This window comes from Colletotrichum spaethianum, assembly GCF_022836535.1.
Source record: "Colletotrichum spaethianum MAFF 239500 DNA, contig40, whole genome shotgun sequence".
Lineage (NCBI taxonomy): Eukaryota > Fungi > Ascomycota > Sordariomycetes > Glomerellales > Glomerellaceae > Colletotrichum > Colletotrichum spaethianum.
Genome location: NW_026054810.1, coordinates 120,513 through 187,587, shown reverse-complemented (window position 1 = coordinate 187,587; position 67,075 = coordinate 120,513). Strand labels below are relative to the sequence as shown.

General features: G+C 55.2%; 18 protein-coding genes and 1 non-coding gene across 19 annotated transcripts; 10 read left to right on the top strand and 9 right to left on the bottom strand.

The window, feature by feature from the left end:
• Positions 1-7,180: 7,180 nt before the first annotated feature.
• Positions 7,181-8,079, bottom strand: ColSpa_10922 (putative transporter; the record flags this gene model as incomplete). The annotated part of the gene is made up of 3 exons (XM_049277134.1): positions 7,181-7,650; positions 7,741-7,881; positions 8,043-8,079. The coding sequence occupies 3 exons, from the start codon at positions 8,077-8,079 to the stop codon at positions 7,181-7,183; spliced, it is 648 nt and encodes a 215-aa protein (XP_049133091.1).
• Positions 8,080-8,823: 744 nt separating this feature from the next.
• ColSpa_10921 (uncharacterized protein) lies at positions 8,824-9,015 on the bottom strand (the record flags this gene model as incomplete). The annotated part of the gene is made up of 1 exon (XM_049277133.1): positions 8,824-9,015. One exon carries the CDS (start codon positions 9,013-9,015, stop codon positions 8,824-8,826), a length of 192 nt encoding a protein of 63 aa, XP_049133090.1.
• A 3,322-nt stretch (positions 9,016-12,337) lies between these two features.
• ColSpa_10920 (uncharacterized protein) lies at positions 12,338-12,713 on the top strand (the record flags this gene model as incomplete). The annotated part of the gene is made up of 2 exons (XM_049277132.1): positions 12,338-12,542; positions 12,610-12,713. The coding sequence occupies 2 exons, from the start codon at positions 12,338-12,340 to the stop codon at positions 12,711-12,713; spliced, it is 309 nt and encodes a 102-aa protein (XP_049133089.1).
• Positions 12,714-13,468: 755 nt separating this feature from the next.
• Positions 13,469-13,560, top strand: ColSpa_tRNA_288. The gene is made up of 2 exons: positions 13,469-13,504; positions 13,525-13,560. It is a non-coding gene; the product is annotated as a tRNA-Pro (tRNA).
• Positions 13,561-16,623: 3,063 nt separating this feature from the next.
• ColSpa_10919 (uncharacterized protein) lies at positions 16,624-17,442 on the top strand (the record flags this gene model as incomplete). Its single annotated transcript, XM_049277131.1, has 3 exons — positions 16,624-16,792; positions 16,878-17,110; positions 17,170-17,442. 3 exons carry the CDS (start codon positions 16,624-16,626, stop codon positions 17,440-17,442), a joined length of 675 nt encoding a protein of 224 aa, XP_049133088.1.
• Positions 17,443-20,256: 2,814 nt separating this feature from the next.
• ColSpa_10918 (putative magnesium-dependent phosphatase) lies at positions 20,257-21,978 on the bottom strand (the record flags this gene model as incomplete). The annotated part of the gene is made up of 1 exon (XM_049277130.1): positions 20,257-21,978. One exon carries the CDS (start codon positions 21,976-21,978, stop codon positions 20,257-20,259), a length of 1,722 nt encoding a protein of 573 aa, XP_049133087.1.
• A 1,507-nt stretch (positions 21,979-23,485) lies between these two features.
• Positions 23,486-24,338, top strand: ColSpa_10917 (V-type proton ATPase subunit F; the record flags this gene model as incomplete). The annotated part of the gene is made up of 3 exons (XM_049277129.1): positions 23,486-23,515; positions 23,608-24,116; positions 24,188-24,338. 3 exons carry the CDS (start codon positions 23,486-23,488, stop codon positions 24,336-24,338), a joined length of 690 nt encoding a protein of 229 aa, XP_049133086.1.
• A 224-nt stretch (positions 24,339-24,562) lies between these two features.
• Positions 24,563-26,337, bottom strand: ColSpa_10916 (uncharacterized protein; the record flags this gene model as incomplete). Its single annotated transcript, XM_049277128.1, has 2 exons — positions 24,563-25,231; positions 25,294-26,337. 2 exons carry the CDS (start codon positions 26,335-26,337, stop codon positions 24,563-24,565), a joined length of 1,713 nt encoding a protein of 570 aa, XP_049133085.1.
• Positions 26,338-26,569: 232 nt separating this feature from the next.
• ColSpa_10915 (uncharacterized protein) lies at positions 26,570-27,153 on the bottom strand (the record flags this gene model as incomplete). Its single annotated transcript, XM_049277127.1, is given in 2 exon segments — positions 26,570-26,892; positions 26,907-27,153. 2 exon segments carry the CDS (start codon positions 27,151-27,153, stop codon positions 26,570-26,572), a joined length of 570 nt encoding a protein of 189 aa, XP_049133084.1.
• A 6,849-nt stretch (positions 27,154-34,002) lies between these two features.
• ColSpa_10914 (phospholipid-transporting ATPase DNF1) lies at positions 34,003-38,725 on the top strand (the record flags this gene model as incomplete). The annotated part of the gene is made up of 4 exons (XM_049277126.1): positions 34,003-34,494; positions 34,556-36,730; positions 37,031-37,731; positions 37,783-38,725. 4 exons carry the CDS (start codon positions 34,003-34,005, stop codon positions 38,723-38,725), a joined length of 4,311 nt encoding a protein of 1,436 aa, XP_049133083.1.
• A 1,041-nt stretch (positions 38,726-39,766) lies between these two features.
• ColSpa_10913 (putative aldehyde dehydrogenase-like protein) lies at positions 39,767-41,712 on the top strand (the record flags this gene model as incomplete). Its single annotated transcript, XM_049277125.1, has 3 exons — positions 39,767-39,828; positions 39,903-40,065; positions 40,126-41,712. The coding sequence occupies 3 exons, from the start codon at positions 39,767-39,769 to the stop codon at positions 41,710-41,712; spliced, it is 1,812 nt and encodes a 603-aa protein (XP_049133082.1).
• Positions 41,713-42,610: 898 nt separating this feature from the next.
• Positions 42,611-44,373, bottom strand: ColSpa_10912 (ATP-dependent RNA helicase ded1; the record flags this gene model as incomplete). The annotated part of the gene is made up of 4 exons (XM_049277124.1): positions 42,611-43,041; positions 43,100-43,591; positions 43,653-44,090; positions 44,151-44,373. 4 exons carry the CDS (start codon positions 44,371-44,373, stop codon positions 42,611-42,613), a joined length of 1,584 nt encoding a protein of 527 aa, XP_049133081.1.
• A 2,039-nt stretch (positions 44,374-46,412) lies between these two features.
• Positions 46,413-47,515, bottom strand: ColSpa_10911 (pre-rRNA-processing protein IPI1; the record flags this gene model as incomplete). The annotated part of the gene is made up of 2 exons (XM_049277123.1): positions 46,413-47,384; positions 47,468-47,515. 2 exons carry the CDS (start codon positions 47,513-47,515, stop codon positions 46,413-46,415), a joined length of 1,020 nt encoding a protein of 339 aa, XP_049133080.1.
• A 487-nt stretch (positions 47,516-48,002) lies between these two features.
• ColSpa_10910 (uncharacterized protein) lies at positions 48,003-48,450 on the top strand (the record flags this gene model as incomplete). The annotated part of the gene is made up of 2 exons (XM_049277122.1): positions 48,003-48,020; positions 48,091-48,450. 2 exons carry the CDS (start codon positions 48,003-48,005, stop codon positions 48,448-48,450), a joined length of 378 nt encoding a protein of 125 aa, XP_049133079.1.
• A 6,759-nt stretch (positions 48,451-55,209) lies between these two features.
• On the top strand, positions 55,210-57,968 carry ColSpa_10909 (uncharacterized protein; the record flags this gene model as incomplete). The annotated part of the gene is made up of 2 exons (XM_049277121.1): positions 55,210-57,475; positions 57,529-57,968. The coding sequence occupies 2 exons, from the start codon at positions 55,210-55,212 to the stop codon at positions 57,966-57,968; spliced, it is 2,706 nt and encodes a 901-aa protein (XP_049133078.1).
• A 627-nt stretch (positions 57,969-58,595) lies between these two features.
• On the bottom strand, positions 58,596-59,429 carry ColSpa_10908 (uncharacterized protein; the record flags this gene model as incomplete). The annotated part of the gene is made up of 1 exon (XM_049277120.1): positions 58,596-59,429. One exon carries the CDS (start codon positions 59,427-59,429, stop codon positions 58,596-58,598), a length of 834 nt encoding a protein of 277 aa, XP_049133077.1.
• Positions 59,430-60,877: 1,448 nt separating this feature from the next.
• Positions 60,878-62,534, top strand: ColSpa_10907 (uncharacterized protein; the record flags this gene model as incomplete). Its single annotated transcript, XM_049277119.1, has 2 exons — positions 60,878-61,625; positions 61,699-62,534. The coding sequence occupies 2 exons, from the start codon at positions 60,878-60,880 to the stop codon at positions 62,532-62,534; spliced, it is 1,584 nt and encodes a 527-aa protein (XP_049133076.1).
• Positions 62,535-63,138: 604 nt separating this feature from the next.
• ColSpa_10906 (40S ribosomal protein S30-B) lies at positions 63,139-63,676 on the top strand (the record flags this gene model as incomplete). Its single annotated transcript, XM_049277118.1, is given in 4 exon segments — positions 63,139-63,191; positions 63,211-63,418; positions 63,469-63,573; positions 63,653-63,676. 4 exon segments carry the CDS (start codon positions 63,139-63,141, stop codon positions 63,674-63,676), a joined length of 390 nt encoding a protein of 129 aa, XP_049133075.1.
• A 909-nt stretch (positions 63,677-64,585) lies between these two features.
• ColSpa_10905 (uncharacterized protein) lies at positions 64,586-64,921 on the bottom strand (the record flags this gene model as incomplete). The annotated part of the gene is made up of 1 exon (XM_049277117.1): positions 64,586-64,921. One exon carries the CDS (start codon positions 64,919-64,921, stop codon positions 64,586-64,588), a length of 336 nt encoding a protein of 111 aa, XP_049133074.1.
• Positions 64,922-67,075: the final 2,154 nt, after the last annotated feature.

Here is a 67,075-nt window from a genome sequence, read left to right as displayed (position 1 = left end):
TGCCACCGAGAGACTGTGGTGGGTGTTTGTTCGTTCGTTCGTTCGCTCGGTCGAGGCGGATGCCCCACGCCGTCGCCGACCGAAATCAAACGACACGACACGGCGCGGGCGTGAGAGTTGTTGCAAGGGTCTGGTTGGTGGTTTGCTGCAAGGTGTATGGGGAAACGACGCGGTCGCGTTGCGGCACAGCACAGTGCTTCAGGCGCTGGCGCTCAACATGGGACGTGCTGTCGAGAACGTGGCCCCAGAGCGGAGACAGTCAGGGCGAACTAAGGATAAGTAGTAGCGTGTGATTGCAGCGGCCACGGGCACGGAGCAATGTCGTGAACGTGGAGTCGTGGGTAGACATGCTGCATTCCCAGTCTCTCTTTCAAGGATTGTCTGATGGATGCAACTCGAGACCGAAGTACACCAGGTCGATGCTAGGAGAGGTTTCGGTGCTTCGGAGCGGATCTTGGAGGAGCACATGTTTGATGGGCAGGACGGGGCTGTCGGGGCAGGCAAATGTCAGGTGGCAAGGGCGTTTCCTCGTTGTGCATCAGCGGGTATACGACGGATGCAAAATGTATGCTTTGTGCTTGGGGTACCAGTGCTTTATGCAAGGCCAAAGTTCAAGTGCGGCGAGCCCGCTGCGCGTGTCTCGGATAACAGACAAAGTAATGTGAGGTTGCATTGCGCTGCGCTTCGTTTGAGGGACTGACGACGAAGGCCGAAACAGGCGTGACCACCAAGATTCGCGGTATTGCCCGGCGGAAGGATGGGTCAGTAGATAGACTGCAGTCACATACGTACGAGACAGTGTGCTTGTCCACGCGTGTCGAGACTTGCACCAAGCTCCCTTTGGATAGTGGGAAAGAGACACTCAGAGGAAATCTTTGCTGGTGCTCAACGATGGAGCGGTGGAAAGAAAAGCAAAGACGCCAGGCGAGCTGATATTCAGGCTGGAGGCAGGGGCGATATCCGCCGGTCAGGCCGCCTGGGAATATTGGACAAATTCTCGGTATTCTGGTCGACTTCCTTCGTGCATGCTCCGCTAGACCGTGTCTTTGTTGCAGAGAGGAACGTGGCGAGGATCGAGGTGTTGCGGTTGAAGTCACAAGAGACTTGAACTGAGGTTGAAGAGGCTGACACAAAAAGGGAATCAACGGATTGGCGACGAAGAATAAGGTGGGATGTCAGGCCTGAGAAGGAAAGGCGTGTCGAATTTGACTTTTGTGCTCCCGAAAGAGAGATCTGGACGTTGCTCGATTCGTCTTTGACAGGTTTCGTGGGCAGCCTTTCGAGGACCGCGGACCTGGGGCATCGCCGGACATGCCAGGCTCAGCGGGTGCGTGCTATGCTGGACATGGACTGGGCCAGGCTGGGCTGAGTTGGGTCGGGACAACCGTTTGCTGGGGAGGGGGGGGGGGGGGTGGTCACGACAGGTGATCGGTGGATGGCGGGTGCACCGTGTGGTCGGCTTTTTGCTTTTTGGAGCGTCAGAAAGTCGATGGACGAGCTGGAAGTATGGTGAGGTGTGGAACGAGTGGAACGAAGCGGGGAGCAAGGGGTTCGAGATTGGTCCAAACCTATCCAGGATGAGGAAAGAAATCGATACGGGCGGGGGGGACATGGAGACATGGACGTGCTTCAGTAGGGGATGTACGTACCTTTGAGCTAGTGTGCCTACACTTACCTACCTGGCTGGGCAGGCAACGCTGCACATTGGCGTGAAGCAAAGGCCAGCATCTACCTGCGAAAGGAGCAGGTACGTATCCGTCACCACGGCGTCGATGTCGTTCATCATTTCGTGTCCGAAAGCTGGGGCACTTTCGACCCATGAGATCGATGGCGTTTGGGCCACGCGAGGGGAGACAGGTCGGGCCAGGCCAAGCCAGGGTTGGTGCCATTTGCAGTTGCTGGAGGCCTTTGCCCGTGGGTGGACGACAATGGTGTTGATGAAGGAGAAGGACGAGAGCGAAGGGTGGACGCCATGCCTCATCAGGAAGCTAGTCGGGAGGGTGGTCCCGCACAGTGCCAGCAAGGCAGGAAGGGTACTTCATCCGCTACCCGTACGGATACCCGAGTCGAGGAAAAATGCAACAGGAAATGAGAGAGAATCAATGTTCGATGTATTATGTGCGTGCCGGACTGCAGGTATTGCTCCCCTTCCTGCAGGAGCATGTGGGTTAGAGTGATGGGTTAATTTACGACCTTGTCTCCTGGAGCTGGAAATTACCGTGCAAGCAACAACACCGGGCTGGCCCCTCTATCGATTGCCTGCCAGCGAGCAGAGGCCACCAGCGCGTTTAGCACTTTGGTATGCGGATGCCTCAAGAGTCGAGACATGGCCAGGCCTGATTACCTCACTCACACCAACATGTCGACGGCTCCGTTTTCTAGGATCAGGGGACAGAGGCAGGCCCGCCCTGCACACTACGCTTCGTACTCTGCTCTTGTCCGGGCACGCTGACTGAGGCCCAATCATAAGCAAACGAACTCGGACTTCGTGGTGCGCAACAGAGGCTGCGTGTTTGGTGTCAAGTCGTGGAGCAGGGTCTGCTGCGTGGCCCGTTCGTCGCGGGCTCCGTTGCCTGTACGTAGTGTGCTTGTGGGTGGGCATAGTGTTTTTCTGCAGCATCTCGCAACCGTACAACCTCACACAAGTCAAGCAGGGCATAAGCTTGGAAAGCCAGATGAGATGCGGAGCTGCATGGCGCGTGGACAGGCGCAGGCAACGTGCTCGTTTGGCGTTAGTGATGCCTCGCAGCCCTGCTGCGAAGCACACCACGAAGCAATGCGTATCCTTATCACCCATCTCGAGTTCGAGGTGGGCGTCCCAGGCGGCGTCAATTGGCAACCAACTGCCACACACAACCTACACTAAGTGTCAGTGCCAGCCAAACCCAGCTTCCGGGGAGGACTGGCGAGGTCTTGCCGGTCGAAGAACGCCTTCCCTTACCCTACCGCGCCTTCCCTGCAAATTCCTCCAGTCAAAAGTCTGTCCAACGGACGAGCGACGAACCCAGTCGTGGGCTGAACCGGGCCTTTTCCCGCACACGTGACATTCGATCCCCAGTGGCCTTCCAGGGGTTAGTCAGAGAATCCGGTGACAACAGCTACAACTGATTCACCCAGTATGTACTGCATCCCCCCCTGCTCTTCGGGTCCTGCCAGCTCCACCCCCTTCTAACCGCTCTGCCCGGCGCAATCAGTGTGTAGGTAGTGTGCACACTTCGGACCGCAACTGACGCTGTGTTTCGTTTCGTTCGACCGATTGTCTGACCTCAACGGTGCCTCCTACCGACTCGCCGGCGCCTGCCGGGCTCGCCTGGCCTACCCTCCTTCCTCGCTTTCGTCGAGCATCGCAAGCCCAAAGCCCCTCCCTCTACGTACGCTTTTGTACACCGCAACCCGCCATGATTGTCCGCCGACCGTTATAAGACTGTGCGTGGCGAGCCTACGCAGCTCGCCAGCACCTCTTTTCGGATTCCCACCCTCACCTTGCTTCTTTCGCTCTGCGGCATTGGGCGCATGGGACGACTGTTGGGCCCGTCCCCTGAGCGCTCGAGGGCCTCGACGGACAGCAATGAGCAAGCTGGATGAGGCAAATCATGCAGTCGAGGACTCGGTTCAGACTTTGCCCGGGGCAAAATATTGCGCTCGCTTTCGAGAATGTTAATACGACATCATCTGCAGTCTTGCTACTCGGGTCACCGATTCGCTGCAAATCGTATTCGTCAAGGGAATGCTCTTGTTACAAGCCGATCTAACTGCATGAACTCTATCTTGGAGGATCTCGGGCTGGCAAATTCTGCAGCCCAGAGTTTGTCACTCGGCCTCCTATGACGGTCTCCCGTCAGCTAGATATTACCTGAACAAGAAGGCACCAAGGGCCGGGTTCAAATGGGTAGGCCGTACGGCGGCATGCTGGCCGGCGACAGCCCTCTAGCCAGAATCAGGCAGTTGCTCCACGGCAAGCCTACCAGCGCTTCGGCAGTACTCGCCTGCAGCCAAGAGCTCGACCGATCTGTTGCACAATTGCATTTGATACCACTATCTGCCGACTATGAGCTATTGTGCGGTATGCTGTTGGTTGCTGGAGAGGGCAGGTGGCTCTGAAATCTGCAACCATAAGACAATAGGCCGGCGCAGCATCCTCATCTGCTGTACAAGCGTCATACGCTTCGCCTTGCTGTCAAGCACCCTCTATCCAACACCGCCCGGAGCATCCTCTCCCCTGCCAGCCGCCCGATTAGAGCGCGCCATGGTGCTTGGAGACTAGAGGAAGAGGCAAACCTGGTCATATCGTCTCCAGCCGCGAGTCCAAGCCGCAGCTTGTCAGCAACGCCCCTGTTCCTGGCTGAGCTGACTATAGTCTCGCTGTCACCATCTGAGCCGAAACTGGGACGCAGGTAGCGTCGTCCCGATGCCCTCCGTTGCTCACTGATGCCTCTTCACCAGGCGTGTCCGAAGAAGCCGATGTGGGACGCCTTCACAGCTTGAGAGTTCGACCCATGTTAACATACCAGTCCCTGGAATATCAAAGAACCTTCACGAAGCACGTTCGCCTACTACTCTGCAAAGCCACGTCTTCCATCCGTTAAGCTTCATCTGGCCGTCGTCAAAATTGCCGGTAGCCGATCTCACAGGCTTTGGCATTGGCGTCTATCGGCCGAGATCGTATTCTGCGAGACTTTAGGTACCTTGGTCGACCTTGGCCGACCTTGGCAAACTGCCCTGCTCAACGTCTTTGGCTCCCAAGCTATAATCTTTTGGGACGCAGGCCTTGAACGATCTGGTTTAGTTTGCATGGTGTGTGCACTGTCGCCCGTGCTGCTAGCGGCTCTGCCCTTAGAGGATGCCCCTGAATAGGGTCTCAGCGAAGCCCTACTTGACGTTTTCAGCACCTAGCCAAGATTGTTAGCTCGACGGGTCACTGACGGAAGAGTATCCAAAGACAACAAGAAACACCATTGACCCAAAACTACCGGCTCCGGTCATCTACACACGCGCTCCCTATTGCCAGAAGGTCACATTGGGCACCATACTGTCCAGAGACCTGCCGGTTGGATGCCCTGTCCCAGAAGTTAGGTTCCCACATTCCTATGGTACGCTGAGCGCTTCATTGCCCTCCGATTTGGACTCCGCTCCACAAGCTCAAGCTCCAGGGCCCCAGACTTCACTCCGCCGCCCCAGTGTGATGAAAGATTCTACAGACAGAACCCAAGTCTTGGCTCGGCCCATGGTTTCCGGTCTGTTGGAATAAAGCGCAGTGAAGGGGCATGGGGTGGGGCTTCCAAAGTAAAGATAAGCGCGGTTGTGGAGGTTCGAGAGCATAGTGAACGCATTCTTGCAATATCATGCTCCAGCGCGTGCGAGGGCGCGTCGCGTCTCGCTACGTTTGATACGACGGTAGAGAGCCTCCTCTTTCCCTTGGACATTATGCTTATGCTATACATGCGAAGTGTTGTCCTTGTGTGTCCGGTGAACTGGGTAAGAGACATTGCCGTGCTTCTGCGTTGCTCTCCTCTTCCCAATTGGACTTCACCGAGTCCTACGGGTAGTCTCGAGTTCCGTCAAGACCTCGTCCACGACGCTGGGGATGACGGTTTTGTTCCAACTGATATGTGACTCGGGAACAACCTACTCTGTCCTTACAACTCTCTTGCTCAACCATCCGTCTGTACCGATGGATTCACTCGCCCGGTAGAGGCTACCATGCGAAACGTGCGAGTGGTGGGGAAGCAGACACTGCCTCACAATTACCACCCCTCCGGCGCCTCTCATATTTTCTTTCGTCTCTCTCGTCCAAGTTATATGATATGTTGTTCGTGTTGTCTCTGCCGGTTCTCTTGTCCCGAGTTGGCATACGCCTCGAAGACTGCGGTAGAGGAAGAACAACGGCGACCGACCGCAAGAGATGCTTATGACTTTGCGGCCCAACGCCAAGGGCTTGACCACGGCGTGACGGATCAACCATGCCGCATGCCATTCAGTAATGCTACCTTAAGGAGACGGTTCCCAGCACTTGGATCGGTGAGTGCTAGGATGGCGATATTTGTTTGGATGTGGTCAGTGATGAACTGTGCTGCTAAAGACCATGAGCATTAACGGGCGAGCCTCCATAATCACGTACTCGATAGAGGTGCCCCGAAGTCGATAAGCCTATCGCACGGGACGGATGAAGGTACGCGAGGCCTCGATGGGTATCTGATGACTTCGCCAGGCTTGCTTCCTTAGCCCGTTACAGGCCTGACACGCTGATGTAGGGAACCCGAGCGAAAGGTGCGAACGGATTGTTCCGCAAAGCTTGCGGGTTTCGTTGAGCGAGTGAGGGGGTGGTCGGACCATGAAATAGGATGGGGTTCCATGGCCACTTGGCGATAGAGGCTTGTTCCCGTGGCGGCAAGAAAAGATCTTGTTGCCAATTCAATTCTGACTTGTGTTATTTTGCGTGCTTGTTTCGTGGAGATTGTCATGTAGTATTGCTGTCTTGGGGTTTGCTCATGGGCGTTGATCAAAATGTGAACCGTAACCCAAAGTCTCGGTGATATAGAATATGTCGGAGGTGGCCTTAGCGTTCGGCGATACCATACAATGCTACGTGATTGCTAGTTCTTAGCTAATAGGGATGAAAGAGTTGTCTTTTTTTTTTACGGTTTCGGACCGATTTTCACTACGAACGCGTGCGGCTTCTTTGTTTCTGGATATGCCAGAAGACGAAGACGAAGTATGAGGTGTCACAGACTCGACCTTTCAGCTCGGTAGATGACCAGACATGCATCTTAAACTTCCTCAGCCTTCACAGAAGTAGGGCACTTCATGTAATCATTCCTGGACCTGGAGCTGGTTGCGGTGATTGGGTAGTTGAGGTTCTGCGATTCGATTTCATGGCTCCTGGGCATTGTACACAAGGCATGGTTCTCACAATCAAGGTGAGAGAGCAGGAAGAGCAGAAATCAATACTCGTATGACTTCAAAGATCTGTTTACCTGGAAGTTGTTTCAGTTCCATGCAATGCCCTGTTAAATTGCTCCGAGAGAAGGCGAGCGTCATAAAAATCCTGATGTTTATCATGAACTTTCGTTTCCAGCCAATACTTGTCCCCATCGCGATGGGTCCCCATGCAAGTCCCATACGGCACTTGTCAACGGAGCTTCTTAGAAGTCATATCTGAAGTCGGGGTTTTCCTTGTCCGTCATATCAGCAGAGGTATTCGAGGGCTCAATTTGTTCATCGCCGGCCTCAGGACCCGCAGCCACACACCCTTGCTGCCATCTTGCGAAATATCCTCGGCGGCGGCCCTACGCTTTTCGAGGTTACGCCGTACGAGCAGGAAGCGCAACAGGATGAGAAAGGAGTTAAACAGGGCGTAGAGGCAGAAGTGGGCGGTAAAGCCCTTATGGTGACGGGGCGCGTCGCCGGCCTGGAAGATCTGAGGCGCAGTCATGTTGCCGGCGGCCCAGTCGATGAAGTTCATGGCGAGCGTCGTCGACTTCTTGGTCTGGCCGGCGACATTGCGCGGTATGAGTGAGTAGATGAGGTTGCCTTCGGCTAGGTAGAACTGGGTACAGTAGAAGGCGACGATGAGGCCGACCCGGTTGCTCGCGGAGGGGGTGATGCTGTACAAGTTGGCGGTGACGATGATGGCGGTCGATAATGGCGGGACTGCGATGGTATTAGCTTCCCTTCTTTTCTTGTCGCCTAGCTCCAGTGTTCACTGCCGATGAGTACTGTACCGACATTGTGCAGCCCTACGGATGAAAAGAGTCGGTGTCATTGGGGTAGCAACACCGAGGACGAGGAAAAGGAGCTGTCGGGACTTGATGTCATGACCGTTGTAGTGGGACGCTCCCCAGGCAGTGGTACCAACGACCTGAGATGGTTCCGTTGCTCTTGCTGGTTGAGTTCGAGTGGAAGAAGCAAGGCGTACTATGAGCTGGACTGTTGTCATGCAGTACCAGAGAGACGCCAAGATGGACTGCTCCCTCTTTGTGTACTACTGATGTTTATGTCAGTTTCATAAATGCAATATTTCGGGGACTTGAGTATCGGCATACCCACGTTGATGTCCTGTGACTTCATGTTAGCAGACATGTCTTTGTTATATTTGTGGGACAAGGAGACCATCAACATGATAATTAGCGTAGGCTGGACGCAAGACTCGAACACACCGAGAGGAAATCGAACAGCCATAAGGGTTGGGAAACTAGTTGCGGCAGCCGAGCATGCGATGACCATTCCCCGCCAAAAGATGTTGGCGGTAAGGTACTTCGCGACGGGTAGCTTTTGGAGGAGCAAGTTATTCGGGTAATCGCCGACGAGGACACCCATATAAAGAATAGTGCCCAGTCAATTAGATTAATTGGTTCGTTGTAAGAATGTGCTTATGTTTTGGTCTCTAACCAAATAAGGATGCAGCTCGCCTGGATCGCTGCCCCACGAGGTTTGCATCTTGCCTGATGTTCATGACAGAGGCAAAACCAAGAGTTCCTTCGTCGAGAGATTGACAGAAGTACATTCCAAGCATGCAGGTCAAGATAAGACGATTGACGACCCAGAATAGTTCCTTGTCGGTCTTCTTTCAACGTAGATTGCTTGGGTGCCAGCATACTCGTTGTTCTGAGGCACCGTGAGTTATGCGTTTTACTGAGGAAATCGGGGGACTCACCATGTTACCACCTTCATAATGTTTCAAAGCAACACTGAGAGGAGCAAGAAGACTCATGTTGTCGCCCTGCATTGGGGTGTCTTGCTTCATAGTGTAAGAGTCTTACAATGGACGGGTTTATCTTGAAGACCCGGCTTGATGTCTCATGGTCACCCCGGGTTTCCTTGTGCTCATATGCGATCAATCTTGAAATTTCTGGGGATTCCAGTTTTCACAAGTTCGGAGAACGCGGAACACATTGAAGGTCGAGAAGTCTGGTCGGGTGTGATGCTCTGGGTCGTTTCGGCGTGTTTGACGGCCGCGGACCACATATCGTCCCCAAGCTGGGAGATTGCCCAGAGGACCTTGTAGATGTTCATCATGTTGTCCTACGGCTTGTGAGATCATGTCCGAGTGGTTAGGAATATTTTAGTCACTGATAATGATTAATTAGAAAGTCCTTGCTCGGGACCAGGAACTTGTATCGCTTCGTGACGCAAACATTCCATGACCTGATAGACCCGACATTAGCGTCGTACCGACTGTGCAGTGACTTTTACAGCTGTGATTGCCGTCTCGTACGACCTCAGGTCATTCGAAATCTTCCAAACGGGTTGAACTCAAGAAAAATGTCATGAAACCCAGGTCATGGGTTATCCTGAGTTTTGCGTTGGAGTGGAGTGTTTCTGTCCACCACGCGCAAGCGAACCTGACGACCATAAGAGTTGGCCAGAGGGTTCTTTCATAAGTCATCAGGTCATGTGTGCGACCAGCAACTTTACTCTCGCCCTCGCTATCCGGCATCACCCGCCCTCGAACAGGGGGACCTGAACGGCAAACACGAGAAATACACAAGCAATTGACGACGTCATAGGCAATAAGTCGAGAAGATTCCGGGGGCTTGACTTACTCCAGATACAACGGGTGCGGTTCGTCATCCGCTGATGAGCCAAACCGCCGCATCATATGCGTACACTTACGTCGTCGCTCGAGAAGAAGATGCAGGCATCCCGGAAAGAGACCGGAGGTCCGGAAACCGAGTTCAGGATACACATATCTGGTAGCGCCCGGCTTCATGTACTCGGGAAATAGGGTTGGCGGCGAGAGATTCACGTCAAAGTCTGTCAGTTGAGAGGAGAGACTGCCAGGGGATTGACCGATAGCCAACGTACCGAAGAGAAGCTCTGCTGGGCTACACCCCAGATCTTTGTTGTAGCTTTCCGTGAGAAGAGTGAGGCCGCCAGAAACTCTTTATCTTGACTCGTATCCGCCGTAGATGATGGCGGGGTCGATAGCCCTACAGCCTTATTGACTTGTTCCGGAGCCTGTTTATCGCGCTTCTATGAAGGGTTCTTATCTGTCTTGGTCACGGTTCCGGGGACGGCGTCTTATAGAGCATTTCCCCTTACACAAGCGTTTCTGTTGGTTTGGGGGATGAATTGCCCCTTGGATCTCTTGAGGCCATTGTCTGTAGGCACTACCTCAACTTCGACTGCCGAGGGCGCCATGTTGATGGATTTGACTAGAGGCTTCGGTCACTCTTTTGCTAATAAAGTTGCCATGTTGGTTCGAAGCCGGCAAAAAGACACCAGATACCCGTCAAAAATAAGCAACTCGAAATCTTACGGATAAACAGATCAAAGCCACTGCAATCTAGGACACGTTATTCAAGTAATCCCTCACAGGTACCGGCGCTACGGGTTGCAGACACACACAGCTCCTTAGTCAAGAGAATTCTCCCCGCAGAGAGACCTACCTGATTTTCTCGGGAAAAAGGTTGGCGGGCGACCCGCAGGTCCGACTTTAGAGCTTTCGGATCGTATAGCTTGTCGAGAAACAATGACTGCAGTACGTTGCTGGGAGAATTTACTGCGCGGGGGCAGTCCGGCGCAAGATCCGGTAGTTGCTCCGGCTCCGGCCCAGGGGCTGGCAGTAGACCCTGCGGGCCGTTGGGATGGTGGAACCCGCATATGCCTCGTGGTATCCAAGTAGGCGACCGCTATTGTATTGAGGTTTCTGAAACTGACTTTTTAGTCTGGTTCGTATGTTCATTCCCCTTGGACATGGGTCGTAATGGCGGTGGTGAAGCGGATGCCGTGACTTGAACTGCTGCCGCCCCCATTTCCCAACTTTTCCAACTTCCTCCCAGAAACCAGCCGGGTCTGCGGATAGCATAGCACTTGTATCGTGCCCATCCATCGTCTCTACTGCCATGATCAGGTTAACTATTGAGTCTCTTAGCAGTGAAACTGACGCTGTTAGTTTATTCAAGGCCAGCGTGATCAAAATGCTGGGTCTTGTGCGCGACGGATAAACCTGTGTCTCCCATAGACGATGAAACAGACAATGAACAGATGATTCAAGAAAGGCAGCCTGATAGAAAAAAGGCACAAAAAGTTCTAAACAGATACAAACCACCGAGATTTGCATGGACAAACTTGCAGTAGACGTAATATATTCAAAAGGAACCCTACCTGAGCTTACAACAACCTTGACAACCAGGAGTCTACTTACCCTCACAGTTAACCCTCGTTCAGGGCCTTGAGAGACAACAAGAGAACCTTTGTCTGCCCAATCTCCACCTTCTCTAAGAGGACCTTCTCCTCAATAGTTCCCAGGTCTTTATTTTCGCCCAGACGTCCTTCACCCTCGCCCTCTCCCAGGACACCCCTCCAACCCCTCAACCCCTTTTTAGGTCACTTCGATACTCGTCACATTCTTCCCGTAGTTCAACGCCAGAAGGAATGTCGAAACACCCCAGTCTCGACCGGACAGGCCCGCCCCAGACTTGCACCGCGTCTTCGGTCAATAACCTCGGCAGGTACCGCATCGACTCGCCCTCTCGTCCTGCGAAACCGCACTGATGTCCTCGTTGAGCGGGACCCTCAGCGGCGACACTGGTCCGGATACCCGGTGGTGTTGTGCTGCTGCTGGCCCTCGGCGTCGCGCTCGTGGGCCTGTCAGCCTTTGTCCACGACGACGTAGCTGTAGCCCGCTTTGGCAAGCCTCTTTTCGACCATGGCTGTTGCAGTGTCCTCGATGAGGGTTTGGTTAATGTTCTGCGTGAACACGTTTACGCAGAACCATCCTGTTTCAGGGGAAACGTATAAGCCAACGTTGCCATCCGTGTTTGGGGTGGTTGGAAGTGGCAGTACCCATTTGCGGCTTCGAGGACCTTCCAGGCGTCTTGTCCCCCTGCACAGAGGACACGGCGGCGAGGACGAGGGCGAGTATATTGGGGAAGATGGCTAGGATTCACTGCGGTGACGACGGTCGTGTGTTGAAAGCCGTGCCTGTGGGCATACCATAGTTAATTGTACAATGGAGATATCAAAGATCACGGCAGCTATGTTGAGAACGACAGTCTGCATACTCTGCGGTTCTGGAGATCGTCCGGGATATCCTCTGATGCACCAGTTATCCGATCAGAGAGCTATTCGCGGGGAAGAGGACCGGTCGAGTTGAAACTCCGCACTCCTGCACAATTGTCGGACTCCGGATCCGGCCAGTAGATGTTGACGACGTTTAATGTTGACTAGCTCACCAGGTTTGGCTGACGCTTAGTGCAGGTGAGACGACTAGATGAAGCGAGCGCTTCCTAGAGCTCGTCGAGGGTCTTTGTCACATAAGGCCTTCCGTTGTTGCTTTTATATTCTATATTCGTACCGGTTGGGAATGTTGGGCCAAAAGTGGTCATCACGCATCATGAAGTTCTCTAGTATTCTGAGCATCCTTGTTCTTGGGGCAGGCTCAGTGGTGCACGTTACAGACAGAAACCCGTTGTCCTACGTCCCGAAGCCCGAGGGGACCTACGTCCCCCAAAGAACCCCGAACATAACGACGCTCCTGGACTTTGTCAAGTCCCGAAGTGACCTGGCCACATTCACCAAGATCCTCAATAGATCCGCAGGTACATCGCGCCGGCCTCGGCACCTTGCACACACGCAGCGGGAACCATCCAACACACGCGTCGCCAGGCTTCCTCGAGGCCTTCGACACGCCCCCGGCCTGGGACTCCACTCTCTTCGCGTCGTCGGACACCGCCCTCGTCAAGCACACGAAACAATACTTCAACACGTAGCACCGACGCCCAAACGCCAGTGATGGCTCGGCAACCTCGTGCAGCACCACTACATTCCCAACTCTCAGCTTGCCGCGAGCGTCTTCAACGGCACCGCGACGCGAACCCAGACAGGGTCGTATATGTACATTGGTACGCAGGTCAAGGACGGGACACCGTGGTTGAACGACGTGGCGGCGGACACGGAGGCGGACTTGAGGGTTACCAAAGTATGTGCTTCCATCCCGGTGGACCAAAGTTAAGGGAGCGGGAGATGACTGAAGCGTTGCAGGGCATCGTTCACATCATTGATTGTATGCTGAACCCCTCGGCGCAGCTTTTCGAAGCGGACAGGCCGAGGACAGTCTAAAGGTTCATCGCCGGTAGCTGCTCTGACACATCGCTGCCGTGCTGAGGAGTTGTCGAGAAAGCAAGTGTCTAGGCGATGAGAGAAATGATGACCCCGTGATACCGTTGTATCCAGATGAGCCGTAGTACTGACCATCAGGCTGAGAAGCATCAGCGGAAGTCTATTGTATCACAAAATCGACTGAAACTACAGTGTAGGTACCACGGTAGCATAGGCGGAGCCGCAAATCCGTTGGAATGTCTCAAACCTTGTCCTGGAGTTCGCATCTCGTCACATCCCTGTCTTGTTAGTTGCCCTGAATTAGTACGTAAAGCGACGTTGTAGTCCCACAAGCCACGCACAATTCAAATATGAGCGGAAATCTCAGAGCTCCTGATCATCCAACAGCAACACTTGGAAACAACCAGCCCTGATGGTCTAGCGGTATGATTCTCCCTTAGGGTTGCGAACAGCTTCTCAATATGGGAGAGGTCCCAGGTTCGATCCCTGGTTAGGGCCCACTTCTTTTTCCCACGGCGTGCATTTTTTTTTCAAACAGTTCGTAAGCGTTGCGGATATCGACGCAGTTTCGTTTTATTTTCTACCACTAGGTGCTGGCCGTTGGCTAAGCGCCGCAGCCTATTTGCACTGGAAAGAATTTGCTAGTAAGCGTCATCTGCCGGGTGAGTCAAATTGGAGGCGTCAGAGTGCCGACTGTGCCTCTAGGCATTGTGGTCGGAATTTAGGTAGATGGAATGAATCCTTTGGGGTTGATCCTACGGGCTTTGTCCTGCAAGTCATCCTTTGCGGCACGGCATGCTCTACTCGGATACAACTGCCGCTGGGTTGAGAACCGTGACAAGTCCAGACGACGTCCCCTTCCAACGATCGGCCTCAAAGTGCGATCAAAAGTTCGCGAACCATGATATTGGAACTCAGCAGCGCTGAATCGGCTCGTTGACGGCGCACCCTTCAAAGTCTCGCGCGTGCGGGCTCATGTTTCTGTGTCGGTTTCCATCAATGGGTAGTAGCCGGACAGTAACACGGAACGGAACGGCACCGCAGGGAGGGCACGAAACAACACGAGGCAAGACCCCCGACATCGAACGGCAATGACTATGCTCTTTGGTTGCATTCGGCTACTGTGTTGTAACAACGGTAACCGGTGGCGGTAGTCGAGCCAACGACAACGTTTTGCTATGCTTTGGCCATGTTTTGGTCGGGCACAGAGTCGGAGGGTATTATTTTGACAGGTCTGGGCGTCCCAAGGCCAACGGCAGCAAAACTTGCCCGGGAACCCTCCATGCGCATGCCGGGACGATGCATCATGGCATAGTAGTATCCTAGGGCTGCGCAAGACAGAGCCTCAATGGACGAATGGATGTGTGGGAACCTCGAGGGAAAACTGACTGGGAAAAAATAGGAAGGATAAAAAAAAAGAGAAGAAAAACAGGGCCCGAGTCTGGTCTAGCGCTTGCATGATCCCTGGCGTTGTTCCTGAGAGTCAGCAGCAGTACCTAGCCCACCGCCTCTGGGTTCCTAGAATAGTGTACTCCGTATCCGTACTTAATCGCCCATCTCCGGGTTACCTTATCAAAGTAAGGTAGTGGGGACAACGGCTGCCAGCAACATGGGTCTCCAGGGGAGCCAAGAGCTTGGAAATTGGACGTAGGCGGCGGTAATGTCGTACCACCGCAGTCGATGCAAGGCGAGACTGCTGTCCAAATGATGCCACGACGGGGTGTTGTAGTACACAGCCTCGAGGTTGGAGTGCCCAATCTGCATTGCGGACCGTTGTCCGTGGTTTTTTTCTCTTGCTCTCTCTCTCCCGCATGCGTGGGAGTCTGACCGGGGCAGATGTGAATTCAAGAGAAGTTGGCGGGAACAGGCGGCGAAGGCATGCGGTGGATTCGGTGGATGAAGATTGGTCACGCGTGTAGAGTAGCATCCCGTCGAGTTTGTGACATGTCTCGTTGTGTTGCGTACGCCTTCTGGGCAAGGTTCCTAAGCCCGTCTCCTGTTTCTCTTTCCCTTTCCCGTCTCCCGACGATGATGTAAGTCAGGGAGGCTCGAGTGTCATGCCTTCCTTCTCTCTCCTTGGGAACCGTTGGCCGCTGAAGTAAGCCTCATTATCGCAGGCATGGGCCATGCTTCCACGCGTGAAGTGGAGGCGTGACGAGTGCTGGTAATAGTATGCTGCGTACAGGTAATAATAGTAGGTTGGGAAAGAGAATTGGGATGAGTTAGTACGATCATCTGTCACGCCTGTGTACCGCCTCGAGGGATGCTCGCTGCGCAGTGACCTGTGCACAGCAGGCAAGTTGCAGGCCCGGACCTCGAGCAACACACAAACTGGTGAGGTGCTGGCAGGGCCAAGCCAGCTAACGGCAGCCCTAAGCCATTGGCCAAACGGGCGACCACCCCCCAATCAGGCGACTCTTGGGCGATTCGAGTGTCGTGATTGGCCGCAATCCCGGACGCCGGCGCCTGCACGGGGCCTGGGTTGGAGCGTGCCTTGCCGCCTGCATGAGGCCACCCCTCGATCCTGAAACGCACGCCGTCAGGGAGTCGGATTCATCGCGACCTTCCTCAGCCCATATTGTCGTCCCTCCCTCCCCTTCACACAGTCCCTCCAGTCCTCCCTCTTGCGTGGGCTCTGCAGATCTCGCACCGTTCCTCTGCCGGCGAAAGCAGCCTTGCGCCCACAGTGTGCGATTTGTGGGCAGGTCCTAAGGTGTTTCTGGTGCGTTTCTCATCCTCGCGGCTGCTGTTCGAGAGCTCGTGGGCAAGACCAGGGAGGGCCCGCCCTGACCGCAACGCCGCCAATACCTACGTAACCCACCCCGACCTAGGCAAGACCATGAAGCCCACCACCCCTCCGGGCCACCTGTCGTGGCTTTTCCCCTTCTCGATACAGTGCCCCTCTGCTGTCTGATTGAATCTGGCGATTCGCTCTGGGGTCTCCCTTGCCAGCGCAGGTCTCGTCCGAGACAGTTTTGTGGGACCCCCCCTTGCCGGCCGCTCTCCCGCCCTCAGAGGCTCAGAGGCTCAGACCTCGCCTTGCGGACCAGCGCCAGCGCCAGGAACCTCTTCTCCTCTTCTCCCACTCCGTGTAGCAAGTTGCGGTCTCCTTTGGAGGGAGATTTTCGGTCCATCTTCACCTTCTTCTGTACTATCGTTCAAACCTGCCTTATTTTCTTCTTCGCGACGGCTTCGTCGACCGCTCTCTTTTTTCACCCCTCTCCGAACTTGTGTGCGCTCGATTGTCCCCGCTGGGTGGTGGAAGTTCCCTTGGTTTTTTGCTGGTCGAAGACAGTCCTTACCCTCCCGGCACAGCGAAGGCGACGAACACACAACCGAGTCCGTACCGAACATCACCGAAAGACGCCGGCCGTCAACTCTCATCAGCTTCTTACGCCTAACAACCTAAAATCTATTTCCAACAAAAGAGGAGGAATCTCGGAAGAGGAGGATCATCCCGCTTCAGGTCGAAAGCAAAGAGGAGCAGCCAAGTCTCTCCGAGCGACATCTTGGTTCTCGGGTCTCTAGGCTGCTCGGTTTTTTGACAAAACGTCACCAGCCATGGCCAACAAAATCCTCATGGCCTTCGTGGTCGCCGACTTCATCTTCCTCGTCACCGGAGCCCTTCTCCTCGGTTTCGCCCTCATCAACCAGAACCTCATCAAGGAGACCCCGACGGACGGAACCGATGCCGTCATGCGTCTGCTGACGGCCCAATTCCCGTTGACAGGTGCGTAAAGGACAGCGTGATGCGGACGATCCCGTTGGCATCCCACGGGGGTGACATATCAACATGAGTACTGACATGGCCGCAGCTGGCATCGCCAACGCCGTCTTCATCTTCGTCACTTTCATCAGCACCATCCCCGGTATGATTACGCCCACCCGCGGCTGGCTCAAGATCTCGGGCTACTTGACCACCTTCTGCGGCCTCTTCAGTCTGATCCTTGGTGTCTATCTCTGGGTCCTCACCCTCACCACCAAGAACGATTTCAGCAAGACGTGGAATGCCCAGAACCCTGTCGTCCAGGAACTCATGCAGACTGCTGTAAGTGACTAACGTGATGCCCAACGTCCAAGTCTCCTTTGGCTAACACGCATCGATAGTTCAAGTGCTGCGGATACTTCAACAGCACTTCACCCGCCTTCGTCACCGACGCCCAGTGCCCGAGTCCCGCCGCCGCCGCCCTGCAGCGCGGCTGCGCAGCCCCGATCACGAGCTTCGCCAACATCTTTGTCGACAACATCTTCACCGCCGTCTTCGGCATGGTCGGTGTCGACGCCCTCCTCATCGTCTGCACGGCCATGCTCCTTAAGGACCGCAAGGAGCGCGAACGCTACCGCCACATTGACGAGAAGTCTGGCTACCGCGGCTTCTAAAGTCTCGGCAGCCTCATTTTTCGGGGCAATGCCGCAGACCACGGATTGGGCAATTCAAACCTTTCTCGCCTCTCGTTCTGGGAACCTTTCTTTCTTCGGAAACCCCCCTTATTCTTGCTGTGTGGCAGTAAGGGAGCGGGCATAGCACCGCCTCCTTTTCTTTTTTCTTGGGATGGGAATGGAACGATAATCGCCTCACCTCCGCCGCGGCCATTGACTGGCCTTAATCTTTCTCCTTAGACAAAGTGGACAGGCAGAATCAATATCTTACCCCACCCTTTTCTCTGCAATTCCGCAGAGCCCTCCTTGTCTTCCTGGTCCTACGGGAGGATAGGGGGCTTACGACTCTTGACGCATGGAAACGAATTTTTGAACGGAGATATTCGAAGCGAAAGTCTTGTGTGACGGCCATACCCTCTCACTCACTCTCTCACTCTCTCTAGCCGCGGTCATCTTGGCTCTCGAGCTGAATTGACGACAACCTCCTTTTTCTTGTTTTAGTGTGGACATCATATATAGATTTTTAGTGTTGATTATCTCTGATCTGTAAAAGGGGGGACTTGCCCTGAAAACAAACCTGTTTCTCAACCTTTGTCCATCTCGTGCGGTTGTCTTTTGGTGTGTGGGCATGTGTGACTTTGTGCGCACTCGACCAAGTGAACGTGGTCTCCGGGTCGTGAATTGTGTAAGGATAATGGGGGAGGCGTGTGCCTTGTAGATGCTGACCTGACGTGGTATAGTAGGGGAGGACTTGGCTGCGAACGAGATGAGTTCATATATATAACAATCTCGGTTGTTGACCTAGCGTGCGTGTGCCACTTTATGGATCTATTCGTGACGGTGGCGACCTGAAAGGCGTCGACACAGCCAAGGCAAGGTGCAATATATCTGACTGCGGCCCCCAATGATTGGGATAAACGAGATCGCCAGGCATTCTACAAGCGAAAGCCGGGAATTTTGGCCACTTGACAGGATCCTCAGAGGTGTAGAGTGTCATTGCAGCTTGGAATAGAATGGGCATCTGTGTCTGGGTAACACACCGCCAAGGAAACTCTGGGTGTACACGTAGGGAGGTTGTCCCATCCAGCTCCCCCTTCCTACATCCGACTTGGTTCGTCGATAGGCAGAGCCGGATAAATTACTGCAAGGGCTCGGTTCAGCCTGGCATGCTAGACTGGTTGAGATAGACAGCCTGCCGCCGAGAGGGTCATCATGACAGGCCGGTGGTCTGCGGTAGGTCGGGGTTGACGCTGCGCCCCCCCCGCGCGCACATATAAACGAAACAAGATAGACGAACTGGGCCAATCTACCCGGATCAACGACGGGCGGGGGGCCCATCTATCTCCCGCACGCAGTACTTGGAGGAGCATTGGCGGCGCCGGCGAGTTAATAAAGAATCAGTCCTGCGTCTCGCTGGTTTTATTTTTATTTAAAATTCTTTTCTTTCTATGGTTGTGTCTGGCCCATCTTGAGCGGGCGAGCCGGCTGTCCGGTGGCGCCTGGGACGTGGAGAGGTGCGCTGGCCGGCGGGTACGGACATTATGCAAGAGGCGGCCATGGTCCCCGTACTCCCACACACTCCCGGATCGTGCTGGATAGGCCCGAAGCTGCGGACCGAGTCCGTACTCGTCGAAGCAGAACGGGGAGCATCTGGGCTTCGGCAATCTCTATCCAGATCACAGTGTGCGGGTTTGGCGAACCTACTAAGCACGATCGCAGCCAGCGCCCACGGGTCGGCCATCACGCTTCCACATCTCAAAGCCCCCAAGCCACACCCGTCAAGAAGAATGGGTTCGCTCCCCCCCCCCCCTTTTTTTTATTTTTTTATTTTTGACGTCGGCCGGTTGGGTATCGGCCGCATACCATAATGCCTGCGAGTCAGCCATGATCGCCCATCCCTCTTCGCAGGCTTCCTCACACACCGCCCCCCGAACGTCCTGTCGTGTCGTCGAGCGCTAGTCAGTCCATTGCCAGGAATGTAAACTTATCCTCCGACGTCGCTCTCCCGTTTTTTTGGGTTGTGATAGATATAGCACCCGTGTGCCTACTGTCACGGCTATCGGCGGGGGGAAAAAAGGTATAATGGCGGTAACACAAAACGGGGGTGGGGGCTCTACACGGGCGCCGAACTCGCCATAAAACCTTCGTAGGCAGGTAGAAGAACACCATGATGGCACCTTTAAGGGGGTTTCCCTTCGATTCTCGTGCTGGCGCGGACGCACAAACACGCGGATACGAAAGGGATCACGGATAGACGGCCGACGTCGGGCCCCCTCGCGCAGTCTGCACCGCCCGCGTCCTCGCCACACAGATAATCCGATGTTGGGCGAGAACAGGCCCAAAGATATCACTTGGGGCAAAACGCGTGCCGGCGTAGGATCGATTATCCCCTCTGCAGCCATGTGCGGGTTTCGGATGGACGGTATGGTGCCCATCATCTAAAAAGGAGACTCTTGTCGCGCAAAATGCGGCACTGCCAGACATGGCCTGCTGCGTGTTTTGCTCTGCTCACGTCGTCCGTCACCACGTCATCGCGTTTACTACTCACAGACCTAGAAGTCGGGTAAGGAACCCAAGCGTCAGTACTGCCGCGTAATATTGGAGCCCAGTGGATGTAAAATCTTAATGCAGAATAGAAATGCTGGGCCCTTGGGACACGTAAATGAACTCCAGCAGGTCGGCCCAAATGCTTTTTCCCCATGAATTACGACGCAAGTGGACGGCTCACCCGCTCACACACATAGAAAAGGGGTTCTGCATGATGAAAAAGGAAAATGTTTAAAAGGGAATAAAGACATGACAATGATCCGGTACTCATACAAGCGAATCGTCATTCGGCCGGCCGCCCCGCCCCCTATCATGGGACCCGCTGCCGCTGCCGTTCTCCCTGCCTCCTCCAGCTCCGGGATCCCCTTCCCCTTGCCCTGTCCCCGGCGGAGGCTCGTCTCGGAACATCGGCCATGCACTGCCGCTCCCGCTGCTTCCCGGCGGGTTACTCGCACCGTCATCCGCCACCGCACTACCGGGCCTCCCTTCGGACCGCCACCACTTGAGCTTCCAGATGCCGCCCAGCGCTTCCTGCAACGTGGGCGTGCTGCTCTGGCTCTTGCGCCGGCGGCGTGCCGTGAAGCCCGGGAATCCCGTAGATTTACGTCTCCTGCGCCCCATGGGCCGGCGTGACGATGGTGATTCACCGCTAGGCCCTGCTTCTGAGGCGGGAGTGAGAGGGGGAAACTGGTTGCCGCTGCCGCTGCTCGCGCCGCGGCGGTGCGGGAGCAGAGATGTCGATTCGCTAGCGTCGGGCATCGTGCTGGAGCGCCTGCGCGAGACGGGCGGGCTGGGCGTATCGCGGTCTTCGAGCTCGCCCCAGATCTCGGCGCGTTCCTGCCATCTCCTGCCAGTCTTTTTGCGCCTGGGTGTGGGAGTTAGTGGGGATGACTCGCCGCTCGCCACATTAAACGTCGAGTAGGTCGTTGCAGGTAAGGGGTCGTCCTCTTCGTGGAGGCTGTAGAGGTCGTCGCCGCCTAGGAGAGACTCTTCCTCGTCTTCCGTGTCTTCCACGAGGCCGAGGCCGGGTGCCAGGGAAGATTGGCCAACGCCGGGGGGGTGCTGCTCGTCGCTGAGGCGCCAGGACAAGGCCAGCACGCCGGCCAGCAGGATCACGGTTCCCAGTGCGATGAGACACGCGCGGAGGGGGTTGATCATGTCTGTCTGCTTGAAGTAGATCAAGCCGTCCAAGATCGCGATGATGTTATAGATGCAGAATACCAAGGGGTACAGCACCGAAGTCGAAACGAGCTTCAGACCACGATGCAGGTAGTAGAGCTGGCTCAGAGCCAGGGTGATCAGCGCCAGCACGAGGACCCACGCCTGCCAGTGGACAAACTGGTTGTTACCGTCGGCGATCGTCTTAATGATCAGCTCGACAGCCGACTTCGCAACCAGCAGCGAATGCGCCGAGAGGATGCCGCTTATGCACCCATATGCAAGACCGCGGGCGAAGCGGAACTTTGAGTTGAGTGACATGCTCGTGAAGTGGTCGAGGCAGTCGACGCTGATGGCTATGGAAAGAACCAGCAAGGCCTGCATGCTCATCCACACAATGAACGGTTTCCGGCCGAGCAGGTCGAGAAGCTCCCGCAGGTTATGAGCGGGCTCAGGGATGGCGCCGAAGATGGCGATCAGCACGGCGCCGGTGCAGACCAGCAGCGTGCCCCAAAGCGACCACCTCGTGAAGGGCTCGTTAAGGATGAGGGTGGCGCATATTGAGTTGAAGACGAGACCCGAGGCCTGCAGAGTCGAGAGCACGGGGAGAGGGAGAGTCGAGATCTGGACGGAGCTACCGAGAAGGTTGGCGGCGATGAACATGCCCATCCCCAGCTGCCACCTGCCCCTCCGGTACGGCGGCCGGCGTATTTCGTGCGGACCCTTTTCGTCTTCGAGGATGTGAGATTTCCGCTGGAGAGTGAGGCCTAAGCTCTGGACGCTGGTGGATAAGAGGCCGACGATGATCCCGATCTGCGTCAAGGAACACATGTTAGCGACTTGGGCGCACTCGTTTCAAGGGAACAAATGTCCAGCGCAAAGGGGTTGGGAAGCGTACGGCGATTGTTCCCCCGGGGGAGATGCCGCCAAGGGACCCCATTGCGCGCACAGTATCCAGCTAGGTGTCGGTCATTTGGCGGCGGCAGTTGTTGATGTTGAAGCCGCAGCCGTCGGGGTCATGAAGTATCGTCGATCGTCCCTTGTCTCTCGTTCCCTCCCCTCGGTCTGTCACAGCGTTCGTTCGTGGGGGTGGAGGGAGGTATTGTTTCCCTTTGCGAAATGGCCCGATGGAATCGACTTCGGCGGGTGATCGGACGCTTCGACGGGATGGAGGAGGACAGAAGAATGGTGCGGGAATCGCTTCTAACGTTTTGGGGGGAAAAGATGTAGCCAGGAACGTTTGGCCGAAGAGTGGTCGCCACGCTTTGGGCGAAAATGTGTGGTGCTGCGCTTTCCTCCAATAGCCGCCAAGAGAGAGCTTGTGGATGGGTTTCAAAGTCCGGTTGCGCGTCTACTTTGTTCTGACAGCAGTCGAGGAGAAACAGGGCCGTTTCCTCTCTCACGGAACTGTTGCTTGCGTAGAATCAATTTAATGCGCGTTATTAAAACACGGGGTTTCCACTAGCATGGCCGGAGTCGGTGAACCACGTTCTCTGTTAGATCGTGGCCTCAGCTCGAAACACCAGACAGACGTACGTTGGCTATGCACGACGCAATGGCCGCCCGCTGTTCCGATCGGTGTAGAGAAAGAGAGGGTCGGGATTCGGGTCTGGACTGGCGGGAAACCAGGAAGTGCCCCAACGGAGAGTGAGGTACAACACTTCGTGCGCTGCACTCCCCAGTAATCCACGGTGCACGCAGCAACCAAGCACCACCACGACACTGCAGCCAGGGTGGGCTCCCCACTCTTCAGGTCCCGCCTGCATTGCATTATTCAGTGCTCGTGGCGGTGCGGCTGCTTCTCGGACCGGCGTCACCTGACACCCGGATGTTGCGTTACAGTATCTTATCTTTTTCCCTGACTTGCGTGATGTCTGATGTCACTGGCTTCAGAAGAAAACGTGGCTGGAGAAGTGGTGCTAGGTAGTTCGAGACGCACGAGCCATATGTGGCTTGCGCCTTTCGTGGGTACACAAATGGGGCTACGAGTTTGGGCGTCCACCCAAGCTGATGTGGCTGACGGGCTACCCTCTGTGAGTGGGTAGCGCAGGTCGCTAAAGCTGGGCCGAACGTCCAGTGATGCTTGCTGGCTGGTGTGCTGCTGCGGCTTAGAGAAGGTAGCAAGGCCTCGTCAAACAACAGCTTCATTCAACCTCCACCGAACCCGACCCCCCCTCCCATCACGACTTACCTCGACCCCCGACGGGCTCAAAAAGCGTCTCACCACCCATTCCGCGCGGTCCATCGTTGCCCGTCGTCCTCCTCGTTTCCCGAAAATCCTAATTGAATCGGAAAACAAAGTCGCTCACGCAGACAACCCCCCCCAAAACCGCCCATCATGTCGCACCAACCGTTGACCGACGACCAAGTAAGCTCCCCCGCATCGCCCGCCCATCATCGACGACACAAAGCACAGCATGGCTCGCAAGACCTTCACTGACTCCAGGGTGTGACGAACAGGTCGGTCAGGAGCTCCGCAAGATGACGGCTTTCATCAAGCAGGAGGCGATGGAGAAGGCCCGCGAGATCGAGATCAAGGCCAACGAGGAGTTCGCAATCGAAAAGTCCAAGCTCGTCCGCCAGGAGACGGACGCCATCGACGGCCAGTACGAGAAGAAGTTCAAGCAGGCCCAGATGTCCCAGCAGATCACTCGCTCCACCGTTTCCAACAAGACGCGCCTCAAGGTCCTTGGCGCCCGCCAGGAGCTCCTCGACAATATCTTCGAGGATGCCCGCAAGAAGCTGGCATCCGCCACAAAGGACAAGGGCAAGTACCAGACCACCCTCAAAAACCTGATTCTCGAGGGCCTCTATGCCCTCGCCGAACCTGAGGTCGTCATTCGCGCGCGGAAAGCCGACTTTGACGCCGTCAAGAAGGCCATTGAGGACGCCGTCAAGGAATACAAGAAGGAGGTTGGCAAGGACACGTCCGTCAAGGTCGACGAGTCCGACCCCCTGCCCGCGGAGAGGTACGTTTTTCTATACACATTGCACATGTCGCAGGATCCACAAGAACAGAGGCTAATGACGGAGCAAACAGCGCCGGAGGTGTATTCATCGTTGGCGGAAAGGGAAAGATTGAAATCAACAACACATTCGAGGAACGCCTAGTCATTCTCCAGGACACCGGTCTGCCGGCCGTCCGCGAGACTCTGTTTGGAAAGAACCCCAACCGCAGGTTCACCGACTAAAGCACATCCTCTCTCCGAAAGCGCGCGCCCTGCAAAAACCTATATAGCCCCTCCCCCCCTTTTCTCCCACTCCCGGGGGCTGGACAAACGCAACGCTGCATGAAGGAAACTCCCGGCGCCATCCTGTTTTTGAAACCCCCTTCCTGTGGTGTATCTTAGATGCTGTATGATCGTGGCCAACTCTTGGCGTATTAGGTAGTTATCGTTATACTACGAGTCCATCATCATTCGCCGAGTGCCGTGACGAACGTGTCGTCCTCGCTTGACGGTGATTCGGCCTTGATGTCCGTTGTCTCGGCCGGCTTGTTCCTCCTCGAGTGGACAAACTTTTGCATAAAGTCTTGTTGCCGCCTCTTTTTCGCTGACGACGGTCCTTGGTCGCCAAAGATGCTTTGCGTAGGCGGGCGTTTGGTCCGGACTGAGTAGTTCAGGCGCTCTCCAACCCACTCGAGGACGCTCTTGGTCTCTGTACGCGCCAGGTTTGCGGCTCCGGTATCGTTGATACCGCGCCAGATGGCCTTGAGACGCCTCGCAAGGTCGTCAATCTCCGCATTGAACTCTCTTTCATGCTCTCGGTTGTTTTCGTCACGCACAAAGGAGCCGTCATCCACGGCCATATCGAGAAGCTGCACCAGGGCCTTCAGGTCGGTGTAGTCAGTCCTGTGGCTGATATGGAAGTCGCTGTCCTTGACCCTGGCAATGACGAGACGTAGAGAAATGGCATCGTCAGGGTGCTCGCTGGCTAGTGCTGCGTCCCGGAGGAAGAACGCGACCGCCAGACGTCTTCGTAGCTCATGAAGTTTGGGCGAGGTGACTGGCATACATAGAAGCGGCAGTATCCGGAGTGATGTCTTGTCGAATCCATGATAAAGAGACGAGCAGATCTCGAAGCACTGTACGTATCAAAGTCAGTGATGGTTCTGATCCCGATATCGCATCCTGAGACTCAACTTACAAAGTCGCCCCAGACAGCGTCCTCAACCGTATTCACCAAACCCTCCAGGGTATGTTGATGATGCGTCAGGATATCCGCGTTCTCAAGAATCACCCTATCAGCCGCCATGCGTAAGAGCATCTTCACGGCGAAAACCACAGAGTCGTGGCTAAGCTGAGCTGCTACCCAGTACAGCCATTCAAGGAACGACTGGAAAGGCTGCCAGTCATAATCGGCATAGATATCTCGAACTTCTCGCACTGGCTTGAGCACCTCGTCACCAACATAGTCCGCGGCGCCCAGCCTGCGTAAGGTTTCTTCAAGCCGCTGGGGTGTGATGAGCCGCTTGACCTGTTTTCTGTTGGCCGCGGCGATCCTGCGGTATTCCTCCCGGAGGACATTGACCTGTTCGACACTGACCATGTCCAAGATCCAGAGGTACAGGTCGTCTGGAAGTCCAACAGTGATTGCCAGACTGGCGGGCATCCCGGACATGAGGTGTCGATCTCGCGATCCCGCCTTTCCAAGGAACGACCAGGGCCCTTTTGCACACTTTTTCGGAAAAGGGGCGGGCTCGCCCAGACCGCCATCCTTCTTAAAGAAATACCACTTGGTTCTGGACGCACCCGCATCTGTCCGATCCATCGCCTTCATCGCCTTGTCCGCATCCTCCTCGGTCTTGACACCAGCAATCTCAATCAACTTCTGGCGGGCCTTACTAGGGCTCACCCCCAGGTCCTCCATCACTTCGTCCTTGACCTCGGGCGCACCTTGCCGCTTGGGACTGTCGAACAGCACGTCGTGTCTTCTCGAATGCGCGTCCAACGTCTTGAAATCGAATTTGTGCTTCGGCTGGATGGTGAGGGGTGATTTGTGTACCATCTTGGCCCGTCTCTTGGCTTTTGGTGTCCCATCTGGCCTCGGCTTGGACGGGCCCAGCATGTCGAGGTCGGGGAATGAATCATCAGAGAACGAGTCGTCATCATTCTCTTCGTCGGAACCTTTAATCACTGTGTCTCGGGCGAGAGTGAGACGCTTCTTTGCTGTCGAGGGAGACGGTGGCATGCTTGGGGAACTTGGTAAACTTGGGAGAGACGGCAAGCTGTTGGGGGTCCCGCTGATTTTTGGTTCCCCTGAGCTATCACGTTTGAGTGTTCCTGGTGACTTGCTTTCTCGCAACGAAGACAGAGCAGACACCTTGCATGCCGATGGGGACCCGGGCGGGCTCTCGCTCGCCGTTTTCCTGGCTGGACTCTGCCCAAAGAGCCGCCGCCTAGGTGTCGTAACTTCCTCCGGCTCAGGGGACTGCTTGGTTGACGAAGGTAGCGAGGAGAACCGTACCTTCCGCGAGGAACCGCTGTTCTGCCCTGATGGCAGCGTCTTGGGGGTGGCGTCCTTCCCTGGGGTGCGTGACCGCGATCGCGGTCTCCTGCGGCCCGGTGTCTGATATATCAAACGCCGGAGGGATGACGGGAGGACAGGGGTGGTTTGGAGTTCTGATAGTGACGACGCCGAAGTGTTCAAGTTTGACGATGTAAGAGGTCGTGGGAGGGCTGTCGGAGATACAGCTCGACCCGGTAGACCTCGGGTGTTCGAGTTTGAGGTCCTGTGTTGCGCTTTCTTTGAACGAGTACCCTTGGTCGCCGTTTGCTTGAGCGGCTTCACACTTCGGGTCTGGTTGCGAGCAGTAGCTGGCAACTCCGGGGCGGTATCGGGCGACTGCGATCTCGAGATTTCTGATCTGGACTCCTGGGAAGCCTGCGACGACGACACCGCAGGCGTAGCAGATTTCGGTGCATGGCCAGCCCCGAAGAAGCTCCTAATATCTCGGCTGCCGTTTGTGCCTGCAGCCTGGGCGGTGTTGCCCGATTTGCGAGCCATGGCGGACGAAGGGTAAGTGGAGGTGTAGCTTTGTGTAATTTTGTCTTCAACTCCGCCCAAGTTGCGGTGCCGACTATTTCGCAAGTCACTTACGAATGGGCAGCGTGTGTAGGTCGTCGCGATGAGAAGTTTAGTCACATCATGAGAATACAGATAGCACCGCCGGATGGAATGGTCGTCGAAGTCCGACGCGTGGGCGACGCCGTTTTCGCGTTGGGGATTGAGTTGACCGGAGCTTTAGTGGGGGCCACTTAAAGCTCGGGAGTCTTATCTTATCAAATCTTATGTCATCACGGTCTTTGGGCTCACTCGCGCGTTTCACGGATAGTTGGAACAAAGCCAACGCAAAACTAACCAGTTGACCGGACTGGAGGCAGCTTCTTCAAATCCCATTGTCATGAGAGCACACCCGAAGCGTCTGGGTGGAGACAGACAATCCAGTGGCCAAGGCCGATCTCTGGAGTTTGGGCATGAGTAGCAGCACGAGACGATTGCCACATTGCTGACTGAGCGGCGATTTTGCGCGACATCTGCCAACAGGCAACCCTGAGCATACATACAGGTGTCCACTACTCGATTCAGTCCACACCGTACATGACAGCAACTATCGTGCGAGGTCCAGCGATGACTCGGTTCGGGTGAGTGCTGGACGAACGGAGATTCGGCATCCGCGGAGCGGGTAATCTTCTTTCTCTTTTTGTTGAAAGTAAGCAAAACAAGAATACGATATGCAGCTGCGGAAGCCCCGGGTCACGGACGAGGAGGACTTCGGAGACGCTACAAGAACAGATTGATCATCACGGCGGAAAAGACGCGGGCTGCAGGCTGCGGAATGTTAAGTTGTCCACAACCCCGGCACACACTCAAGACAGGCGGCCAAGAGAAAACCCCGACGATCCCCAGTGCGAACCGCTGGAGGCCGCATTTTTCGAGTTTTTTCGGTTTCAGGGGCCGGGCAGGAGTCCGAAATAGGGGCCATCGTAGTCATGACCGTCGCGCTGCATGACGGTGTGTTTTGGGAGTTCCTGGGCGGCGAAAGGCAGGTATGGATTGCCTGGGAGCCTTTGCCATGTTCTCGTCCCTTTTGTCTCCGCCATTTCTTAGCACATCACGAGAGAAGAGGAAGGTTCTAGCCTGTAGACAGTCCTTGGCCACCGCTGCCCAGGCGCATGGGACACTGGAAATCCCACCCAGCTTTGTCATCGGACCAAAGTCTGCTCAGGGAACCCGTCCGCGAAGACGGCAGTCCGGACCAGAGGTGCATCGCTGAAGCCGTTCCAGGACCTTGGGCCGCGATCAAAGCGATCATCCTAGAAGGTTAAATCAGCCCGTGTCCCGTGTGAGCCGCATGGCCCCCCTTCTCCCCCTTTCACGTTTGGGATGCATCGGAGGTGGTGTGAGATTCCCAGCTCGAGGCCACATCCTGCCTCCCGCTTCCCATCTGTTGTCTGCCGTCTGTTTCTATGCGGAGTAAGTTTGACTCTCGGGCATGGATTGGACGAGGCCAGCCAACTCGACGTGGGGAACTTGAGTGTTGGCTGAAATCGATTCCGCGTTTGGGTTGGAGTCGCTCATGGACACTGATGTAATATTGTGCAACTGCCGCGACTGGAAGACCATAGGATTCCAGATCAGCCGCGACGGATAGTCTGGCTTACCCTTTGCCGCCGGGTGATTCAAGTAAAGGCCAGTTGTCTGGCTTTTGGTGTGGACCGCATTTGAGAGCGGCGTCCGCTGGTCAGAACGGCGCGCGAGAGTCTTACAACGTCCCACTCATCTCGAGCTCGGCATCAAATGGGTTCCGTCAGCGCCGTGAATGCAGCATTGCAGGTGACTGGTTGGGTGCCTTGCTAGCCCCGCCGTTCCCCGTCCTACCTCCGAATGGACATGTCGAAGCCCCCGAACGCCCGACTGCGCATCCGTCCACTTTCTACCCTTTCCCCAATTGCGATGCAGCCACACGCTGATTGCTAGTGGGCGCCCCTTTACCACAGTAGGAGGTCAGGAAGGCTCAATGGCCCCCGTGTGGGACCTTGCTCGCAGGCCACCTTGGCTGACTGGTCAGTGACAGCCAGAGGGGAGATGAAGCTAGCAGACTACCGTCAGTGTTGGCCGATGCAGGCCTGGCGTGGCCGCTCAGGCAGGTGCTTTGAGAGGGAAACTCCACAGGGAATATCCTGATACAGTGACAAGACCTGCCGAGGTTGACGACGTCGGTGTTCCCTGTTTGATGTGCGTAGTTCATTCTAGCATTGTCTTCCATCCGTCGCATAAGAAGAACACGGACAGATCTGTGAGCAGAGGCGATCCCAGAAGAGGTTGCCAAGAACAGGCGGAAAGAAGGTCGACCCTGTCGAGATGCGCCTGAGGAGCGTTGAGTGACCGGCTGTGTGCCTCCGTAGCGGGCTATAAATTTGTTTCATGGTTCCATTCCCAGGTGGCCAGGACGGGATTGATGGAGGGGGTGAGATCCGGACGGGATTGCCTTTTCGCGGGTCTCTGGCCTTGTCCTTTCAGCCTCAAGTTTGCAGCCCAAGGCCGGGTTTGCGTGTGCGTTTGTGTGTGAGTTTTCTCGTTTGCCATGCCATTGATGTGGATACGTCGCTGCCTCGCGTCCATTTGATCGCAATCTCCTGCCGAGTAAGTCGAGATTGTTTGGTGAGGCAGTGTTTCTCTGGAACTGTAACTTGAGCCCTTGACGTGACAGACGAAAAAAGCTTGGCTCAGGTGAGGAGCAGTAGCAGCAGACTTGCTTAAACGCGCATCTCAATCCCGCATGCCTAACAGGCCCTAGTGCCATAGGCGCAAAGATTCGCGATCCGTCCGGGCCCCAGTGGGTACGATGCAACCCTGAGACCCATCCCGCACCCACTGCCATCAATTTGGGGGCCCGGCGGACGGAGCGTCGTCGCTTGCTATTTGAGGCGCGAGAGAGATGGAATATGGGGCACACTGGCAAGTCTGGGCAAGTGAGCCCGGGTTGGCCATCGGCGGCTCGTAATGAGGCGTCGAATTCCGGGCTCCGCCAGCCATCAAGACAAGACTTGGATGGCCCCTCTGGGGGTCCTTTGCGCGCTTTCCCCTGGCTCACACATTCTTGGCCAATTTCTCCTCCTGGGCAGCCAAGTATGGGTCGTTATGAGAACCAGCAAGTCTAATTTCTGGCAAGAAGCGAAAGCCCACGCCTGGAACGGCCCCCCTTTTTGGGTCCCCTGTTGGGACGGAGGGAAATGGGGACACAGAAATGGGACAGGATGACGACGATTGCTGTAACAAACGCGCACGAGTGCTCAGCCTCAGAAGCAGCTGTAAGTGACAGGGGAAAACACTATGATACAGCAAATTGGTTTGGTTGATCCCAGACCACTGGCTCGCCATGGCCCATTCTGGTTGTCTTGTTGTCGCCCCGCGGTTGGGATCCGCCCGGTTGCGACGAGGAATGATAACTGGAGCTCATCCGAATGAACCAGTCACCTGGAGCGGTTGCCCTTTGAGATCAGCCTGCCCGCTGTCAGCGCGAGGTGTGTAGCGCTGCCAGCACACAACGTTGGTGGCTGGTTGGGTTCAGTCTGTGGTTGGTGTCAGTCAGCAGTGGCTGGGCTGCGCAGCCATGTAAGGTATCCATTCCTTTCCCCCCCTTCCCTTTCTCTTCTCCAGTATCCCACTGACCCCTCGTCCCTCTTCCAAGTGGCGAGAGCGCAAGCGGCGGACGGAAAGGGAGAAGCTTAAAGGGTAGGAAACGAAAGTCATGCTACGCAGGCACGGAAGCCGGCGCAGGAAAGCGCTAAGCAAAGCGCAGACGGATTCGGCTGCAGGATTTGAGGGTGGGTTATGGGTGCTTAGTAGTGACGGGCTGAAAGAGAAGTGCTTGGAGATGAAGGTGAATTTGGGTTGGGTCGGATCTGGATCGATTGGACGAGCGATCATCACGTCGCATACCTGCCACTTGGTGCCCTTCCGCTTTTCAATTGAATCCTTACCCACTCGCTGGAAGTCATTAGCGTACAGGAGAACGGCCAAGGTTCCAGGTTCCTATTCACAGAGCCTTACTCAAGGCGCGTATGTGCGAATTGCTCGAGGATTTGCTGACGAAGCAGGCAGTCATTCGGGGAATACCTAGGAGAGGGAAAGGAGCTGTGTGGCTGGCGGGAAGGCACTTGGAATGCGACGGGAGCATAGGTACGTACCCGGAGTTTACGGCGGAACATAAATTGCTAGCATCTGCTTACATAGCACATGTCCGTGGTACCTTACCCCCGCGGCAACCCGGCAGAGTACCTTGGTGTTTGCGCTCAAGGCTTGGGATTGATGCGTGACGAACCGGACCTGGGCTCACCGGCGCTGGTTTGACAGTAAGACGTTGCATTGCCAGGTCGAGGGCCACGGCCACGGTCCGTTCTGTGCTCGTTTGGCCTGGTGTTCTCCTGTTTGTGCTTGGTCCTGATGAACCACAGCCCGTCATCAAGCAGCCTCCTGATTGGGGGGTGTTGGAGCTAAAGGTAAACAAGGCAAGGCTTTGTGATGTGAAGACAGCGGCGGTTCTCACATCTTCACTGGCTGTCCAAGTTTGGATGATGGCTGGGGTACAGAAGTGCTGGGGGAGAGTTGCTTTGCTGTACGTCCCTCTCTCTCATGCACACCTCGCGTTTTGTCTCCTAAATCAACCAAAACACAGAACTTGGAAAAAGAGAATTTGGGAACCGCACACCAGAGACTGGTCGCAGGATTTGTTGCAGGGGAGGTGGAAATCTCTCTGGAGCCGATGCTAGCGCAAGGAGGAAACATGGGCAGAGAGTATCATTGCTTCATGTCGGGCTCCATGCTTGCCGCTCTCGAATCTCCTGTCGCCGTGGTAGCGAAAATGAGGGACAGGACTGGGTCATTGAGGCCACAGGCGGGCGTGACATTGGACGTTGGACAATCGGGTTGATTACCAATTGCGCGCATCCATCAGGATGATTCACCCACCGAAGGGGTTAGTGCGCAATGTTGCATTTGTACTGACGGGGCCTGTACTATGGAAGTGTGAAGCCTCCGCGTGCGAGCCCACAGACGACCGGCAAGTGCAAGGGTAGCTGGTTGTTGATTGTTCGCGAGTTGGGATTCGACTGCCAGGCGAATGCGTGACGGCATGGTTTGCTGTAGCGGCCTCTAAGCGGGAACCGCTCTTTTGCTCGTCAAGCAGATATGGGATTTGCTGTTCGCTACACGTCCCAGCCTCGAAAAGGTATGCTAGCCCAGTCCATTGCTGATGGGGTGTAGAGTCGGGCGTGGAGTCTTATTAGCCCCCGGGCCATCCGGGCGGGCACCCACTCGACGATTCCACTGGTCGTACATAGTATCCCCCGTTGTACCTGAGGCCCATGAACTTGCGGAGTGGATGGTGTGCGTCAGTGACGCGAGTGACCACGCAACAGTGGAAAAGAGACCTTGAATTCGCCGTCTGTCCCGTCTGTCCCGTCTGATTTTTACGGAGGAGTGCGGAGATCCCAGGTGCTGCCTGCTGTTCCGCCGTTGGTGTTGCTGGTCTCGCTGCGCATCTGGCATCTGTTACAACACCCTATCAGCAGAAGAAAAGAAGAAAAAAAAGGTGTGAGAGAGGTGGGACTGGCCGGCCGACACGGCACGACAGGCACGACGGGCACGCGCTTCGGCTGCATCGCTGTGCTCCTTGCTCAGTCTTCTTTTTTCTTCCCCATCCGTCCTGCTCGCTCGTCCTCGTCCTTGACCGGCGTCCCTGCTTCTCCCTTTTCTGCTCCTTCCGCCATCCATCCTCCCTCTCTCGTTTTCCCCCCTCGCCCTCCGACTTGGCCTCCGAGTCCCTGGTAATTCTGCTGAGGCGCGGTGCCTTGACACGAATCCGAGAAACTCTTTGCCCATATCTCCGGGCCTCGACCTTAGACTGAGTCCCCATAGCCCAGACGCCGCGCAGAGAAGAAAAAGCACGATACAAGGGCAATTAGAGACAGTACATGCTCTGCCGTGTTCGAGGTCCGTACCCGGCTAGGTTGTTTTGGCTGCAGTCCCCCACTCCAACGGTAGGGCGAGGTACTTCGACCGCCGTGCTCCCTCTAGGTATCCCCGATACGTACCGCGCAGGCTTACATTTCTTACCCCCTGCGCCATTGCACGGAGGGTGAGATACATGAGGTACTTTATCCAAGCTCGGATAACTTGTCTCTGATCTTCCCTTCTCTCGTCTCTCCCCCGAAGAGCCTGGTGGACGAAGCACCTCTTCATCCGCTCTGCTGCACACACGCACCCACAAACAGACACGCACACACACACACACACGCGCTCGCTGCGCCCGACTTGCTCCCAGGCACTCCGCTGAAGGGCGACTCGAGGTACCTTGCCTTCCTACCCCCGGGTAGTTCACAAAGTACCTACCTTCATCGTCCAGTACCTAGCACCCAGAACCCAGCGACGGACACTCCCCCCCTCCCAGCGGGTTTTTGGGTAACGCTGTCATCAAACACCGCGACAGCGCCTCCCGGCCCCTTCAGCCAAAATAATTCTTGCCCCCCCTTCCGACCACTCCCTTCCAATTCTGTTACTCCCTCGCACGAACCACACCTTCCCAACCAACACCACAACACAAACCTCGGACGGCCATCGACGACGACATTACGCTGAACGCCCACGGTCACTCGTTTCCCCTCTGACAACCCGCTCGACGACAACCCGCTCTATTTCGCCTTTTTGCATTCGAGTTCGCCGCCGCTGGATCGTTCAACAAGCAACACGTCGTCCCTTTCCCATCCGGGACCACTGTTGCGGCCGGACGAGGCCATCCTGGAGGACCACTCGGGTTGATCGGGCTGCTCGCCCGCACACCAAGAGATCACGATGGCGCCCACGAACGAACAAGGGCCCGACGCCGCTCTCGATCCTGCTAATGGCCCTGCCAACGGCCCTGCCAACGACCCTGCCAATGACCCTGCCAATGACCGCGAGAATCCCACGCTGCGGACAAGATGGGCCACTCGCAAAATGACGATAAAGAGCAGCAATAAGAAGAGGCTCTCCCTCATGCATCGCGCCACCCACAAGAAGAATAACAGCGAAAAGAGCCGTAGCTCCGGCGGCTCTGAATCCCTACAGACAGAAAACAACACCGCCCAACCCGATCCCGAAGAAAGCAATGGCGGCAGGAAAGTCTACTTCAACCTCCCTTTGCCCCCAGAACTTCTGGATGAGGACGGCCACCCGAGCCAGCACTTTCCGAGGAACAAGATCCGGACCGCCAAGTACACGCCCCTTAGTTTCGTACCAAAGAACCTGTGGTTTCAGTTCCAGAATATTGCCAACATATTCTTCCTTTTCCTCGTCATCCTGGTGGTAAGTCGGACTCGAGGTGCGCCCCCCCAAGCTTATTGAACCCAATTCCAACCCTCGGCAGTTCTTTCCCATCTTTGGTGGCACAAATCCGGGCCTCAACTCTGTGCCCCTAATTTTTATCGTTGTCGTCACAGCAATCAAAGACGCCGTCGAAGATTATCGCCGCACTATTCTTGATATTGAGCTGAATAATGCTCCCGTTCATCGCCTGCGGAGCTGGAACAACGTCAATGTCGAGGAGGACAACGTCTCCCTCTGGAGACGTATCAAGAAGGCCAACACTCGCTTCTTTGGCCTGATTTGGCACGCAATCGAGAGTGTCTGGTCGAAGAAGGCGAGGCGAGAGTTTGCAATGCGCAAGAACCCCCAATCCGCAGACGCGCCACGGCCTTCGATAGAAACCCACGTCGGACCGCGTGATTCCTTCGCTTCGCCGCGTTCCGGTCGCGACTCGTTCGTATCCGCGCGCGAGGATATCCAAATGACGCCAGTCCCGTCTCCGTTGCCCCGCCAAACCCTCGAAGTGCCTCAGACAGACGACCACAAACGAGCGAGAGAGTTGATGCAGCGCAAGGGAGATGTGCTGAACCGCAACCTGCCGAGCAAGGGTGAAGCCCGGTTCCACAAGGATCACTGGAAAGACCTTCGGGTCGGCGACTTTGTTCGTATTTACAACGACGATGAGCTTCCCGCCGATATCATTATTTTGTCCACATCCGACCCCGACGGAGCATGCTATGTAGAGACGAAGAATTTGGATGGTGAGACGAATTTGAAAGTGCGACAGGCCCTCAGGTGCGGCAGGTCGTTGAAGCACGCAAGGGACTGCGAGAGAGCGCAGTTCTGGATCGAAAGCGAACCCCCGCAGCCCAACCTTTACAAGTATAACGGTGCTATCAGATGGTATCAGTCCTTCGACGACGAGGCGGAACCCGAATTGATGACCGAGCCTATCACCATTGACAACATGCTTCTCCGTGGATGCAACCTTAGGAACACGGATTGGGCCCTAGGTGTGGTTGCCTTTACCGGGCACGACACGAAGATCATGATCAACTCTGGCATCACACCCAGCAAGCGTGCTCGAATTGCTCGGGAGATGAACTTTAACGTCATCTACAACTTCGGTATTCTATTCATCCTGTGTGTTTTATCGGCCATCATCAACGGTGTTGCGTGGGCGAAGACAGATGCTTCATTGCACTTCTTCGACTTCGGGTCTATAGGAGGTACGGCACCCATATCCGGCTTTATCACCTTCTGGGCGGCCATCATCGTCTTCCAGAACTTGATTCCCATTGCGCTTTACATCAGCCTCGAAATCGTCAGACTACTTCAGGCAATTTTCATCTACAGCGATGTTGAGATGTACTACGAGCCGCTCGATCAGCCTTGCATCCCCAAGTCTTGGAATATTTCCGATGACCTAGGCCAGATCGAATATATTTTCTCCGACAAGACAGGCACATTGACTCAAAATGTGATGGAGTTCAAGAAAGCGACCATTAACGGGCAGCCGTACGGCGAAGCTTATACGGAGGCACAGGCTGGCATGCAGAAGCGACTGGGTGTTGACGTCGAGAAGGAGGCTGCCGAGGCTAGGGCCGAAATTGCAGACGCCAAACTGCGCGCGCTTGATAGTCTTCGAAATCTTCACGATAACCCCTACCTCCACGACGATGATCTAACGTTCATCGCTCCCGACTATGTTTCCGACCTGGCGGGCGACTCTGGCAAAGAGCAACAAATAGCAAACGAGCATTTCATGCTTTGTCTTGCTCTTTGCCATACAGTCATCCCGGAGAAGGTGCCTGGCTCACCGCCGAAGATGATCTTCAAGGCGCAGTCACCCGACGAGGCGGCGCTCGTTGCAACGGCCCGCGATATGGGCTTCACAGTACTCGGCAGCTCCCAGGAGGGTATCAACCTGAACGTTATGGGCGAGGATCGCTTTTATCCTATTCTGAACACCATCGAGTTCAACTCAAGCAGAAAACGAATGAGCGCGATTGTACGGATGCCCGACGACCGTATCCTCCTTATCTGCAAGGGAGCAGACAGCATCATCTACTCGCGTCTCAAGCGCGGTGAGCAGCAAGAACTCCGCAAGGTCACCGCCGAGCACCTTGAGATGTTTGCTCGTGAAGGCTTGAGAACGCTTTGCATTGCTCAGCGCGAACTCACCGAGCAGCAATACCAGGCTTGGCGCAAAGAGTATGACGCCGCTGCCTCGGCTGTGGAACATCGAGAGGAGAAGATGGAGGAGGTTGCCGACCATCTCGAACGCGAGCTGACCCTGCTCGGAGGAACCGCCATTGAGGACAGACTACAAGATGGTGTGCCAGACACCATTGCTCTACTCGGTGATGCCGGTATCAAGCTCTGGGTCCTCACTGGTGACAAAGTTGAGACGGCTATCAACATCGGATTCTCTTGCAACCTGCTGAACAACGACATGGAACTCATCCATCTGAAGGTTGATGAAGATGAGACGGGCGAAACTCCTGATGATCATTTCCTCAACGTCCTGGAGCAGGAACTGGACAGATACCTTCAGGACTTTGGCATGAAGGGTGACGACGCCGATTTGGCAAAGGCTAAGAAGAACCACGAACCACCTGGCCCGACACATGGTCTTGTTATCGACGGCTTCTCTCTCAAGTGGGTTCTTCATGACGCCCTGAAGCAAAAGTTTCTCCTTCTTTGCAAGCAGTGCAAGTCAGTCCTCTGCTGTCGTGTCAGCCCTGCTCAAAAAGCTGCCGTGGTGTCCATGGTGAAGAACGGCCTCGATGTCATGACCCTCTCCATTGGAGACGGTGCTAACGACGTCGCCATGATCCAAGAGGCGGACGTCGGTGTCGGTATTGCCGGTGAGGAAGGTCGCCAAGCCGTCATGTCGTCAGACTATGCAATCGCTCAGTTCCGGTTCCTCTCGCGGCTGGTCCTTGTTCATGGTCGGTGGTCATACCGCCGTCTCGGAGAGACCGTTGCCAACTTCTTCTACAAGAACGTGGTCTGGGTGTTTGGTATCTTCTGGTACCAAATCTACTGCGACTTCGATGTTACATACATCTACGAGTACACCTACATTCTTCTGTTCAACGTTCTCTTTACTTCGGTCCCGGTCGTTGTTATGGGTGTTTTGGACCAGGACGTTTCGGACAAGGTCTCACTCGCAGTGCCTCAGCTGTACCGCCGGGGTATTGAGCGAGCGGAGTGGACGCAGACCAAGTTCTGGTAAGTTTGGTCACTGTTGTGGCCTTTGACGCGATGCTAATCTGTCTACAGGCTTTATATGCTTGACGGCGTCTACCAATCCGTAATGGTTTTCTACATTCCGTACTTAACTGTGGTTAGCACGAGCTTCGTGACCAAGAACGGCTTGAACATCGAAGATAGAACACGACTCGGCGCCTACATTGCGCACCCTGCCGTTTTCGTCATTAACGCCTACATTCTCATCAACACGTACCGGTGGGACTGGATCATGATCTTGATCGTCGTCCTGAGCGACCTCATGATCTTTATCGTGACCGGAATCTACACGAGTATGGAAGGATCCATGTTCTTCTACCAAGCCGCGCCGCAAGTATACGCCCAGGCGTCATTTTGGGCCGTCTTCTTTATTGTACCCGTTATCAGCCTTTTCCCCCGGTTCGCGATTAAGGCGATTCAAAAGGTGTACTTCCCTTACGATATCGACATCATCCGCGAACAAGAGCGGCAAGGCAAATTCTCTCGCCTCACCCAGGGCGACGAGGGGACGGTCATTGGGGAGCAGGAGGCGAGCAAGACACCGTCAAACTCGTCGGACAGCTCGCGCAAGGGTAAGCATATGCACTATGCCAGTGTGGATGAGGACAGAAGGCCAATCTATCCACCTTCAGTTGCAACACACACGACGCACAACCCGCGCAGCCAAAACGGCAGCGATGGCACCAATTACACGGGCCATCGCCAATCGATGGACATGGCGCACACACAGTCCCTCGACATGACCCCTCCGATGCGATCCTCCTTCGACCGACCCCGTCCCTCCTACGATCGAGCCAGACCTTCCTACGACCGAATACGAGCATCGATGGACCGCACCAGAGCAAGTTTTGAGGCCAGCAACGACTTTACATCTGCTGCTCGTCTCTCTCGAATAGAGTCTAGCCAGTCCTACAGCGACCGATTCCATCCTCGAAGACTACGAGGTCTATCATTGACGAAGAGCGCCAACATTTAGCGACCGCTCCGTCGCACGATCGACTCGAATTCTCCTTGTATTATATCCCGCCTCGCCCTCGAGACAGGGCTTGTTTCTTTTTTGCTGTTTTGTTGATATCCCCCGATGCATCACGATCTGCATGAGCGATCTACGACATTCCTCCCCTCGCGTACCTGCGACACTCGATGCTTTGTCACCCTCACCCTCCTGTTTACTTCTCTTTCGGTCACGCAGGTTTCTTTTTCCTCCTCTTTTTGGTCTTTTTATCGTATAGGGTCTCCTACTGCGACGGCGTTCACGGAAGCAAAGGAATGGAAGACTCGGACGGCATTTTTCGTGCAAGTTTTGGTGTGCATCCTAGAATCGAGAGGGGGCGCCAGGAACCAGTCCATGCTGAAGGTGCTGGAATCTCTCCTTAGGGCTCCAGGGGCGTTGTGGCTCAGTGGGCCAAACAAACTGATGGCGCACGGCATCCGTGCTGGTGATGCCTTTTTCTTGTACATAGGCGCGAACAGGAGGAGGAGGAGAAATACGTGAAAACCAAAACATAATAGGAGGGAGGGTGGGTAGCTTGGAGATGAGCAGGGGAGACAGAAGCCAACCGTTGTTTGAACTGTTAACAGGACATCCATCCGCGACCTTGGTGACCAAAAGTGAATTTAAAGTGAATTCAACCTTGCATCAGCCCAGCAAATTGAATAGTTGAAGATCAACTATCATACATAGTAGCTAAAGTACTGTCATGAATCCAGGCATTGGTGTTGATGATGGTGATTCCCCGCTTACCACGCAGGTACCATCTCCGTGATCGTAGCCCCCTGCATCGCCACTTGGCCCCTGCCAAATGCCAATCCACAGTAGGCAGGGGCAAGCTTCCCCGAGCTCTGCTGATTTCTGGCCAAGAACATGCGATGCCTCGCGACTTCACGGATCCGCTTGGAGAGGCCCTCTCTTCGCAAGAGTAAAATCGCGACTGTGGCCTCCGAGGACGTCCTCGCAACGACTCGTCGCAACCCCCCCCTTACCTGAACGTCAATTGGGCTCAGGTTGACGCCAAGAATGGACACGCAACTCTTTGACGAGGTTGCCGAGAGGCTCAACTCGTATATCGAAGCCATCCCGTACGCCACAGCACGCCAAATGGCACCACTTCTGAATTACGAAAGCCAAAGCTAACTCGACGCGTTGGTGACAGACCCGGCTTTCCCCAGTACATCTTCGCTGCCGTCGCTGTTGCCTTCAGTATCTGTCTCCTGCTGTTGGCGCAGGCATGGAACGAAGACAAAGCCGTCCCCTACACCGTCCCGCCGCCGAAGATTCCGGATGAGCACTCGGTCGTCGAGGAGACCACCATCAAGGTACGGCACACCAAGCACAGCGGGTGTTCCTGATGACTGACGCAAGCTCCTTTCATTCAGATCTCCGGCACGACCGCAGTTCAATGCTACGCCCCCGCTACCGGCCAATTCCTCGGTTTCATCAACCCCTCTACACCGGCGTCCATCGACCGCGCTGTCGACGCTGCCCACGCAGCGCAGGCGAAATGGAAGAAGACGACCTTCCGCGAGCGTCGTCGCGTGCTGCGCACGATGCTACAACATGTCCTCGACAATCAGGATGCCATCTGCCGCGCCGCCTGCCTCGACTCCGGCAAGACCATGGTCGACGCCCAGCTGGGCGAGATCCTCGTCACCGTCGAGAAGCTTACCTGGACGTTGAATCATGGCGAGAAGGTCCTCCGCCCAAGCCCGCGGCCCACAAACCTCCTGATGGCATACAAAAAGAACGAGGTGCGGTACGAACCGCTTGGCGTGGTTGGGGCGCTGGTGAGCTGGAACTACCCGTTCCACAACCTCATTGGGCCCATCATTTCGAGTATCTTTGCTGGAAACGGTGTCCTGGTCAAGGTCTCTGAACAGACAGCGTGGAGCTCGCAATACTTCACCAGTATCGCAAGAGGCGCCCTCATCGCTCACGGACACGACCCCGCCTTGATCCAGACGGTGGTATGCTGGCCCCAGACGGCAAACCACATAACCTCCCACCCCAAGATCTCTCACCTGACCTTTATCGGTTCCCGCCCCGTGTGCTTGAAGGTTGCTGCATCGGCAGCCAAGTCGCTCACGCCTCTCATTGCCGAGCTTGGCGGCAAGGATCCTTCTATTATTCTCGACTCTGCCGCTAAGGACCTGAACCGCATTGTTGAGATTCTTATGCGCGGAACGTTCCAGGCTTCCGGACAGAACTGTATTGGCATCGAGCGAATCATTGCTACCCCGAAGCTCTACGAAAAGCTGGTTTCCACACTCGCACCGAAAGTCCAGGCCCTCCGCCTGGGTCCTACTGCAGATGTCGGAGCCATGGTCTCGGATGCTGCCTTTGACCGACTCGAGGCCCTCGTCGACAAGGCAGTCAAGCAGGGTGCTCGTCTCCTGGCCGGCGGTAGGCGCCACATTCACTCCGAATATCCCAAGGGGCACTACTTTACACCAACGCTTCTCGTCGATGTTACCCCTGACATGGAGATCGCCAACGAAGAATGCTTCGGTCCCGTCATGACCATTATGCGCGCCCCAGGCCCAGATGCCGAGTCCGTATTGTCCGTAGCCAACGCCCCAGATTTTGGTCTTGGTGCTTCCATCTTCGGCGGCGACAACGACCCCGTGCTTCGCGCCGTCGTCGGTGGCCTCAAGACCGGAATGGTAGCGGTCAACGACTTTGGCGCAACCTACGCCGTGCAGCTGCCGTTTGGTGGCGTCGGCGGCTCCGGCTACGGACGCTTTGCGGGCGAGGAGGGACTTAGAGGCCTCTGTAACATCAAGAGCATCTGTGTAGACCGCTTTGGTTGGCTGGGTGTTCGCACCTCCATCCCGCCGCCTGTGAAATATCCCGTACCGGATCAGGAGCGTAGTTGGCGATTCACGAGGGGTGTTGTCAATGTTGGTTACGCGCAGGGTCTTGTGGGGAAGCTCAAGGGGATTCTCGACATTGCGAAGAACGCCTAGTTCGATGGCTGGGGAGTACGGAATACAGGGGCTACGTAATAATATGTATAGGGTATTGAGGTGGCGAACTAGAAGCATAGGCAGAGGGGTAATCAAAAGCATCCTGACTTTCTTCAAAAGGTTCTTGACTGCCTTCTTACGGCCGACACGATCCCTTCTGGCTTTGCCGGATCCCCCATCCCCAGCTTTGGAACTCGTTCCGCAGTTCCACGTTCCCGAAAAAAGTTGTCGAGGGGCGACGGTTTGTGCCTTCTTCCCCACCTCAGCTCCTTGACGAAGCTCTTGGTGTACCCCCTCCTCCACTCGCACCGAGCTCGTGGCCGATATATATTGCCGCAAATGGTGGGGCAAGCGAGAGCACGCGCTGGGGGACGTGGACGCTCTTCGGTCGACGTGCCTGCTTCCCTTTCGGTCCCGGCACATTCGTGTCCTAGGAGGCCCCAGCTGAGGCCAGCGCGGGGCGGTGTAGCTTGGCCATAATAGGGGATATAAGCTAGAGACGGCGGCGTCGGTACGTTGAGGTATAAGTCATGATGTATCTGCCGTCGACCAAGTAGACCCTCGGGATTAGTCTGACGATGACAGCGTTTTAAATTTGGTTAGGTTCTTCGATGGTGGCGCTCAATTCAACTTTTAAAGGCGTCGGTACCATCGCGATAAGTTTCGACAATGATGTAAGATGTAGGCTGACATTCGTAACAGCATCAAGCACAAGGTGAGTGGTAAAGGCATTGTATCAAGAGGGATATGATTCATTAGCTGCAGCCCTATTCCATTTTGGCAACTCCATCAAAGCATTCCGAATAGACCGCCCCAATTCTTCTCATGTGTCCTCTGTATCATCGACACGCCGCGACGTCACCCAAGGCTCGCTGGAAAATGCAGAAGGTATATCTAATCACCAAGCATTACCACCAACAGATGCGCCCCAGGCAGCAGTGGCCTCGGGCTCTTCCTTCTTGCTCTCGTCGCCGACATCATCGCCAGCGCCGCCCCAAGCAGCATCGCCGCCGCCGCCGCCGCCCCAAGAACCATCAGCGGCAGCAGCAGCAGCATCATCGCCGCCGCCATAGCCCTTGTTAGACCAACCTCCATCGCCGCCGGAGACGCCAAGGTGGGCAACTCCAGCCTCCTCGGGGTCGAAATCGCTCTCAGTCTCAAACTTGAGATTCTCCAAGCCCTTGCCAGTAGGCTTGTAGGGCTCAAGGAACTCGGGAACATCTTGCTTGGTCTCCATGAGGGTTCGAACGAGAACACTGGCAATAGGCTCGTCACGCTCGGTGTAGAACGAGGTAGCAATACCCCGCTGACCCATGCGACCGGTGCGACCTTTATAGATGTTAGCGTTGTGCAAAGTGAACAATCAGAGAGGGACAGAGATTCTTACCGATTCGGTGGGTATACTCCTCGATCCCACCATGGTCCATGCTTGGGAGATCGTAGTTGATGACATGGTTCACGTTCTTCACATCGATGCCACGAGCGCTGATGCCGGTGGCGATCAGGATGGGGGACTTTCCGGCACGGAAAGCGCGCATGGAAGCCTCGCGCTCGAGCTGAGTGCGGTCGCTATGCATGGATGTGCAAGGGAAGCCCAGATTGTACAAGAAGTCATCGAGGTCATCAGCAGTGCGCTTGCTGTTGACAAAGATGATGGTGCGACAAGCGGGCAGCGAGTTGATGTGCTCCTTGAGAGCCGTCTTCTTATCGAAGGGAGCCACCTCGAAAACTCTTTGCATAATGTTGGCGTGGGTGCTGCCGATGCGTCCAATGTTGATGCGAACACTGGAAGTAGAGAGATGCTCCTTGGCAAGATCACGAAGAGGCTTGGGGAAGGTGGCTGAGAAGAGCATGTACTTGATGTTTCCCTCCTGCTGCTCTGTAAAGAACTTAGAATCAGCCCAGAAGACAAGAGACAAGCAAGCATGGATCAGTCTTACCACCACCAGTCATGATGACATCGAACTCCTCGCGCCAGTCATCGTGAAGCATCTCGTCAGCCTCATCGAAAACCATGTATCGCAGGCGGCGAAGCGAGAGAACGTCTGGGCGCTGAATGAAGTCGCACAGGCGACCAGGCGAGGCAATGAGGACATCGCAGCCCTTACCAAGCTGCTGAACCTGATCGCGGATCGGGCCACCACCGTAGGCGACACAAGGACGAAGCATGGTACGATAGCAGAACTTGCGGGCCTCGTTGAAGATCTGGATCGCGAGCTCACGAGTGGGGCAGACAATGACCACCAGAGGCTCAGCGCGAACCCAGGACTGACCAATCTCGACCGAGGCAGGATTGGGGCGAGGAGCGGCCAGCTTCTTGGCCTTGCCCATAAGCTTGTTGAGGATGGGAATGAGGTAGGCGGCGGTCTTGCCGGAACCTGTTCTGCTAGTTGGCCATGATGATCAACTATGATGAGCATGGTGGCAACAAAACTTACCAGTCTGAGCGACAGCGACCACATCGAGGCCTTTGTGGATGGCCGGCAAGGTATACTTCTGAATGGGGGTAGGAGCGTCATATCCGGCAAGCTCCACGTTCTCCATCATGACAGGGTGCAAGCCGGCGTCCTTGTAGTAGTGAACAGGCTCGAGACGGATGGCACCCTCCTGGGTGACCTCAACGGTGGAGATGCTAGAAACTGTGAGTCGAGCCCAGTACATTAAGGCTGAGAAACTTACACCGAGAAATCGAGGCCGGTGTGGTCGCGGCGGGTGTCGGGATCGCCGAAAAGGGCCATCTCAAGCTCCGGGAATTTGGGACCAACATCGCCATACTCATCGTTCCACTCGTAGACAACACCATTGCCCTCCCAGTCAGTGGTCTCAACGGAGCCCTGCTGAGCAAGCTCCTCGTAATTGTAAGGAAGAGGCTTAGCCCACTCCTTGCCCTCGTTGTCGATGGCAACGGCAGGAGCCTTTTGGTCCGAGCCATCGGACAGGAGAGCAGACTGAATGTCGGTGGTCTCAAAGACAGCCATCTTGACTGAGTAAAATCCGCTTGAGTGGCAATGATTAGATTATTTAGAATTGTTGAATGTGATGCCGTGCGTATACTCACTCGAATCGTTTACTCAACGAGACATGCAAATTTCATGAGCGAAGAACGGACTGAACGGGACGAAAGCCTTTGGCTGGCTGCGTGTCCTTGAGTTAGTTGAGTTGGGAAAAGAGAAGCAAGAATAAGAAGGAAAGAGTGGGATATTTGGTGAAGAAAGGTGGAGGAAGCTACAAGCAATGCAAACTGCCATTAAAGTGACAGGTAGGAGGGGAAGAGGAAAAATATTGCCAGGTGCTTAAGGGAGAAGGTCCATTTCACGCGATGCGTAATATTGATACCGCAACGTGAAATGGACCAAACCAGACCAAAATGGACGGTTCAGATAGAAGGAAGGAAGACAAGGGTAGCAGAGCTGGGATAATTTGTGTACCTGAGGACCAGTAGAGAAGAAAACACAAGGGGGAGGAACCTTTTGACGATGCAATCTTTGAGTTCAGTTTTCTCAGAGTTGAGCGGCTCGAGACGGTCGCGCAAAGACGCGTAAGCTGAGGCGATGATGAGATTGGCAGTTGTGAAGAAGAGAGGAATGGGACAGACGAGTATGTAAAGGGGAACGAAGCCGAAGGCACTTACCTCTCAAATCGGAATTCACGATGTCAAAAAGTAACTTCCTGGAGAGATACTTTCTGAAAAATTGCGTTCGGGTGAAGAAGAGGAGAGGAAGAAGTCGAGCTGGGAAGTAGCAGGAGAGATATAAATATGAGGGAGAAGTTTGTGGCTCGGGAGTAGTCAGTCAATCCGAGGAAAGAGCAAGGGCAGCTCAGTGTTCCTTCTTGGAGATAAGGTAGAAGGCATGATAGAACCCGACTGCGTTGGGGCAGGAGCACCTGTCCCGGCTGAGGCAACTGACCATCTTGTGATGTGCCAGAACAAAGCAAACACCCAGTATAGGTTGGTGAGGTGCGAGTATGAACATCAAGGGCTCCTCGCCTACTGAAAGTTTGCAGCACCCACCCTGTGAGTCTCATGCAGCTTTGATCGGGGCCTTGGGAAGAACAGAAGGACGTAGAGGTATCCTTTGTAAATGAATGGAACAGAGTTCTGGGAAGCTTCTTGCTTGGTATTGCTTTGGCGACGTAAGTGAAGCCCGAAAGACCATCTTTCATGCATGAGAGGCAGATACTGGAGGCAGGCAGTTTAAAATTATCTTTACACCTATCCTGTGGGCACTCTATTGTTCACCGAATCTGGAGCACAAGTAAACTTGAGAATAGAGGTCTCACCAAAGTGAGACGGGTATCATTAATGTATCCATCTAGCGATTGCTATAGAGGTCCACGGGCCGGGATTTCCCTGGATGCCTCGCGTAAGTGAGCCTAATACTAGTTTTCCTCGCCAGTCATTCCCCGTATGTATACAGTCTCTCTACGATGAAGAGAGGGCGAGCCTGGCGCTCTCGAAGGCCACTTCTGTCTTGCTAGCCATCGTATTTCCCAGACTGACGGCCGCGGTAGACGTCTGTGCTACGGATCATCTTGACGCCGAGTTTCCACTGTATGCTAGGTGTTGAATCATCTTGATCATATAGAGGAAGACGTTCGGGTGACGATGGCGATGGTCGCCCCTCTACGGTGACGTTGTCTTGCAGGGTCTCAGCGGCATCAGGTTTGTGGATAGTTGCGAGTGAGTGGAGCTCAATACTTCACCACAGGTCGAGAAGGTCTTGGGGCTCGACCGCAGAAGTTGCCTCATATCCTCCCATGCCCTCCACCAGGGCCTGATCCATCTGAACGGCCGATCGTCCGATGGCACCGCCCTCCTTCTTGGCCTGCTCGACGCCGCGGGCGAATGAGTCCATGAACCGCCTGTGGAAAACACGCTGGCGGGACTCGCGGTCATTGTACATCTCGGCTTCCTCGTCTCGGCGGGTTCCGAAAAGGTTGAGGTACGCGAATGGGTTCGGTGTCCGAGGAACGCGATACATGTTGTCGGCGTGAGCATGAGGATTACTCGGCGCGGCGACCTCGGGCTTGAGTCCAGCCTGCAGGAACCTGGCCAGAACGGCTATTTGCCTTGCATGAGACTGGGCGTCTTTCGTCCGCAGACCCGTCTTGGGCGCGGTCGACCACCCGGTGCTCGTCTTGACGGTCCAGCCCATCAGCGCACAGAAGCTGTTCAGCGTCTTCACCCAGCCGCCAGGGCAGCTGACAGTCTCGTCTTCGGCGACATCTAGGAGCCACTCGAGGACGGATAGGGAGTCGTTACTAATGTCGGCGGAGAGGTGGGTCATGCCGGCACGGATGTACATGATACACTTCTCGGCGTGATGCTTGACTTCTGCGTCGGGTAGTGCTTTAAAAAGCTTCAGCAGCTGAGTACGTACCGGTCCTGAAGCATCAGAGACCAGGGGCAGGAGCTTGCTCAACACTGTCGCAGTTCCGACGGGGTTGTTGTCGGCTAACACTTGGCTCGTCAGATGTGCCAACGACTCTTTGCGCTGCTTATCCGCCCGTGACGTGGAGGCCAACGAGAGGTTGTGCTTGAATTGGGTTGCGTTGTCAGGGGCTTCAGTCGAGAGTTTCTGATGGCCCATAGCAATGGACTTTGCTTTGAAACTGGTGTCTGTGAAGTTCGCGGGCTTGACCTTTGTCTTTCCAACCTTGAACTTTGGTTTCTGTAGGGGAGTGTCAGATACGTTGAGACATGAGTGAGAGCTCCTTGATGTGGTTCATCCACACCTCACTGAGATATTCTTACCGCAAAGTCCTTGGCCTTTTCCTTCTTCTTTCTCGTACTGGAACCCATAATGGCTGTCGTCCAGTGATCTGTCGCTTGGAAGGCTTCGTTTTGGATTCTACAAGAGATTCAGGGAGTTTGAATGTCTTGACAAGATTGTCCGGCTATGTCTGCTGCAATAGCAGTGAGTATTCACATGAGATGGCTTGCACATTGAAGGGTCGGACCCCTGTCAGATTGGAAGCCAGAAAATTTTAGCGGTCAGCGTCGGCAGAATTCCACAGACCGAGCTCTCTTGCAGTCCCCACCACGACGTTGGTACGCTGTTACCCGGTGAATCCTAGCTCCAGTTAAGGTACCTTGTGCACTCTGGCTGATCATCCAGCCTTACAGACGAGAGCCGACCCAGCTTTTGGGAACACACACATTTGCCTCGGCGACAAAACGGAGCGTTTCCTTACCCTGACGTCGAACTGCGAATCTTCAATTGCTCGACGACGAGACATACGGATCCCATCTCCCGTCTTTCCTTTCCAAACCCCGCTGGCCAGCAACCATGGCCGACACAATACCCGTGAGAGCGACCTCGAACCCCTCTACAGCGATGGCGTCATAGCTAAACAGGATTGTGCCCCCCTTCGCAGAACAACGGACCCGACGCGCTGGACGAGACCCTCACGCGACTCTCCAAGAAGCCCGGCGTCAAGGCCACAGTCATCCTCGATCGAGCCACGGGCGCGATCCTGCGGACAAGCGGTCAGCTCTCCTCCTTCAACGCGGCGACGCTGGCGACAGGGCAGGGCTCGTTTTCTGGTGAGGGCGCCGCCGGGCAGCAGCAACAACAAAACGGCGAGGAACAACCGCAGGGCCTGGAGGATTTTGCGGCGAAGGTCTGGAACTGGGTTAATGCGTCGGGCACACTCGTGCTGGATCTGGACACCGAGGTGAGAGGAAAATATCCCTTTGACTGCGGTGACGTGTTGAGGGCATGGACCGAGCGCTGATTACGGAGAATAGGACGAGCTGAAGCTACTGAGGCTACGGACAAAGAAACAGGAGCTGGTCATCGTGCCTGACCCGAAATACCTCCTCATCGTGGTACACGACACACCACCGGCTTGAGGAAAGCCCAAAACACAACCCATCATCATGGTTTTGGCTAGCGTTTCACGACTCCTCTTTGCTGGCCTTACCGGGCGAAGGCGCTCCATGCGAATATCCATTATGACGAGCCGGATTGACAAGCGACATGCCCATTGGCCCGCTCTAGAATGAGGATATTTCAAGGTACACTAGGGGAGATTGGAGCCTGCCCAGACTGCAGGTCTGACGCACATACGAACACGTAAAACTTTTTAAGGGGGCATGGTTTGACATGGACGGTCGGGGAGGTGCAAGAAGAATGATACCCTAAGATTACCATCCACCACGTTCACCTAGCGACTAGGTCCGGAATGAAGCCGGAGCGGCCGTTCCGCGGGCCATCGCGTCTGAGGCCGCGGGCGTGCCGCGCAGCTTAAATACAGGACAAAAATATAAGTGCAAACTCAAAAAGGCGGAAATCATCTCGTTTTGCAGGACAGGTTGACTACACTACCCAAAAGCCGTTAAGGTGTAAGCTCTGAGACGCTTCTTGGCCATCCGTCCCCTGCCTCTTCGTAGCAAACGTTTTCGCGCGCCGAGTTACTGTCGCCTGTCTTGGCGTGAAGAGATTTGGCATCATTTAAAGTAGCAGCCGGAACATGAGTTTGATATCATCCAGCGGTTCAGCAGCTCACCGACTCGGAAACATCATGGCGCCGGCGCCGGGAAGCGTGGCGCGATACCGAAGGACGGGAAGTGGGTTGCGGCCAAGCCGGGATGGAGCCGGGATGGAGCCGGGTGGCTTGATGGATGAAATGTTGCAACCCACTCTTGCTTGACTGCGCTTCCCCCTCCACCGCCAGGGACTTTAATTAAAGGCCCTTCCCCTTGAAGAAGAAGAAGAACATCATCACACCCACGTTCGGTCGCGTCGAAGATCCCAACTAGTCGGCAGTCGAAGTCTGTCCGCGCCATTGGCTCGGTCATTCGAAGTGGACGCCAGCAGAAAAAAAAAGCGTGGTGCCGCCACTTTTTCTTCTTCCTCCCGTTAGCCTGACGTTTTGGATTCTTCTTCGACTCGTTTCAGCAGGTTATGGCGAGGTCCTACTGGGGCTATGGAGCACGACTTGAAGCCACTTCACAAAACCCCTGGCTGCCTGGCTTTTTTGGTCTCGTGTAAACTTATCGTAAAGGGAGATTGGGGCTCCTTTAGAGTTTCCTTTAACCTTTTGCTTCCTACTGCGTAGGTGAGGCCGCCTCAACAGCCCGTTTGGTTAGGGCCATGCGGTGTAACCTTCCCATTTGACGTGTCGGTGGGCGGGCTTGGCCTGTTCATCTCAACACTCTGTTAGGTTTGCTAAATGGCCACGCTGGCTATCACCGAATGGTTTCTGGGACTTTTGGGATCTCCAAGACAGTCCTTATGATCCTGTGCGATCGTATGGTGTTTATGACAGCGGGTTATGCTAGTTCAATGTGTATGAAGCTTGGCTTACCCATCCCTTTTCTTCTTCCTCCTTGCCCCAACGACATGAGACGAAGACGTTCGAGAAGGATGGAGAAGTAAGCAGCTCGCGGATTGCGACGTTCGTCAAACTCCATAACATTTCGTCTCATGTCATGGTAGATCAGGCCCCTTGCTGCCCAGTGCTCGTGCTTGGAGCGGAGACCTCACTTACCAAGCCACAGCCGGGGGCCCAGTCCTGTCCATGTCGTGTGCCGCGTGTGTGATTTTCATTGAACCGGAGGCAGCTGTCGTTTGCCGCGTGCGGTAAAGCTTGCCGTTGTCGCCGTTTCGAAAGGTCTTGAAATGGTCCCCTTGGACGAGAGACGGGGGGTCCCTAGTATGCGATTCAGACTTCCGAAACTATCATCAGCTGAGAGCAGAGAAATTTTGCCCAGCATCCCAGTATCCCAATGAGGAACCCGGCCCTGTGATTCCCCCTGTCAGGTATCGTCGCCTTGGCCGAAGTTCAACGTTCGAGAACAACAGCCGAAGCGGAGAGGGGGGGTGGTGATCTTTGATACCTGGGCACCAGGGGCGGCTGGCTTGGTTGACTTGCCGAAGTTGGATGGTTTTCAAGCCACACGCGGCGCCGCCATCTGGGCCCCCTCGGCCCTACCAATTGGTGGCACAATGCATGCTTCGGCGTTCCCCCCCAAAGATGTGCGACGGGCCGGCGAAGATAGTGTTGCTGGTGGCGTTAAGTTCTGCGAAGAACGGTTGGATTACACCCATCTTGTCATTTTGCCCTAACAACCCCTAGGCCGGTCCTTGTTAATTCAACCTCTGCAGGAGCTTCTGCTGGTGTTGTGCTTGCATCCTTTTACCTTCCTGGCAGATACAGATGTTACTTCTGATGAGACACATGGTTTTCTTCTTTCCTTTCCTACCATTTCTTTTCCAGGTCTCTTTCCGTGCGTGTTTTGTCCGGCGGCATCCAATGAGGAGTCTCGAGATGAAAAATTAAAAAGCCAACGATTCCGGTGAGTCTTGAACCTTATAAAGTTATTCATAGCCCATCGCCCAGAGAGGAAATAAGCACAACCTCAAGTAAGCAAACACCAAGAAAGAAGCCCACCGCAGCTGCAACGTGAAATTTCCGACCATCTTACCATCCTTGAGACGGGAGCCACCACAGCACCACCGTAATGTGACATTCTGGCTGCCCACGGAAGTGGAGGAGGAGCTGTCTGGGTTGCGGATCCCTCGAAGTCACCTAATCAGAGATCTCCCCAAAAGCGATACGGAGAGATACCCCTGGTCTGGAGGATTAGCGAGGATCATATGCTGGGGATTTCACATGCGCGCGAGCTGGCTATGCCCTTGACGTTTTCCGATTCTGGTCTGCTGCAGATTTCTAGCTTCATTTCCCGTCCATCTTCTACCGATCTTCCACCGATGGGGTATGTTGCTTCCATGGGTTCTTCAGTTGCTTTCTTCTTGTCCAGAAGCCCCAGGCCCACGAGCAATTTGCAATAAAGATGCAAAGGATCCGAATGTGATGTTTTGTTGCGGCCTGGTGATCGTGGATCCCTTTTCTACCGGGTCTTCGCTGCCAGACTCTCTCCACGCACCTCCCTGCCTGTCATTGGTAATGGGCCCTGCCGGCTACAATGCAAAGCAAACGCAAGACGATGAGCACGGCAGGGTGCGCTGCATCGTCCATGCAGTCTGACATCGGTGATGAGGAAGGGCATAACTTAGGTAGCGCTACACCGGTGAAATGAGCTGTGGCCGTCAAATCAAAAACTGACACTCCCGTCCCTGTGGTCCTCGTGCGACCAACCGAAGCTGCTATGGAACGCTGCCGCCGCCGTCTCCTATTGTTTTCCTGCCCTTCCATGCTTTTACGCATTGCGCTAGCTGCCACGGGAAGGCAGAAAGCCATCACAATGCGGTAACAGGGGGAGGCTCTGTGAACATGGAGCTGGCTTGTACTGTAGCTCTCACGGGATGCATGGCTATGATGAAGTCACGACACAGAGGTTACACGACGAGGGAGAGAGTGGGAGAGAGGGAGTCCATGCCCATACCATGCCTGCAAGGCGTAGAACATCCACATTCACACACCCCTCCCCCCACCCAGTCCACCTTGGCGCGCAGATGACGAACGAACGGAAGCTCCTTGATGGCTTTTTGTTTTGTATTTCTGAGTTTCCCCGTGCTTTTTCTGCTCTCCCGTCTCCCCGACTCTGCTACCTAATTTCCCTACCAGTCTACCTAATCGGCATGAACCGACCAAAAGATCTGAGACTGCCGTGCTGCCCACCCCCTTCTCTGTTCCCAACAACGCAACTTCGGGCCATGGCTCCGGCTCTCTCTTCCTCGCCCCTTCTCCCCAGGCGCAGCTCCAGCTCCTAGGATATGTTTCTATATTCAGATACGTGGAGTAATACAGTCAAGGACGCTCTCTTTCGTGGCAGATGTAGTGTACACGCAAAGCCCCTCCCCTCCCTGGTGCTTGCTTGCTGTATGCGGCCTGTGGCTGGGACGAGGGGTACATCAACAAAGTGGACATGGTCATGGTCCTCGTCTGTCCTATCCCGTCGTGTCTTGCACCGTCAACCGCCCAGTCAGAGGGGTCACTTTTGGTGTGTTGGGCTGGACCCGGGGGGGCCTTTGGGCGTGCTCTCTCTCTCTCGATGGAGTCCAGTGCAGAGGAGGAAGTAAGAAGAGTGGACGATAACAAGAACCAAGTGCCACCCCTGCCTTGGCAGCCATCAGGCGTGTGTCTCTCTTGTTGATTCGCATTCATTTCTTGTTTTAACTTCCCATCGCCTAGCTCTCATTTGTTGTAGACCGCAGCTGCCTCTCTCTCTCTCTCTCTCTCTTTCTTTACCTACAAGTCTTCCCCCCTCCTTCACGTCCATCTTCCTGGTTTTTTCCCTTACTTGCTTGAGTCCCAGCCTATTACCGTTCACTCGTCTTCGCCATCTGCATCTTGCAGCAGCAACAACTTGGCCCAACTTCACGCCCCGTGTTCCCGTTGCAACGTCCGGAAGGTTACCTTGTAGGAACTTGGACTTGCACCGTCCACCATCGTCGGCGATAAGACGTCGGCCACCCCCTCCACCATCCTCCAACGACCGACGCCACTTTTGATCAGCCACCCCGCCAGGCTTGAGAAAGCTTGGAAAGTTGGCGCAAGAGAACAAGATTTCCAGTGGCACCGAGAGAGAGGAATCGCAAGCTTGATAAACGGAGGCAAAAGCGTGGGAAACCAAACACGGACGACACGAACGAATGAGACGAACACGGCGGCAAACCTTCACCCCATCGCAACACCACCAACACCACAAGAGACGACCCAACACCTAAGATGCCGTCCTTGTCACTACTCAGACGAGGGCACAGGCACGACCAGCAACGGCCAAAATCCCCGCCGAAGCAGCAACAGCACCAACCGTCGCAGCTGTCACCACGATACGAGGATGGGAGAGAAGGCAGCCCTCAAGGGCAGCTGCCGGGCTCGTCCGGGCCCGAGGGGACAGGAGAGCGGGAGCGGGAACGCAAGTTCTCCAAACGAGACCTCTTTGGAGGGCTGTTGAGTCGCAGCAAAGGCCGGAGCAGCAGCAGCAGTGCATCGACGCCGGCGTCGTCGACAAAGTCTGGGCGGGGGACCGGTGCCGAGTCACCGACGAAACTTCCTGTCAGTCCAAAGTTCCCTTCACGTCATATATCTACAACATGCGTCGTATTCCCGTTTCCACCGCTTCTTCTTTTGTAATTTGGGTGTTTTGGATCTTCGGCACGTTTATACTTTGTTCGTCGATTTCCACCTTTTTTGTGGTCCTGGCAGTCACCGTTCTCCGTTCCCTCCGTCCCCTCAGGCAAGGTCCATGTAGTAGGCGCATCAGTCTGGTGTCTGGACTCGGCTTCAAGCCCCTCGATACCCCGATGCACCGGTGCTCCGATGTCCTGATGTCCCTGACGACGGAAGCTGAAGATGAGGAAGTCCTCAGAATAGCAGCAGACCTGCTGGGAAGATGCACGCGCAACCTACGCGACTTGCAACATGCAGTCAACGTACCTGCTGCCACCTCAATATGCACATTCAGTACCACCCACACCCCATCATACCTACTGTCACCCCTCGTTCATTCCCTTTCCCTCAGACCAGGTCCGGTCTGGCCGGTGTCTGTGGGTTTGTCTTGGCTAAGGCTGGAAATTCCGTGCACCGCCAGACACAGACAACCCATGGGCAGACCCCCGACACAGGGCAGCAGCTCCCAAGGCGCGTGGTTACCTACCCCCCATGGGCCCCTGCCCGGCCTGATGCTCTGGTGACGGGTCCCGTCCCTTTTCCATTAGGTACCCAAGTGGTGTCCCCTCTTTCTCTTGGCTCTGGCACTGTTTCTGCCCATGGCTTGCTCTTTCAGGCCCTCCCCCGCCCCACCGGGCTGGACCACTATGACCTACCTGGCTGGAGCTGGGACTGGGACTGAGCCGCAGCTGTAAGTCTGCAACACCACCGCATTCCCCTCTCCACCATGTCACTTCCCCGCAGTCATCCTATCCAGTCCATCCATGGGAGCTGCATCAGGCCATTTTGATCTGCCCAGTCCTTTCCTTCTGGCCCATCCCGTGCCATCTCTCCTGCGTGTAGTCTGCTTGCAATCTGTTTGGCAGTGACGTCCTTCCGAGATGCTCAGACTCTGACGATCTACGTCCCGCTGCTCCCTTGCATATCCTTTTTCTTACACCGCGTGACCACCACTTCTCGGAGCTCCAACTTCCACCTTCAACCAACCCCCCCTCGTCCTTGTCTTGTATAGTACAGCTATTTTGTGCCCTGTCTTCGTCGTCTCCTTCATCTCTTGCAAGCCATCCCGTGTTGGGTTTGACGATTTCGAGCTTCCCGAAGCCATTGGAGATAGAGAAAGTCTCTATTTATGCAAACGAAGCAGGCAGTCCTGCCAACCAACCACTTCACCGTTTCTTTACCCGACCGTTCTGCCCAATTGGCTTGATTCTCTTCGTCCGACCGTTCCAAAAGCCGTTGTGTCTTACCAGCAAACCCCAGGTTTCCCCTCCGCAGAGCAGTGCCGAGTCCCGTTCTTCTCGGTCGCCGCCCCCTCTTAACCCCAACAAGCCACTCCCTTCCCCGCCTCCACTCGACAACGAGCAACAAGCCGATGGCCCGGCGCCGAAACCAGTCTTGAAGCTGACCAAGATCATGGCGACTCTCAGCGACGAAGATGTTGAGAAGCTCTTCTCCGGGGCCCCTCAGTACTTTGCTCGCTCCGAAGGCCATTACACCGGTGCCCCGCACCCCTCAGTCGCCTTTCCCTGGGATGAGTCTCTGGAGATCCGCGACCTGAATGACCATGTCCAGATCGAAGATGCCGCCTGGAGCTGCATCACTGCCTGGCCTCACATCACCAGAGACATGAACTCGAACCCCGCTGCCATCAGATGCTCCAAAGAGAGAAAGCGAGCCCATTTCTGCCCGCGATGTCGAGAACGGCCTAATATGCTGAGCATGCAAGGGTTGGAGAAGGGCACTATGGGATACCAGGCTGCTCTCGAGATGCCCGTTGGCGATGCGCTCCAAGAAGAGCAATTCGGCTTCGACAGCCTCGGGTCCAAGGCCAATGTTGTTGTCGAGCAGCGCAAGAGGATGCTGGCTTCCAAAGATGGCCTACGCCGCCTTGAGGAAACGGCCATCTTGGATCAGCTTATCAAGAACAGCGAGAGGTACAAGGAGAACAGTGTCAACAAGAAGATCCACAACACCTTGTACAACGAATTGTTCCTGGGCATTTTGCATCCCCCAACCCGTGTCATCGACCACCACGATCCATACAGTCTTTCCGTGCAAATCCAGGCGCTTGTCAAGGTCCTGGCTGCGCCCAATGTCTGGATTGACTTCTCTCATGTCGAATGGAGAATCCGCTTGGGTCAAATCTTGTGGGGCTCTTTCGAGGGCGACGACCTTGAAACGGAGGTTGACATTGAGGACGCTGAGACTAACGAAGAGCGCAAGGAAGAGAGGTACTGGCTGTTGCTCCAGATCCTCCTCGCATGCGAGCTTCTCATCAGACTAGACGCCATCACGGAGGGTGAAGAGCTTGGCATTGAAAGCATCAGGCCAGCCGAGATCAAACGGTTCGAGAAGGACGCGAATGCGACAGTTAAGTGGTCGTTGCACCTCGCGCGGGCTTGGCTTGAGAACATTGAGATTATCGAGAGGAAGGTCGATCCGACAAGCACCCAAAAGCGCAACTCAGGTGGATGGCTCGCATCTTTGACTGGAAAGATGAGTCTGCACCCCAACAACATCCACGCTCATCCACACGACAGCGTCTCCGTCTACACCATTCAGGGACGCTACAGCGAACGACAGGTCAATGGTTTGACGAATTTTGCGAGGAAACTGCGCTGGCCCGATATTGAATCGGACTCGTACGCCGAGCAGATCTCGGACACGGCCAACAAGGTTTCGGAGGCGACGCCGATACACACACCCGCGGAAACACCAATGAGCATTGATACAAAGAGATCATCCTATTTCGGCGGCGGTCGGGCCGAAGCAAAGGTCACTCGTCATCCACACGGGAAGCATAAGATTTCTGCTGCATTGCACCCTTCAGGTTGGCTGTCAAAATCTTACGTTTCCGGCTTGATGCTACCTGGCGAAGGATTGTATCACTTGATCATGTCCACTCTCTTGGAAAACGATAAGGAGGCGATGGCCAAACTGGGACCAATGGCTAACCTCTGTGGTGGGTTTGTGTATCGTGGAAAGAGTTTCTGGAGTACAGCATGCATTATCGGCCGTGTCCTGGCCGCTGGCCAAGGCTCTGCTCAGTGCATGGGATGGATCTCGAGCGACATTATCCCCCAAGGCCATGGGGACGGCTGGGTCAACATCGATGTTGCCGAAGTACCAGGTTTGTCAGAATCTCAAGCGGTCTCCTTGAATCATGCTAACGGCCTTCCAGAGGACATGAAGAAGACTGGCAAGCAGGCCAGGCTCTGGGGGAAGACCCACGTCGAGCGCGAATCCTGTGTCTTGGGCGACGCGGATCCCAACTCAGTGTTGCCCGCTGACTTTATCATCCCCTACGAGAACAATTATGTCGAGCCGCCCCCCAGTCTGAGCATCTCGTTGCTGTCACTCGACCTGTCCGCCCCGGTGGATTCAGCCCGGTCCACCCCGACAGAAGAGACGGTGATGACTCCGTTCTCTGATGTGACTAGAGCCCCCGAACTCTACACATACCCGTCGTCCATCTCGTTTTCCGTTGGTCCCCTTGGAGGTGAGGCGAAGGAGCACACCTTTGCGCTGACTAAAGACATCCACTTCGTCACGGCTCATCCGTGCCATCCGTCCTCTCATGTCAGAGTCTTGAGGTCGCCATCCAGCCCTACTATTCAGCAAATCGATGTGGACGGCAGCGGCATCGGCGGCCAGGGTTCCAAGCCGGCCACCATCACGGGTAAGACAGATTGCCTTCCTCTTATGCAGCCACATAGACTGACCGCTCCCTAGGACACCCCCTGCACAAGTTCTTCACGTACACCGTCATTCACCTTTCGGAGCTCCTCGAGAAGCCTGACGCCTCGCTGAAGGATCTCCTCGTCAACACGTCATCCGTTCGACGGCCTTCTCTCACCCCCACCCCGAACACCACACCCCGTGTTCTGGTGATTGACTGCATAACCGGCTTCAAGCGTCAGCCGCCCACACAGGAGACGCCCACCTCTCCCATTCTCGAGCGTACAGCCAACGGCGCCAACCTCGCAATGGCGAACATGCACCTCGAGTCGCGGCGTCGGCAGTTTGGTAGCGACATGGAGATTCTAGTCCGGGCCTTTTGTGCGGAGAAGGGCTGGAATGCCATTATCTCGAGGCGCAGACGGGGCTGCCTCGCTTGCGCCATCAGGGAGGCCGGCGCACTGGCCTGGAAGGTCATCATCCGTGTTGACTAGAGTCACATCGCTTCTTTTTTTTACTGTTGTTTCGTTGTGTATATTTAGAGACGATAGACTCATTTGTCTAGGCGTCGAGGATTCGGGAACAAATGCACGGGGTATACATGCCCACGTACACAATATGCATATAAAGCGTTGATTTCTGCGGGACGAATGAGAGACAAGGGAAGGCAACGGGTGTCTGCATTGTTACGTTTTGGGCTGTAGTGCGAGATACCCCCCTGATATAATACGCTGTAATGATGAATATCGCTACTCTGGTCCTCCTTGTGGTGTAATGATGAAACTTGAAAATACGTTGCGTTGCTTCGTGTGTGTGGTCTAGCGAAGGTGTGTCTCGCGTCTTGCCGCATGCCTACGTCTAAGTGATACTCCAAAGTGATGGGACCCAGTTCGAAAAACTGGCAAACAAATCCCCTCCCCTACCCAGCCCAACGCAGAATTGCAAATAAACCCGGAACGATTCTAGGCCGATCCCCAAGGACAAAACCTCCAGACTTTGTTCGGCCTTGAACTGGTATCATACCAAAGGACGCACGCCTCTCGCTTTGGAAATCCAACGACTCGTAGTCAGCCCACATGCTGTAGGCCACAACGCCAATCTGCCTTCAACAGCCCTTTCGCTTAGAGATCGCTGCCTTCGAGCCAGCTCCCGACGCTCCACTCCTTCCAGCCGCGCTTCTCGCCAGGAAGCTCGATGGACTCGTACTCGTCGCGGGTGACGTTCTGCCACTCCTCGAGGGGGATCCAGCCGATGTAGGCGCGGTCGCCGAAGCCGCCGATCCAGTAGACCGAGGTCACGACGAAGCGAACCCACTCGGACTCGTGGACGGGGCTGCCAGGAAGCCAGTACTTGGCGTCCGGGTGCTTGTCGACGAAGCAGTGGGCGAGCTTGAGGGAGGTGACGGGGTCGACGGGGATCTTCTCGAGGTAGCCGAGCAGCGAGAAGCGCGGCAGGTTGGCGGCGGAGTAGGGGACGGTCTCGGGCAGAGCAGCAGCCGCGCCGGCGTCGGGGGAGCCGAAGAGGCGGCTCTTGAGGGAGGAGAAGAGAGAGATGCGCTTCGCGGGGGGGAAGGGCGGGATCCAATGCATGGAGAGGGAAATGTTGGAGCCGGCGCGGACGTTCTTGAAGGACGTGGCGATGGTGATGGCCAGGATCGTGGGGTTGCCGCCCTCCTCGCAGTCGGCGACGTAGTCCATCAGGCCGATGGGCATCCCGGAGATGTCGCCGCCCGAGGCGGAGTGCGCGCCGGCCGGGAAGACGGTTGAGAGCTCGGCCAGCTTGGTCAGCGCGAGAATGCGGCGGCCCATGACGGCGGACTCGTATGAGGTCGGGATGCGGTTCGCGTCGGCATCGGAGGGGGAGGGGTTGGAGAGGAGGTGTTGAGGCATGCCGGGCTCGAGGATGGCGGTAACCGCGGTGGCGGCGAGGCCGGCGAGAAGAGCGGAGGTCTTCATTGTTGAGTATCGAACGGGACGGCTGAAGACTACTGGGGGATCACAAGAGGACGTGGGAGTGGAAGATGGTTGGGATGGTTTGATAGTGGATGCGTGCGAAATTATGTAGCAAGTCCTCACTTGGAATGTATAGTCGGATATGGGTGGGATCGATCGTACGAGCTTTCCGTGGTGCGGAGCGGTCTCGGAAAGGCCAGGAAGAGGGCCAAGAGATTTGGGTGAGCTATTGAGTGCGAGCCCGGCGGAGACGTCTGCTTTGGGGAGGTTTCGTCGGTCGTGGGTGGGATGGTTGAAGAAGACGGGGAGGGGTCTCTCGCTGGATCCGCCAGGGAATACGGGAGAGGGGACAAGCTTGTCAAGCCGAAGGGACAGTCACGACGAGTCGGGGTTCGTAGCGGCAAAGACGGTTGATTTGCAACGGTGGGCTGGCGCTGTCCGGGTTGGTCAGTCAGAAGGTTAGGTTGGGTTACCTCAAGTCGAGTTTAGCAGCACGCGGAGGAGAACGGGCATGTGACGTCTGGGATGAGACGGTTGGAAAGTGGCCCCGGGGTTAGATCTGATAAGCCAAAGGCCGCCTAGCGCCGACACCATCTCTACCCACTCAGGGCCATGCGGGCATGGGCAGGGCGTCCAGGCGCCGCGCCGTATGCGAGGTGAAAGGTCTCCGGCTGCAGGAACTGGGTTGCATGATCATTTCCGCCGGGTGTGAGCAGAGTGGTGGCTCGACGACGACCATGGCGTAAGGTGAAAAATCCAGATGAACGCCCTTCTGGGTGCTGGTTAACAATGTCTTGTGTGCCCAATGTCTGGTGTCACCCACCGCCGCCTATCGGCTTATCTGGTAGGGGGTACAGTGTGCAGTGCCGCTTATTGTCGCCCGAGGCTAGGTATCTCATGGAAACTGTGTGTTGGATTTTCCAGTGGGGTACACCGGCCTCGGGGTACTTGATAAGATGGGGGGAGGTGCCTAGTTGCGCTGGAATATCGCTGGAAAGAGGTACTGCTACAAAAAGGGTCTTTCACCTTGGCAAATTCTGATTGGCGCGCGCGAAGTGTCTGTTGGCACCTCACACGAAAGGCGCAACTCACCAACATCAAAGACATACTCAGTGCTGACACAGCGTACCTATTGGAGGTGCTAGCCCTTGATCTGAGCAATACTCACAACGACTAACAAGCCGCGCATTTCCGATCCCAAAAACCAAGCCTATAGAAGGGGCTGCGTTCCGTTTTCAAGAACTTGTTCACCCTTCGAGGGAACCAGCCGGCACTCAAACACAACAAAGGGCACGGTGTCTCACTCATCGCCCCGCTGAAAATTCACTCCAGTCCCTGAGGGACTTACCTTACTTTGATCGCAGAACCAACCGGGGCCCCAACCACTGCGCTTACCAGGAGCCGACTGCACCCTCGGCATCACCGAGTTTGCCATGGGAAAGAAGACCGATATGGCTTCATGGAACGGTCTCCCCGTCGAGCTCAGAGGTCTCATCCTCGAGCACCTGGCATTTAGCGCCGTCGCAGAGAGACGCTCAAGAATCTGGAAGTCTAAGAGCAAACGCCATGACATGGGCAGCTACGCCGTGGTGTGTCGACAGTGGCAGGGGTTCATTGAGAAGATCAACTTCAGCCATCTCGAGATCAGCACCGCCAAAGACCTCGCCAGCTTCGACGAGATACTCCAGGACCACGCCCGCCGCTCCTACCTTCGCCGCGTCTCACTCCGCGTCGAGCTGCCGCGCTACGCCAACAAGCTCGCCAAGATACCCGAAACCGACGTCGAGCAGAACGACAACGAAGTCGCCTTCACGCAGGGTATCTGGAACTTCTTCGACATCCTGAGCAAATGGACGCCTTCGGGCTCGGGCTCGGGCATCGAGCTGGAGCTGAGCGCCGCCTCGCCCAGCGATAAGAACAAGTACTTTGGCGAGATGGGCCTCGACCAGGATGGCAACTCACGCTTCTTCGACCACGACCTCGACTTTTGCTTCATCACCGCCGGCTGCGATCAGATTGGACGCCACGGCTTGCCCGAGGTCTCGGTCATCAGCAGCTGCCAGGTCTTACGTCGCAACCATCGCAACTTCTCATCTCGGGCACTCCTTACCATTTTCTCAAGTTTGCCTCAGCTTCAGGAAGTTCGCTTTGAGCCGTGGCATCAAGTCGACATGGAGGCACAGTTGGAAGTCGACTCAGGTATGCCTCCCTCTCTACATCATCTGAACGAATATGAGAAACGTAGGTACCCAATGAAACTAACACTTTCCAGATCACGCCCGGACTCTCCCCTTCTGGCCGTCTCACATCAAGCGGATCAGCATCTTTGAGCATTTTGATGCCTTTGCCGACGGCGGCGACGGCGAGTGGGAGGATGCTGATTCTGGCGATGAAATTGAGCCGGAAGCGAACAGCGAAGTTGCCGCTCCTGGTCTCGCCATGGCCGAGGCCGAAGACGTAGGCGACGTCCCAAGAACCTCATGCCCCAGCTTGGGCCACAACCTGGGCCATCTGAGTCTCCAGGCCGAGGAAATGGCCGTCTCAAACGTGTCTGACGTGAGCGACTTCTTCGATGGCCTCCTTGCACGCAACCGCGCACCACCCGTGTGGAAGAACCTCCGCCGGCTTGTTTTGACGTCAAATATGATGATTGACGGTGTCGACTCCGAGCTCATCAACAACGTCCTTCGCATGGTGGCTAATGCTGCGAAATACATGCCGGCGTTGCAGATTTTGGAGATATACAAGACCGACCAGTTCGGAGGCGCCGTCTTCCGCTACAGTGTCGAGACAATGTCGACGACAGCCACTTGGGAGAGCACCTGGGACTTCCGCGTGGAGAAAGATGTGAAAGCCGCGTGGGCGGAAGTGGCAAAGAGGAACACCCCTCACGATCTGGATTTCCTTCCCGAGATACTCCTGGGCGACTATCGTGGACCGTACGTCTTCTTTGACGAGAACCTGAAGACGAAAGAACTTGTTCTCCACCCGAACTCACTAGAGGACATGCTATCGAAGAAGATGGACAAGTGCAAAGCGTGCAACGGATACTGCGCGCATCCTAAGAGCACGGAGCAGGTCTGGGGTGCGTTTGGAGACGATGCATGAACTACTAGAGCAAAGCCGATGCATTCATACGAGATCATGTCTAGATACCCTGTAGAGTACGCATATTGCACGGCTGGTTCAGATACAAAACGGGACGGTTGGGTAAAAGCAGCACGGATTGCATAGTCATTTAGAAGGAATATAACAAATCGACAATAGCTTATGGATTGTCTTTTAATTAGTGCAAGTCAACACCTGCTTCAAGGTGTCTCGCCGATGATTCATCTCGCCGGCGCCACTGGTGAGTTCGGACCGTCCATCTGTCAACGTGCTTTAAGTGCGTACCAGTTAGGTGGTCGGTTAGTCATAACCCCTAAGTCCGAGTTTTTCCCGGTGCATTTCTTCCGGGCGGCAAAAATGGAGAAAGCGCTCACTGGATGTTCATAAGCGGAAGGAAACCCCCCTCGCTCGCCCTGCTCCTTCTCCACAGTCAACACGTGACGTGCACACAGAATTCAGTGAGCCAAAATTGCTGGTCCCGCAATCCTTCTCGCACGCAACCCGACGCCCATCCGCCCGCGCAGAAGTCGACAAACCCGCTCTCGATTTCCATCGACAACCAACTCACCGAAACACCACAGCAGCAACTTGTCAAACCGCCACAATGGGAAAGGTTCACGGATCGTTGGCGCGTGCCGGAAAGGTCAAGTCTCAGACGTAAGTCTTGCCCGTCCAGACAGTCTACAACCCATCTTGTGTACTTTCTCTCCTTTGGAGGGGAAGGTGGCAACCGCCCGAAAAAATCGGTGATCGCGGACGACGACGAGGGAAACACCGCTGGGGAAGAGGAGGGATCACAACACCCGGTGTTGACGATTGACGATGACGGAAATAACGATCTCAACGGACGCGATGACCGATCGGGCGATGCTGGGCAATGTCATGTTGATGAATGAAACCGAACCCGATCGCTGACCATCACGATAGCCCCAAGGTTGAGCCCCAGGAGAAGAAGAAGACCCCCAAGGGCCGCGCGAAGAAGCGTCTCACATACACCCGCCGCTTCGTCAACGTCACCCTCACCGGTGGCAAGCGCAAGGTACGATTTTCCTCGTTGAAGACTACTGCCGTCTTGAGATGTTCTCGAATGATCTTTAGTGACTAACGCCACCCTGCAGATGAACCCCAACCCTACCGCCTAAGCGCCTTTTCTCTCTTCCCCTACGCATTCGATACGACTCTAGGAACGTCTGGGCCACTGGCATGAGGGTGGAATCGACAGGACAATCAAGTTCAAGGGTGGTTGGCGAAATATGGTGAAATTTGGGAAATTGCCGTCATGGTCGGGGGTTCTACCACTCCTTCCCACCCTCTCCCCCTCCGCCCGCTGATGGTGTGAGACTGGGTGCGGCTTGGGTGTAGATGCTTTCTCCCCCGGCCTGACGAAGCAACAAGAGACAAACGAATGCGTACAGCAGAAATACGTAAAACTATTTGGTTTTCTGGCATTCAAAATCGGAAATGGGGAACTCGCTTTTTTACTTTGCCTATGTCTCCAAAGTCTGATGAGTCCACCAGGTGCCATCACGGCAGCTGGCGAACTTGCCACCGCTCGGGGAGAAATACACGATATTTCTTCGGTCACCTGCTTGTCTTGTTCTGTTCAAGTGATTCATGATGCTGGCCATTTGTAGAGACTACGTTTGGAGGAGACTGATTCGATGCTTTGATGACCAAGGCCACTAGATGAAATGCATGCCAATTCTGATATGCTTGTGTCGTCCGAGCGTACACGTCGACTGTCGTCCACCCAAGTCCGCATCGGTAGCGATACGGTCGAACAAAGAAACACTCGTAGGTTATCCAAATGCCTTCACACCTGGTTTCGTGCCATGTTGACATGGAGATGAACAACTGGACAAACTCGTCACATTGTCCGACTCGGCTCTCGATGTTGACTTGATCAACAGTCTAAATCCACAACGCCTTGCTCTTATAACAATCACCTCAGCCACACACCTGGTTTGGTACCAGCCTCAGGAGCCTCGAATGGGCAAGACGGGCCAACAAACTACCTTCCCTCACTCTTCTCCATACGTCCACCCCCTCACTCAACCGTCACCTCTGTCCAAGGCCCCTCTATTAGACTTCGACAACGAGAGGCTTGGAGGGTAGTCGTTCGGGCACCCCGGCCATGCCCCGCGGAGCTTCCAGTAGCACTCGTTCTTGTCCTCGCCGTGGGCGCCAGGGCAGTATCTTTCTGCGCGCCTCATGAGCTCCTCCATGAGGTCCATTTCTTTGGGGAACTTGGAGTTTCGGCGTTCTTCGTCTCCGAAGTCGGCGGGGGGCTGGGAGGTGGCGATGTTGATGCTGAGCCAGGGAAGAGCCAGGCTAGAAACGGCACTGGCAAGGAGGGTTGAAAGGAGCACGAAGGGTACGAGGCGCATTGTGGTGGTTTAGCCTGGGCGGGATATCCGACTTTTTGGCTGTTTGGTGCTGTCTATGCCTCCCCTTCCCTTTTGGCGAAGACGGACGCAGTGCTAAACTGGGCAGTTAAGTCGGGAAGGATGGCAAGGTCGACATGGTCCAGTTCAACTTGGAGCCATGGTATCTCTGTAACAATGAGATCTCGTGAGGACATCCTGTTCCGCCAGACATTTTGACTTTGGGACTATCACAGCTCATTCTCTTCAAGCTCTTCCAGCCAGTGGTCGACTAACAAGAAGCTTTCAACAGTGACTACGACAGACACAGAGACAGACATCCGGATTAATGCAATATCAATGTACAGGCCCTTGGTCATATTGTACCGAAACCCAGCCGATTAGGATAACTAGTATGTCCAAACGGTTCAGCTAGTCATCGATTTTGACCACAGAAAGTAGCGACAGCAAGATGACGATGCAAGTGTAACCCTTCATTGAGGTGTCCTAGAATATTTCCTCTCTCGATATGAGGCAGGAGAGCCAGTCAGCCCGACTACATTCCATCACTGATCGTTTCCGGCGACTCACTACAATCCTCCTAAACTCTCCAACCTTGCGGATCATCGCAACCGACATCCTTGAACCCACTGGACAAATCCCTCGACCACAGGGGTAGTTGCTGTTCAATAGCGATCGGTGTGACTGACGGATCTGGTTTCCTCATAGACTAGATAATTACCGGTGCCCGACAAATCAGTGTTAAGCCTTCCGCAACGGCGGCGAGAGTACATCTTGCGGCGCCGGGATGTCGTGCAACGCTTCCCCAGAACGGTTTAGACCTTGGCTTGATAGCGTTTTCAAGCTGCCTTGCAACTATCCTGATCTACACCACATGCAAAACTTCGGGATGTTATGCATCTAGCAGTAGTGGATGGCTGCCACATGAGAGTTGATGTCTCCAGTCCTTCAGATCGGTGTCTTGCCAGACTCGACGCCAGCTTTCGACGCCGGAGACAACGCGGGTCGCACGTCAGAGGCTTCTTTGCGGAGAACTTCTAGTGCGCACACTGGATGCTGCTTGAGAAAGCAATAGGAACATGTGGCAGACCTTCTCTTGGTATCCGGTATTAGTAGGAGCGGCGGGTGTGACGCTGTGCGTCGCGCGCGGTCGAGAATCGCGATTGGATGGTGCTATGAAAAGTTTCCACTGGCACCTACAAACGGACTATGCGATCAACAACCACCGCACCACCCACGCCGTTTCCAAAGCTAACAAGCTACACGGGAGATAGTAGCATAAGAAAAGCATCCGACTTACCATTGGCTGACGGTTGATGAAGAGACAGGGCACCCTCCGGCGCATCCGGTGCTTGGACGTGGTATCGCCAGTACAGTTGAGGCACTCCCAGTTCGTATCTGGGGCGTCTAACCAAGATGGCCTACTACTAACCCTCACGAGAAATCGCAAATATTGGAAGGAGTACAAGACGATACGTCATTTACACCTATGCTTTTTCATTTACCTGCTGTCACCACTAGAACTATCATTTCAACCAGTGTCGCGATGTCTTCTGGTGATTCTGATGCTTCCGATACCTCCGGTGCTTCCGTTGCCTCCGGCGCTTCCGTACGGAGCTGTATTTTTGCTAAGATCTTTCCGGAAGACCTTGAAGTCAGCTGTACTCCCGACAGTACGCCGGAGCGGTGCGATTACAGCACAGCCCGGCCCCACGAGCCTCCGGCCGAGCCCGGAGTGCCGGGCTCCTCTATACCCTTTGACGTACCGGCCCGGTCCCGAGATATACGGGAGCTTCCGGCAGCCCTTTCAGACCTTTTCCTTCAGTACGTTCCCCGGGGCCTTATTGAGCAGTGGGCCCAGTGGATGAATGCGGCACCGCTCTTAGAGGTAGACCCTTAGCCCAGACGGTTAAGTTAATGTGCTCTCTGCAAGGCTCTGTTGAGGTCTAGTACATCCTACTGTGGTTCTGCGTGCCTATAGCCTCCCCTCAATGTTCAGCTTTGTCTGTGTTGTTCTACAGACGCTAAGGGTTCGACAGTGGTACTGGGGTAGCCTAAGGGAAGCAACTTAGTATTGGACTGATTGCATACAAAAGGTTAGATATCTTCGCGGCCAGTGCGTAAGCCGGCCCCTATCCTGTTTGATGCTGGCCATAC